General features: G+C 43.4%; 1 long non-coding RNA gene across 1 annotated transcript; it reads right to left on the bottom strand.

Annotated features, from left to right (window-relative positions):
* Nucleotides 1-12,856: 12,856 nt before the first annotated feature.
* LOC311525730 lies at nucleotides 12,857-49,353 on the bottom strand. The gene is made up of 6 exons (XR_014712847.1): nucleotides 49,169-49,353; nucleotides 49,019-49,067; nucleotides 24,820-25,027; nucleotides 24,075-24,253; nucleotides 19,866-19,979; nucleotides 12,857-15,760 (listed from the first exon to the last, which is right to left on the bottom strand). It is a non-coding gene; the product is annotated as an uncharacterized lncRNA (long non-coding RNA).
* Between the last annotated feature and the right edge of the window lie 22,736 nt (nucleotides 49,354-72,089).

The raw sequence follows: 72,089 nt of genomic DNA, 5'->3' as shown, positions 1-72,089 counted from the left end.
GATCCATTGTCTACAGCCAACCTCTATGATACAACTACATTTGCTCCATCCCCTCAGACAGAGACAAACACCTACAAGATCTCTATCAAGCATTCTTACAACTACAATACCCACCTGCTGAATCGTAGAATATCAGGGTTGGAAGGGATCTCAGGAGGTCATCTAGTCTAACCCCCTGCTCAAAGCAGGACCAATCCCTAATTTTTGCCCTATCCCTAAATGGCCCCCTCAAGGATTGAACTCACAACCCTGGGTTTAGCAGGCCAATGCTCAAACCACTGAGCTATCCCTCCCCCCTCCCCAGAAGTGAAGAAACTGATTGACAGAGCCAGAAGAGTACCCAGAAGTCACCTACTCCAGGACAGGCCCAACGAAGAAAATAACAGAACGCCACTAGCCATCACCTTCAGCCCCCAACTAAAAGATCTTCAACACATCATCAAGGATCTACAGCCTATCCTGAAGGACGACCCATCACTCTCTCAGATCTTGGGAGACAGGCCAGTCCTTGCTTACAGACAGGCCCCCAACCCGAAGCAAATACTCACCAGCAACCACACACCACACAACAAAAATACTAACCCAGGAACCTATCCTTGCAAGAAAGCCCGTTGCCAACTGTGCCCACATATCTATTCAGGGGACACCATCATAGGGCCTAATCACATCAGCCACACTATCAGAGGGTCGTTCACCTGTGCATCAACCAATGTGATATATGCCATCATGTGCCAGCAATGCCCCTCTGCCATGTACATTGGCCAAACTGGACAGTCTCTACGTAAAAGAATAAATGGACACAAATCAGACGTCAAGAATGATAACTTTCAAAAACCAGTCGGAGAACACTTCAATCTCTCTGGTCACTCGATTACAGACCTAAAAGTGGCAATTCTTCAACAAAAAAATGTCAAAAATAGACTCCAACGAGAGACTGCTGAATTGGAATTAATTTGCAAACTGGATACAATTAACTTAGGCTTGAATAAAAACTGGTAGTGGATGTGTCATTACACAAAGTAAAACTATTTCCCCTTGTTTATTCCCCCACCTCTCCCCGGCTACTGTTCCTCACGTGTTCTTGTCAACTGCTGGAAATGGCCCACCTTGATTATCACTACAAAAGGTTCCCCTCCCCCACCCCCGCTCTCCTGCTGGTAATAGCTCACCTTTCCTGATCACTCTCATTACAGTGTGTATGGTAACACCCATTGTTTCATGTTCTCTGTGTATATAAAATCTCCCCACTTTATTTTCCACTGCATGCATCCGATGAAGTGAGCTGTAGCTCATGAAAGCTTATGCTCAAATAAATTTGTTAGTCTCTAAGGTGCCACAAGTCCTCCTTTTCTTTTTAAATTCCATGTAGTGCGATCAGATGCCTGTAGGAAGTGTAACCATAAAAGAATAGTGTTCCAGGGGGTTCTAAGCCTCCAAACTGTACACAGTCTCTCTGGGAGTGCCCCCTTTATTATGCTGAGCCCTAGACCTCCACTCTTTGGCTCCACCACTCCAAGACTGGGCCCTCTGGATTCCACCCCCTTGTTTTTCACTATGGCTCTCCAGTGGGGCCAAATGAGGTTAGATCCCTAGTAGAGACGTTAGCCGCGGGAGCAATGTAATGGTGGGGATTTCCAGTGACAGAGACTTTTCAGAATCAGCCAGCATGCACTAGTCAAGTGGAATACAGTATTTAAGGGTCCAGATTAGTATGCAAAACATAACCGAGAGCACATGTCAGTAGAATACTCAGCTCTTCTTTTCCAAAGCCTCCTGGATTTCATCTTCCTTGGTTCTGGGCAGCTGTCATAATATATCAGTTTCCCTAAATCTAGTCCCAAGTCGCTTTGTCTCACCTTGCCCTCATGCTGTGTTCACAGGTTCTGCTTCCCTTGGCTCCCAGTCCTTAGACTGCTCCTGTTGTTCTCCATTGTATCTCCCAGGCAGCCTCATTTATATGTTGTGGATTGTACTTTCATACCAACCCAGATATGCTTACATGCCATAAACACCTCAATTTTTGTTTCCCTGTCCCAGAGGAGAAACTAACTCCTTCCTCCCCGCTGTGAGTAGTAATACAAAGTGAGTGGGTAAACTGAATCACACTTTCTTCATAAACTGTTACAACTATTTCCACATTCTCCACAACTGGTGACATATTATTACAATACCAGACCGAAATCTATTTCACGAGGAACTGGGATCGTTAACTGGAAATGAAAATTGACTAGACATGGTGATACAATTTATTACATTATGCTGAAGTGTAATTTACTAAGCACATCTTCTATGACTTTTGCAATAGTTTAGCATTTAATATTGCAGTAGCACCTAAAGATAGGACCTCTATTGTGCTACGTGATGTACAAACACACAGAGTAAATGGCAGTCCAGGTCCCAAAATGCTTTATAACTATAGCAAACTTTAATGGTATTGTAAAACTTGTCCCTCCCTGATATAAATCACTGGAGTAAAAATTGGGTGGGGTGTTTTTTGTTTTGTTTTAAATAAACATATTAAGTCATGTCTATAAGCTTAACAATCTCTTTATGAAAATGTTTAGCTTCCATCTGGAGAATTATGGACCTAACCCAAAGCCCCTTTAAGGTAATGGGAGTCTCTTCAAAGGGTTTTGGATCAAGTTCTAGGTGCAGAAGTCAGAAGAAAATTGTCACAACACTGAGCTGAGGTTATTGCTGAACTTCAGGGTGGGGTGTTTTGGTTTTTTTAAAGTTACTACTAGCATCCATTTCTATCATACATCTTGTGGTTAATGCATGTCCTTGTCTCCACCAATATCTGACTCTCCATTGCATATGCAGTACCAGGGGTTTAGGAGAGGCTGCTTGACAATTTATTAATTTCCCCAGCTCCAAAATGACATGTCATCAATTCAACTTGACATTCATTCGGACATTGATGCTTCACCCAAGCAACAATACTTTTATCAGCAGAAAAGGAATGAGTTGGAAGAAATACCCCACTTCTCCAGGCAGAGAAGAACTAGCACATGCATTTAGGGAAGTTACAATTCCAGACTTTGAAATGGGCGATTACTGGACACATTAAGGGGAGACCCATGGATCATATAAAGGGAAAAGATTTACAATACTTTTCTGTGGATTTATAACTCCAGTGGCATCTACACCCCCACGTAGTAGAAGAAGATCTGCAACAAAGCACGCCCCCACTTAGGCAAAACTCCCATTACATTCAAGAGGGGTCTGCGTACAAGTAGTGCAGAACAGGATACCAGATAAAACAACCCCCGTATGCTCAAATAAATATGTTAGTCTCTAAGGTGCCACAAGTACTCCTTTTCTTTTTGCGGCTGACTAACATGGCTGCTTCTCTGAAAACAACCACTGTTACTGTAAGACTGGCAGTTTACCATTTCTTGGCCATCTCTCTGAGTTCCTCTTTGATTTCTCCACTGGGGGCTGTACAATGGTCCCTTTCGGGTTTCATTGAGCTTCTCCAACAAAGAGCAAAGTATTAGTGGCATCACGCAGGCAATCCCTGATATTCTGACTCTTATACACATGCTGTAATTAAGAACATATCTGCCAAGACTCTGGGAATGGAGAGAGTGAACAGGCAGGACTCCAGTGAAGAGGGATGCACATGTTGACCTGCGGGCTCCCCATACTCCATGCACTGGAACTTTCTGGCATCCCCCACTACACTGACTTTCTCCCTCCCAGAGTCCTGGGCTTGCTGTGGCCCTGAATCTCATGGTCTGTTCTCCAGTAGTCCTGCTAATGGTGATGTCTGTTTCATATTCCTGGTATAAAATGCAATAAGACAGGTGTGTTGGGGGGAATCAATAGTGTTCCACTTTGCATAAAATTAATGATTTGGAATTTGTGACTGCCTTCTGTGCACAATTTCATTATTGGAAATGCGATCTCCATTGAAATAGAGCCCATAGTGCCCCTGTAAATGAATGAACATTCTATTATGACATAATGCATTGTAAGAACCTCAATAAAATCAGATCTTTCACCCTAATTGCCTGATTCAGGGTGGTTCCTGTAACCTAGCAGCCCTGCAAATCTACTGCCAGTAAACTTCATGTTAAATAAATGCCCTACGGAGACCCACCACCATCACCATTCAAGTATGAGGCAGGTTTGTTTCAGTCTGCAGAAAGTTTCTGTTATTTATGGGAATAAAGAGGGGAGAAAATAAGTAAATTTCATTATGTGATTAGGAAAAATACCATTAAATTTAACATTGTCTTGCTTTTCTCCATTATTCCATTAAAAAAATTAATGTTCCATTTAAAGCAAGATTCCAATTAAAAAAAAAAAACTAACACAAAATACCCACCATGATTTACTCAAAATAATCCAAATGACAAACTTTTTTTTTCTTTTTTAATTTAAAAGGACACAGCCAAGGTTTGTAGGACTCCAGATTTTTCTTACTTTGTGTCTTTTTTTTGGAAGGTCCATGTAATTATATACTTGGTGCATGTTTTTTGTTTCTTTTTTAAAAAATAATATATTTCAGTACTTTCCAATTCCCCCTCACTGCACATAACGTGACTATATCAATATATCTCTGAAATGCTAAGGGTGTGTCTACACTGCCCACATTACAGCCTTTCATAAATTACCCAGAGTTATTAAAGATATACATGAATAACAAGAACATGCAGAGTATATTTGAAAAAAAAGTTTTGGAAGTCATGCTTCAGGGCATGAGGTCACCTCTAACTATTAGGGGTCAGGAGAAAACTTTCCCTGAGGGAAGATCCCAGAAGTGTCTACTGCAGAGTTTCTTGCATCTTCCTATATAGCACCTAGTACTGGTCACAGCTGGAGACAAGATACTAGGTTAGATGGACCCCTGGTCTAGGCTTGGAAGGCACTTCCTACATGCCTGTGCTTTAGTAAATGACAATAAAACAGAAAATACAGACAGGAGATGATATACTGAATCCCAGGAGTTGCATAATTATTTCTGAAAATTACTTTCTAGCATTATTAGGAAAGGTGTGTTTTTATTTATTTTTTCCTGCTCTATTGACAAAAGAGTTTCATTTCTGCACAACTCACCAAAACCTCAAAATGGGCCCAGGTCCTGAATAAAAAGATCAGATATTTCTTTGTGCAGGTTTCCTCGCCTTGATAAAGCCACATACAGATTGTGTAATGCATCTAAATTGCCACATGTCTGATAGATCAGTTCTTGCTCACAACTATGAGAGGAGAGAGGGTTTTAAATGTATAAGATGCGTAAGACAAACGTTGGTAGTTAGAGGCACGTGGACTTGCTCAATTTCCAAGACGAGTGATAGAGGATGCCGATAATAGCATTTCCTGTGTTATTTTAATGTGATTCTTTCATGACGCATTTTTCATTTCCTATATCCCCAATATTCTGTCATTGGAGACTAGGCTAGCTCCATCTCGCTGCTCTTATCCCAGCCTCAGAGGGCATGTACAGTCTGTACAGCGTGTGTTGGTCTGTCTCCTGTCCACAATGCAGCTGCTTTCCCATTAATTATTTTGACTGCTGCGCCAGAGAATTCTCCCTCTAACCACAAGGTTTGCATCCAGACGAGGAAGGATGACAAAAAAAAAAAAAAAAAAAAAGACAGTTATGCAATAAAACCAAAAACCAAGCTACATTAAGGACCTGATGGGGGGCGGAGGGGTGGAAGCCTCTAATTTTGCATCCACCATTCCCATAGCTGTTTAGGTGATATGGTTCCCATGATGTTAATTGCTTAGTTTCGTAGGTACATACTCTACATCTGGAGAGCAAAACGGTTTAGTTGAGGTTTATGGCAAAAATTCAAGTTTTCTTATTGTATCTAAAGCACTTCCTCCTCTTTTAGCTGATGCTATATGCCTGGTTGCTGCCATAAAGAAACGAAGGGTGTCAAGATCTCACACACACACACACACACACAAACACACACAAATTTTAAGTCTCATTTCATTGCAGCTCTCATTATGAAGCGCTGACAGATTTTTCCAGGGCCTGCTTTAAAGTGATACATATTCTACATTGCAACTGATGTACCCTTTTGGAGCTGTCACCCCTTGACAGGGTCTTTAAAAATTGGGTTTTCAAAACAGATGCTTGTAGCCCATCCCTTCACTCCCACCCAGTGACTGCAACTGTGCACGGCACCTTGGCCTTTTCTAACCGTAACCAATCACTCGTGACAGGCAGCCGCGTTTCAGAGAACAACTCGGACGCTCTGGAGGAAAAAATGCAGCTTCTTAAGATGATACTAGCAAAACTTAATCCGAGCGAATGAGCCTCAGAGGAGCTGTCTTAAGGCTGAATTTTTATTTCTTTTGTTCTAGCTAGACTTTGACAGGATTTACTCTTGTTAGCTGTCATAGAACAAGTAAGGGTAACAATACAATAGAGTCCACTTAAACTAAATTCAGGGAAGAAATGTATTCAGAAGAACGTTTTCAGAATGAAACCAAAGCAGGTGGATTATTGGAATGGATACCTCTTCAGCAAATATCTCATTGGATGTGAAGCCAGCTACTTAAACCATTATAGCTTCAAAGATATGTTGATGGACAGTAAAGAATTGGGGCATATACACCACTGGAATATGTGTAACCAAATTTTCAACTGGCCTACACATATGCACACACAACATTTGATGGTCATGTCCATTTGCTTATGATAAAGTTAACACTGGTGTGGGAAATTGCACCTGCAAATGTAGGTTTCTGTGCACAGAGATTGTGATGCCTGCAGATTTTGCAGCTATGTTTTTGGAAGTCAGTTGAAAATGTGATGTGTCATGCCCTGTTAAACTACTACACAAAAACTGAGGGCCAACATTTTCATAACGGTGAGGCAGACAAAATACACCTAAACTGTTTCAACAAAATGTAAGTAAAACTTCTTTGAAACCTCACCATCAGCTGGTAAGGGAGTTATGCTGCCCCTTGCTCACTGCTAGGGGAAATTCACTCTTGTGCAGAGCTCCAGTAATAAGCGTTATGTGTTTCTGAAATCACACACTAATGGCCCATTCTTCACTAAATTAATTTAACTGGTTATTACCCCAAACCTACATCTGTTTTTAGAGTAAGCCCTCTGGAATGAGGACTGTGTTATCTGGTACAGTCCCCTACACAATGGGAACTATGGGCTTTACCATAAACTAAATTAGAATGCAGAAGACAACTGGTAAGGGTGGCAAAATACTGCACATCTAGAAGGAGAAACTTAAATAAATAATTAGTTTTCTTTTTAATTGAGTACAATTTTGTCAGGCTTGGGGATGGAATTCATTTAATTTCCTACCAAACTGGCAACATAGAAGACTCCCTTACCTCAGTTCTAACATGGAAGGAAATCTCCCGCAGCTGAATTCCAATGATCATTCAGCCCTTGGCCTCTCAGTGGTGGCTAACTTCTGAGGTGCTGGTTGTGGTGATAATTTCTGTAATGGGGACACATGGTCTCTGTGGAATTGTCCTAGGAATTGGACAAAGACCCCAAGTTCATTTCAGAGGCCACCAACAAACCCTTAGATAGTGGTAATGACATTTGATGGTACCAGGCTAGGAGAGATTCCAGCCACTGGCACAGAAGTGAAAGGATTTGTATTTCATTGCCCATCTCCTGAGCCATCGAGCTCTGCAATGCACAATTTCTAAAGTTGTTCCTGCAGTAGCAATGACTTCTCTGAAGGAGTGAAAGGAAGCTGGACCTTTGAGAAGGCAGGAACTAAATGCAGAATATAGGCATAAACCCACATTGCTAATTTAATTGTGCTAATTTATTTCCGGAGATCTATTAGGGATACTGGAAGGGCATATGCAAGAGGAGGCAACCCAGAAGGTGGCTAGGACTGCAGCAGTGAAACAGATGGAGAATTTGAGAGATTCAAAAGTGGATGGGAAGGAGAAAAAAAACTTTTAAAAATTCTCCAACTTTGCTTCAAACCCCAATGTTCCGGGGGATGGGGCGGGGAGGGAGGATGTCTGTCTGTAACTCATTGGTTTAGTGGGGTATGTGTACCCCTCTGTGCCCATGGTACAGAAGATATGGGTCCGTGACAGTGCTTAGCTTGAGACCCTGGATCTTCAGCTCAGTCTCTAGAGATTCATGCATTTAGCTCTGGAGGTTCCCAAGTATCAGCCAGTTAACCAGCAGTTATCGCACGTCCACAGAATCCCAAAGACGACAAAGGTTATTTTACAGATTTATTTGCTTGAAGAGAAATGTGTGCATAGCGCACTCCCCTTCTATGGCAAACACTTTAACTCTCCACTTCTTCCAAAGATTTATTTGTTTTCTTTTAATTAAGACTTTTAATAAATGTTGTTTTTGACTGCAAGTATTGAATTACAATATAAAGGCTTGCATTCTCCTCTGTATATGTGAAGGGGTGTGTAAATCAATAGCTGTAGATGTTATCTTTATTTTTTCACACAGAATGCTTTTGAGATGCATCACTGACAATTTTGAGTACTTTGTATTTCTGCGTCGGTGTGGCTTTTGTGTGGTGGTTTGTTTTTACATGCTAGTAGGTGATACCACCGGTTACCAGGAGAAATGTTCCCTTTTACATTGCCTTTGTATTTCAAAATCAGTCCGCTCTAATTTCTTTGAGCTCCATGGAGTAAGACTGGTAAAAGGGGGAAAAAGTCCTTTTCTGTGCAAGAATTTCAGGCCATCAGATCCTGTTCCCAGTGATCAAAGAAGCTCTTTTAATTTTCATCTCGGATTATATTTCCCTGTGGACTGTCAGTCCTGATTCCATAAGTGCCAAATGGCGCTGGAGAGCAGCACCTTTTCTGTTCAGATGTAGCCTTGGTCTTTTTTTTGTTTTGTTTTTAGGGTTATTTATTTGGGGCCACGACACTCCATAGTCAATCTTTATTTGAAATAAGTCCCTCTGTCCTTTTTGTCAGAAGGAGCTGGAATGAACTCCCTTGGCATGATCATCTTTTTTCCTCCTTCATTACTCACACATTGATTTGAAGGTTTCAAGGGAGGTTTGAAACCTCCTGATAAATGGGGATTTCAGATGCAAGCCAGTCCTTGCCTACAGACAGCCCCCCAACCTGAAGCAAATACTCACCAGCAACCACATACCACAGAACAGAACCACTAACCCAGGATCCTATCCTTGCAACAAAACCCGTTGCCAACTGTGCCCACATATCTATTCAGGGGACACCATCATAGGGCCTAATAACATCAGTCACACTATCAGAGACTCGTTCACCTGCACATCCACCGATGTGATATATGCCATCATGTGCCAGCAATGCCCCTCTGCCATGTACATTGGTCAAACTGGACAGTCTCTACGTAAAAGAATAAATGGACACAAATCAGATGTCAAGAATTATAACATTCATAAACCAGTCGGAGAATACTTCAATCTCTCTGGTCACGCGATTACAGACATGAAAGTTGCGATATTACAACAAAAAAACTTCAAATCCAGACTCCAGCAAGAGACTGCTGAATTGGAATTCATTTGCAAATTGGATACAATTAACTTAGGCTTAAATAGAGACTGGGAGTGGCTAAGTCATTATGCAAGGTAACCTATTTCCCCTCACCCCCCACCCCCCCGACGTTCTTGTTAAATCCTGGATTTGTGCTGGAAATGGCCCACCTTGATTATCATACACATTGTAAGGAGAGTGGTCACTTTAGATAAGCTATTACCAGCAGGAGTGTGGGGTGGGGGGAGGTATTTTTTCATGCTTTGTGTGTGTAAAAAATCTTCTACAACTTTCCACAGTATGCATCCGATGAAGTGAGCTGTAGCTCACGAAAGCTTATGCTCAAATAAATTGGTTAGTCTCTAAGGTGCCACAAGTACTCCTTTTCTTTTTGCGAATACAGACTAACATGGCTGTTACTCTGGAACCCAATTTATAGTAATTTAATCTAGACTCCGCATTTGCCTAGTTTGCTTATGAGGATGTCATGTGGGACTGTTGAAAACATTAGTAAAATCAAGATCTATCACATCTACTGCTTCTCCTCTATCCACCAGGCTAGTAATCCTGTCAAAGAAGGAAATTAGATTGGTTTGACATAGCTAGCGTGTATTTATGAAGGACAAACTATCTGTGCCAGAGGATAACCCTATTACCCTCGTAGGTGCTTACAAATGGATTGTTTAATAATTTGTTCCAGTATTTTTTCAGGTGTAAGAATTAGGTTGACTGGTCTTTAAACCCAAGTCCTCTTTGTTCCCCTTTCTAAAGATAAATGCTATGTTTGCCCTTCTCTGTTCCTCTGGACAAAGAACTTTCTATAGTTTTGACGTGACTTTCTCTGCCGTGTGCTGATTGACAGTTTGCTTCAAACCCTCTCCCCTCAGGTTACGTCTACACAGGGATAAAAGCCCTGCAGCATGGCCCAGGGCAGCTGACTCAGGCCTGCAGGGCTCAGACTGTGGGGCTGAAAAATTGCTGCGTAGATGTTGGAGAATCCCAGGGCTTGAGCTGCAGCCCGAGCCTGAACGTCTATACAGAATTTTTTCAACCCCCCAGTCTGAGCGATGTGAGCCTGGGTCAGCTGACCCAAGCCAGCCATGGGATTTTTATACCTGTGTAGACATCCCTCAGACTCCTCAGCTTTACTTTGCACCTGCCCTCCATACCTTCTTCTCCTACGCCCCCCTTAGCCCACTTCCCATCCCTTTTATTCTATTTAGTTTATCCCCTCCTAACTACCCTACCTTCCCCACCTTCCAAAAACATGGAACTAAGATATTTGCTGCCATCATATTGTTCACTCTCCTGGTATATTTTACCTCTTCCCTACCCTATGTCGGTCTTGTCTACTTAAATTGTAAACTGTTTGAGAGAGGACTGTGTTACTCTGTGCAGGGCCTAGCACTAGGGGGCCCCATTCTTGATTGGCCAGTAGGCACCATTGTAATAAACAAATAATACTCACTGGAATTTGGTTAATGGGGTTGTATTGTGTTTAAAAAACTATTCAGACCCAGACCTAGAACTGGCCAAATGCTTGGAGGGGAGGGGAGTTTTAGTGACCATTCATTTGAATTCTGAACAGCTGTTTGACTCAACTTTGCTGAGGCTTGAAAGGATTAGATCTTTATTGGTAAATGTCAGTAAACGTCTATTTCACTGGACATACAAACTGACCAAAAATTTCCATCAAGAATAATTGAAATTCACAGGTAGGCAAAGCAAGATGAATGCTTTTGAGAACTTAAAATTTAAGAAAAGAAAAGGAGTACTTGTGGCACCTTAGAGACTAACCAATTTATTTGAGCATGAGCTTTCGTGAAAGCTCATGCTCAAATAAATTGGTTAGTCTCTAAGGTGCCACAAGTACTCCTTTTCTTTTTGCGAATACAGACTAACACGGCTGTTACTCTGAAACCTTAAAATTTAAGGCTATTTAGTTTGTATATTTTGATATGTAGTGTTGACAAAGTTGTGATTTAACAGTAATAAAATGTTAACTTTTTGACTCTCAGTGTCTACTGTCATTAAATAATTCCCTCCCACAGTTTTCCACAACTGTGGACATTTAAATAGATAAAAACAAAAAAATGCTTAAAGCCCATAATTTGGCACAGCCGTTAAAATTTAAACTGAATTAAAAAAAAATCTTCAAAACAAACATCAATATCTGTCAAAACAATAAAATATATAAAAATAGAATTCTGCGAAACCAACGACATTTTGCTCCTTTTTACTTTCTACTGCTGCTTGCAAGATTCTTGCAAAGAGGTTTTGTTAACCCTGTTTGGATTGGATGCTGTTTCTACAAACACCTGTATTTCTTATTTGCTTTTCATCATTCAGTATTAATTGTTCTCATAGTTAAACAGGCTTCAGTCATACAGTCAGGGAACCAAAAAAAAAATGCCATGTGACCACTGTGAATAGTCAAAAAGTTTCAAACTCTGAGAGCAAAAATTCAGTAAATAGCATGGAGTAGTGGGAGGGCACTAGCCTGGAATCATGAGATCTGAGTTCTAGTCCTGGTTCTGTGACTGACTTGACCTTTGGCAAGTCACTTCTTCCCTGTTTTACTTCCCTCTGTCTTGTCTATTTAGATTCATATGCTTTGGGGGAAGGGAATCTCTTCCTTAAGCTGTTCATGTTTGTACAGTGCCTTGCAGATTGGGGCCCTCAGGTGGTACTGTAACATGAACCATTATTTAACAAATATGAAAAAACAAACAAATTGACGAACTCTGGTTGGGTTTGAGAGTGACTAACGACAAAACATAATAATATTTGCAATGAGTAATCTGACGTCTCACACACCCAGCTTGACTGACAGGAGTTTTTTCAGATGATTTGGAATGAACTCATTTAGGAAAGTGCTTTATTTAAATAAATATAATTCTTCATGGGCAAGTGTCACTTTATAATTGGAAAATAAACAATGCAATTAACATCTGTGACACTTTGTGGGTTCACCCAGGCCAGTAAAGATTGTGTTACCACCTGCCCTGAAACCCTGGGTGCTTCTGTGCTCTGCAACTTTGGCTCAGAGCCCTGGTGCTAGCAGCCTGCTTCCAGCACCATGACCTCACCCTGGCTTCCACCAGCCTGGTTATTCTTTGCAGTGTGACACCAACAGCCCTTCTAGTCTCGAGTGTCTCCATAACCATCTCCCCTGCACTGTCCAGGCCCTCTCACTGGACCCTCACAGAAGCTAAGTTTGCTGCCTCCAAAGAGACACGGTACGCACACCAGCCTGCTAGATTAGCTGAGGCTTTTACCCTTTTAGTTTAACATACAGCACTGAGATGGTTTTGTAAAAGTAAAACAAGTTTATTAAGAATGCAACCTCGATGTAAGTGACACCAAATTGAAGGAACAGGGATAGATGTGGTTACACAAACAAGTAAAAATACACTTTCAAGACTAAAAGAGAATTTACCAAATTAGAGTCTTTTGTTCAAAGTAAGTTTCTCACTACAGTTATTCTTCCTGCATGTCTGGCCAGTCTTTAACCAAGCTCCAACAAAGAGTCCAAAGCGCTTGGTTTCTGTGTCTCCTCAGGTGAAGGATAACCTAAAGTTTCTTTCCAGTTCTGTATAGTCCCCCGAAGTTCATTGGCCTGGTGTCAAGAGCCAGAAAGGTCCCCTGGGTGATTTAGTCTCTTGTCTCCTCTGGGGGGGGGGGGGCATGATCAAAGTGTCCCTCCCTGATGAGTTCCCATGTGATGTTTCCTGCAGCAATTGTACAATGCAAATGAAGTCTTCCCTCTATCTGTGAGCTGGTTGCTTTGTTTACTACTGCTATATCCCCATTGTCCATGGTTCACAAGGCAGACAGCGAATCCACAACCCTTTGTCTAGGAGGAACTTGTTTAACAACTTTTCCTGAGTCACTTGCCTGGTTTAAACACATTTTAGTCACATTTCTAGCACATCTGCTCTTAACAACAGGAGAGTGGGTTTGTGGGGGAGGGGTGGGGAGAAAACCTGGATTTGTGCTGGAAATGGCCCAACTTGATTATCATACACATTGTAAGGAGAGTGATCACTTTAGATAAGCTATTACCAGCAGGAGAGTGGGGTGGGAGGAGGTATTTTTTCATGCTTTGTGTGTATATAAAAAGATCTTCTACACTTTCCGCAGTATGCATCCGATGAAGTGAGCTGTAGCTCACGAAAGCTTATGCTCAAATAAATTGGTTAGTCTCTAAGATGCCACAAGTACTCCTTTTCTTTTTGCGAATACAGACTAACACGACTGTTACTCTGAAACCTAACATCATTATTAACATCTCATCATTCTTGCTCCTGGGTGACAGAAAGGAGCACAACTCTGTCATCTTCTCCCACATACTACAACTGCCTGGCCTCACTTTCTCTTCCCCTATAAGGGAAGTGGCTTTTGCAGAAAACTATCTCTTGACTATTTGAAGCTAAAATCCCACTAATTGGGTAGAAAGTTCGTTACATGATCAGAGCCAAATTCTGCTCTTCACTATGCTTTTGCAGCCCCTGCTGAAGACAACAGGGACAATTTGGCCCCAGCTATGTGGCTACCCAGTTAATTGGACACTTTGTGCCAATGCAGTTTGAATCCACATTCCCTTACAACCACTAGGGTAATTTAATCTAAAGTTTTAGACCCTCTCTGAATATTGCATGTGGTACTGTGCACTCAGTCTAATGAAAGACATTCAGGTTCTGGAGAAGATACAGGCAACATGGCTCACAGGAGAAAAGAAAAAAAAATCTTACGACATTTTCTTACAGTCTTCTAAAAATTAAGATGTTTACTTCTTGAAAAACTGTTACTCAGTTGCCATTTTTTGTGCTGGATATTAAACTCTGTAGGAAAGACTGGGGTGGGTTTGACACATGGACTTGATTAGAAGTTGGGGGAAGGACTGGTTTAGGTAGATATACTGGGAAAGGCATTGGGAAGCATTAATATGTTTGCATGTTTTGGATGATTTTAATAGCAGATAACATTCCCCAAGTGTACCATGCTAAAAGCAGAGTCTCCTTCCAAATAAGCAGACTAATTGAGCTTCTGGACTTACGGCTCTCTTCATTCTAAAAACTGCTCTGGATTCTGTATGCATCTTTGAGAGCTTGGAGACAGGATCATTGATTATACAGCACCTGCTTGATTTATGTAAAAATAACTGCTTAGCAGCTGTGTGTGTTCAGGGGCCGTGCAGAGAGAAGCTGACTTTGTCAGTCACAGATTGGCCTCCTTGTCTCCAGTTTTTTTTTTTTAATAAAAACAATTTAACTTAAAAGTTTTTAACACTGTGTGATGGGAGTGCCAGGGCACGGTCAGTTACGGTGTCCTTCCCACAGCTTCGTGTTAGGACTCTAATAACTGCAAAGAGCTGTAAGTATGCTGGAAAAGGAAATAATTTCCCAACTAGCATTTTAGCATTTGTTAATCTGACTGCTCAACTCCATTAGGGTGATTGGGTTAGAGCAGTGAGAGGGTTCACTTACAGAAAAAAAATAAATCCACATATCCTGTCTTAGAGCTGTAGCAACATACGGGCCGTCACCAGCCAGATCTAGCGAGGACTAGCTGTAGATTTGAAGTTGACAGCCTTTCTTCTAATCAACAGAGTATCTTCCGTTGTACTTAGATTGTAAAATCTGGGGGCAGGAGCCATCTTTTGCTGTGTGCATGTAACCAACATGTGTTACACTGCAGCATTTGACTGTTTGGTCCACAAACAGGGAGAGAAGCAGTGGGAAGGAAACATGGATTTTAGCTGGAATATTCTGCACCTCTGCACATGGGCATAGGGCAGGGCAGTTCAGCTAGAAAGTCCCAGAAACATCCAGAACTAGGGAGTGGTAGTTACTAGGCATGCTCAGTAGCTGTTTCAAAAGCTGCATGGGAAGTTTCTTTGGTGGGGAAACTCACTTGGCAGGTCACACCCAGTCATCCGCGGAGACCTGAGCCAGAGTGCAGGGGTTAAAAGGTTATAAATAGAGGTGTTAAAGACAGCCCTGTGGACACAGTGGCTGATCTATGCAGGACCAAGAGATGAGATGTGTCTGCTGGCAAGGCTAGGTTCCAATCCCCGTACCACTTTGGACACTTTGGAGATTTTTGTTTCTCCAGCAATGGTTGACCGCTCAACGATTAACCCAGGGGTTGGAATGCGGCTACCTGTGGAGATCCCCTGACTCTTTGCTAACACGGCTTGGAAGTGTTTGGAAAGGAATTAGAGGCTGCCATGCTGCTTGAGTGTGGAAGGATCCAGCTGTTAAACAAGTTATGGGCCTCTTAATAAAGGCTGAGAAATCACCTGTAAGAGAAGATGAAAGGAGAATGTGAATGTGTAAGTACAGAAGTGTAAATGTTACATACATTGGCACCTTTGGTTTTAATATAATAGCAACGAAGTGGAGAGGTCTGTCTAAGGAACACCTATAGACTTACTGCAGAATAACTTTTATTTCAAGAATATTCATAGTTTTCCAAATTCTATTTGCAATATTTGGTGTGTATTAAATATTTGTTTGTTAAACTGTATGGTACTCTCTCTTCAGAGCTGGGGGGGAGAGGGGGGGGCTATTAACATTTACTTGTCAGGATTTGACATGCAGTAGCCCTGAGGTTTTAACTGCGTAATTCTTTCTGAAAAGACAGAAGTCGGGCCAGGGCTACAGCCACGGATTACGGGTGAGCTGAGATTCAGGAATATGTGAGCACAATAATTATACAGACTACTGCCTCAGCATCTCTCTAACCCATTTCAGGCACCCCGCATAATGCGATGGGGCCCTGGTCCCTGACTGTGGCCTCTGACTGCTACTGAAGTATAAATAATTACTATTAGTGGGGAAAGGCTTGTTTTTCCCCCCCAATATGAATATTGATCATTTGGTTTCTTATAAGGAATTTTAACATCTGAGGTGGACTGAGTGGCTTACGCATCATGTGTCCATATGCAAATATTCAGGGGATGATTTAGGGGTGCTTTACATAGTCGAGCAGATATGTTGGTAGCCTGTGCTATCACTTGCCAATGAAGGTGATGTCCTTGCCAATCTTGGACGTTCCATATTTTAGCATAGGCAGTAATGCTTGGGCACACATCATAGAGTAGCGCAGTGGTTCTCAAACTGTGGGCCGGGACCCCAAAGTGGGCGGCGACTCTGTTTTAATGGGGTTACCAGGGCTAGCGTTAGACTCGCTGTGGCTCGGGGCTGAAGCCCAAACCCCACTACCTGGGCTGAAGCTGAAGCCTGAGGGCTTCAGCCCTGGTCAGCAGGGCTCAGGCTTTGGCTTCAGCCCTGGATGGCAGGGCTCAGGTTATAGGCCTGCAGCCCAGGGCTGAAGCCCTTGGTCTTTGGCTTCCCCCTTGCCCGCCCCCCGCCCCCTCCCTCGGCCCAGGGCAGTAGGGCTCGGGATTTGGCTTTGTCCCCGGTCCCCAACCCCACCCGGGGTGGCGGGGATCTGGCTTCAGTCCCTGCTCCTGGGTCATGTAGTAATTTTTGTTGTCAGAAGGCGGTCGTGATACAATGAAGTTTGAGAACCGCTGGAATAGTGCAATTATTTCAATGTTAACATTGTGCTACTATATGTTATGCTGTGAAGTATCAGATAAAGTATTTACCAGGGCCTGAACAGTGATTATTTAATTATTTAATTAACTCTCTTGCCCTTCTGCCCTCTGGTATTGTTCGGTCACCGTCAGATGTCACTTATGTCATGAACAAGGCTTCACCATCCCTGTCTATGCTGGACCGCTGTTTGTATGTCTGCTACATCCCATAAGTTCTTTCTCTCTGGGCAGTGTTTGATAGAGGGATTCTTTCGGTCAGTCCCTTGTGTGTGTTCCTCTCACTGCCCAGTGGCATGACTGCAATGGTACATGCTCAACTTCATTTTTAACACATCCCAGATATTTCCCTCTTCTCTGGGTAACATTACAAATAAGGAGTTGGTGAACTCTCTGAAACTGCAGTTGTGATAAATGCATTCCATTTAATATCCTATAATTTTTCTAAGGCATTTGCTTTTAAAATCATTTAGACATTTGTTTATATCTTGGATTTCAAGCTTTTACCTCCATATATGAAGATAGAAATAACACTTGAGTTCAAGAATTGTAGTTTCGATAATTCAAAGATCTACAACTTAAAGACCAAATATTGTTTAAGATGGTAAATGCAACTGTTATCTGCCAATTCAGGACTAATTTTCTTCTGGGTTTCCCCACTGCCTTGCGCATTGCAGTCAAGGTATGCAAATGGACTCACCTCTTGTATTCTTTTGCTTTCTAAAATAATGCTTAAGTTGGGATTTGCTGGGGGTCTCAAAAGATAGGGTTAATAATCAGCTATGAAAAAAAAACAGGCTGGACTGGTTTGTTTACCTGCCGTGTCCACAGGTTCGGCCAATCGCGGCTCTCACGGGCCACGGTTTCCCGCTCTAGGCCAATGGGGGCTGCGGGAAGCGGCGGGGGCCAAGGGATGTGCTGGCCGCCCTTCCCGCAGACCCCATTGGCCTGGAGCAGCGAACCGTGGCCAGTGGGAGCTGCGATCGGCCAAACCTGCGGACGTGGCAGGTAAACAAACTGGTCCGGCTCGCTAGGGGCTTTCCCTGAACAAGCGGTGGACTAGCTTTGAGACGCACAGTTCTAGAGTATTGTTTTGAGCCATGCAATGACTGGAAAAATCATGGAGCAGGTCCTCAAGGAATCAATTCTGAAGCACTTAGAGGAGAGGAAAGTGATCAGGAACAGTCAGCATGGATTCACCAAGGGAAAGTCATGCCTGACTAATCTAATTGCCTTCTATGACGAGATAACTGGCTCTGTGGATGAAGGGAAAGCAGTGGATGTGTTGTTCCTTGACTTTAGCAAAGCTTTTGACACTGTCTCCCACAGTATTCTTGCCAGCAAGTTAAAGAAGTATGGGCTGGATGAATGGACTATAAGGTGGATAGAAAGCTGGCTAGATTGTCGGGCTCAACGGGTAGTGTTCAATGGCTCCATGTCTAGTTGGCAGCTGGTATCAAGTGGAGTGCCCCAAGGATCGGTCCTGGGGCCGGTTTTGTTCAATATCTTCATAAATGATCTGGAGGATGGTGTGGATTGCACCCTCAGCAAGTTTGCAGATGACACTAAACTGCGAGGAGAGGTAAATACGCTGGAGGGTAGGGATAGGATACAGAGGGACCTAGACAAATTGGAGGATTGGGCCAAAAGAAATCTGATGAGGTTCAACAAGGACAAGTGCAGGGTCCTGCACTTAGGACGGAAGACTCCAATGCACCGCTACAGACTAGGGACCGAATGGCTTGGCAGAAGTTCTGCAGAAAAGGACCTAGGGGTTACAGTGGACGAGAAGCTGGATATGAGTCAACAGCGTGCCCTTGTTGCCAAGAAGGCCAATGGCATTTTGGGATGTATAAGTAGGGGCATTGCCAGGAGATCGAGGGACGTAATCGCTCCCCTTTATTCAACATTGGTGAGGCCTCATCTGGAGTACTGTGTCCAGTTTTGGGCCCCACACTGCAAGAAGGATGTGGAAAAATTGGAAAGAGTCCAGCGGAGGGCAACAAAAATGATTAGGGGACTGGAACACATGACTTATGCGGAGAGGCTGAGGGAACTGGGGATGTTTAGTCTATGGAAGAGAAGAATGAGGTGGGATTTGGTAGCTGCTTTCAACTACCTGAAAGGGGGTTCCAAAGAGGATGGATCTAGACTGTTCTCCATGGTAGCAGATAACAGAACGAGGAGTAATGGTCTCAAGTTACAGTGGGGGTGGTTTAGGTTGGATATTAGGAAAAACTTTTTCACTAGGAGGGTGGTAAACACTGGAATGCGTTACCTAGGGAGGTGGTGGAATCTCCTTCCTTAGAAGTTTTTAAGGTCAGGCTTGACAAAGCCCTGGCTGGGATGATTTAATTGGGGATTGGTCCTGCTTTGAGCAGGGGGTTGGACTAGATGACCTCCTGAGGTCCCTTCCAACCCTGATATTCTATGAATGCCTGTGTATCCATCTACACTTTTTTCTCCTAATAAAGTCCACAGTAGTGCAAAGAGCGGAGATGAGAGAATACATCAGTGTTTGACAGTGCCTATCCTGAACCATTCACTCAATCTGCATTTACTCTAACTGTGTATGCTGAGCCTTGATATAAAGACTTGACAATGTTAATTATTTCTGCGGGCATATCATAACACTTCAAGATGTTCCAGAGTGAATCACAATACAGCCTTCTCATAGCCCTTCTGTACTTATTGATAGCTATTTTATTTTAATGGTTGCTGCCATCAGTTCACCCTCAGTTTGAATCCTGAGGATTCTGCTAATTCTACACACTGAATAGCAGGAACAATGATATAATGTGGGTGGAAAGAAGCAACTTGTCATCGTCACATTAAACACAATTACCTGTAGGAATAGGAATTAATGGCCACTCTAAGCATGGGAAGACATTAAAGCCAGAGATGCCCTAGGGTTCAGAACTATGACCAGTACTGTTGAATATGTCCATAGATTAAGTACCTGAAAGAGCAGATAAAAATGTGTTGATAACTCAGAATTATTTAGGTTAGTCAAGCCCATGTGAGAAACTCTAGAAGGCTCTGACAAAACTTGATAAGTTTCATCTGCCAACATGGTGCTCAGTTAAGATAGCTGGAAAGCAATGCATATTGGGAAGAGCCATTAAAAACACAAATTCACACAGACATTCAGAATTAGTGACCTCAAGGAAAAGATCAAGGAGTTAAGATAGAGAGCTCATAAGACATCTAGCCAATAGGCTATAATGTTCAACAAGGGAACCACTGTAAAACGTTAGGCTGCATGATCAAAGGAATAGAGAATATTAGAAAACAATTGTACAAATCAGGGGCACACTTAAATAACCATGGAGCACCATGGCCGCTTCCTGTCTGTTAGGCACCCACTCATGGCAAGAGTTGCCTCTGTGGCCAGTTTGCCTCCATTTGCCCTTCAGCCAGGCCTCTTTGGGTATGTCCACACTGCAGTTAGACACCATGGCTGGCCTATACCAGCTAACTTGGGCTCAAAGGTTCAGGCTGCAGCAGAAGCGTCAACTTGGTGATTTCTCCGGGGGTGCTGGACCCCTGCTCCACCTCAGACCCCATCCCCACTCCACCTCTTCCCCCCCAAGGCTCCACCCCCACCCCTTCCTGCCCCTGCTCTGCCTCTGCCCCGCCTCATCCTTCCCCTGCTCCACCCCCCCGCCCCAAATGCCTCCTGCATGCCGCTGAACAGCTGATTGCAGCATGCAGGAAGCACTGGGAGGAAGGGGAGGAGCTGATTGGTGGGGCCCACCAGCGGGCGGGACTCTGGGAGGCGCTGGGAGAGTGGGGGAGGAGCTGATTCGTGTGGCTACCAGTGGGTGCTGACCACCCACTACTTTTTTCCCCATGGATGCTCCAGCCCCGGAATAGCCACGTAGTCAGCACCTATGGGCTGTGGGACTGTTTAACTGCAATGCAGAAGTTCCAGCTCGGGCTGCAGCTCCGGGACCCTCCCACCTCGCAGGGTCCTAGAGCCCAGGCTCTAGCCCAAGCCTGGACATCTAAACCATAATTAATCAGCCCTACAGCCCGAGCCAGCTGGCATGGGTCAGCCGTGGGTTTTTAATTGTGGCGTGGACATACCCTTTAACAACTCACTCAGTCTCCTGTGACCTGCTAACCTCAAATCCTTTAACTTACTCTTCCCCAGCTCTCCTCAGGCTGACAACTTAGCCAAAACCCAGAAGAGTTCCAAACAAAATACAAAGCTTTCAGCTCATCCTCCTTTCTCTAACTTCCACTCACAGGCTTTATCCGGCTAGGGCTCTGCAGGGGACAGACTTGTCCCAGATAGCTGCCCCTTCCACCAGCCCCAGCTCCACACACCCTCCTTTTTCTTCTCCTTCCCCAGCTTCTTACCTCTGGATGTCGCTGCTGCTCTCTGGACACCACCCCTCCCTGCAATTTCCTGTTGTAGTGGAATCACCTGATTCCTCTTAGGTGGGACTCATCTCATGGAGGTTCGGTCCATCAATATCTATTATCCAAGATGGGCAGGGATGGTGTCCCCTAGCCTGCTTGCCAGAAGCTGGGAATGGGTGACAGGGGATGGATCGCTTGATGATTACCTGTTCTGTTCATTCCCAATGGGGCATTGGCCACTGTTGGAAGATCAGATACTGGGCTAGATGGACCTTTGGTCTGACCCAGAAAGGCCGTTCTTATGTTCTTATCTTGAAATCAGGCTCTCCAACCCATGATGGGCTGGTCACCTTTTACATACCAGCCTCACTCCCCCAGGGCAAAGTGTACCTGCAAAATAAATTATTCCCCACTCTTTTTTTTTTTTTAAACCCATGTCACCAGTCCTGTGAAGACGCAGTCTGGGTCTGTAGGATTTCCAGCTCTGCCACAATTTTGCTTACCATGATAAGCAAGCGATCTCATTCCTCAGTGGCTTCCTGGCATTTGTCAATTAGCTGCTCCCATGTGCCCTGAGGAGAAGCTCGGCTAATCATGCATTCCTTGTTATCCCAGTGGTCACTGTCTGGGTGCCCATCACCTGCCCCGCCCCCCGGGCATTGTCTGGGTTTCAACGGGAACCCCCTGAGTAAGGTCTGGATGGAATCCTAGTTCCTCCCTCTTAGGGGAAATCCAAGCAAGGTCCATCTCCCAAACCAGTACCTTCTCCCTAGAACTCCCTACCACCTGTGGAAAACCCAGTTCGAATACATCCTCAGCTTTCTTTGTTGTGTCTCTTTCATGTGCTAAGCCTGAAGCATCTCCCTCCTTTACAGAGTGGGTCAAAACCTTCTCCTTTACCGATACAGAGAGTTCATCAATTCCTCTTAGCAAACTGTATACTGCATCTGCATTTTCTGGGCTGCCTGGAGGGCTATGCCTCTCTCCTGGCACAAACTATTCCTCTTTACTATCCTCAGTTTGTCACTTCCCCCACTCGTGGTACCAATCCATGAGATGGCAAGACTTCTGTTTGTGCCCTCTTCTCCCACACTGACAACAAAACTCCAGGGGTCCTGTCCCCACCTTATTCCTTGCTACCTCATTGTTGTCCCTGGCTGCATGATTGAACCACCTGGGCCCTCAGCATCTCCAGCTCCCCTTCGAACTGACTCACCATAATTAGGAGGCAATCCTTCTCTTCTGCAATGTCCCAACACTCCTCCTGCAGCTCACTAACAGCTGCTTGCAGAGCCTGTTCTGAAGCCACTAGCTTCTCCTGAAGCCTCTTTGCTTCTGCCATTGCTTTCCACACAACCTCTTCCTCCAAGGTCTGAGTGCCCACCCTGGATTGTTCCGTCCTTGTATTTGTCCCTATTTCAGCCTGCTTCATCTCAGTGCCAACCATTTTTGTCCTTCAGCTCCCTGCAGTACCCTACCAGGTGCCACAAGACACATTCTTCTTTCTTTCTACCTTCTTCAGGGAGCCCGCCCCTTACTCCTGCATATTACTCACTCACTCCTGCATGACATTATTGAAGCAAGTAGCTCAATATGTTTATTTTTAGGATAACATTCACACATGAATAAGAACACAATCTGAAGTTAGACTAGCAAGGAGAACAATTACCAGGACTCTCAATACGTATACTTGAGAGAATAAACTTGTAACTATCACTTTGAAACAAGGATGAGATTTCACCTGAAGGAGATTACTGTACCGTCATCCAGTTAGATTTAGCAGAGATTTTGTCTTCTTCTGAAACACAAGGCATAGACCTATCCAAGTTTCCCATTGACTTTAGTGGGAGTTCTGGGTGTACAAGGAATGCAGGGCCTCATGTAACTTTTCTCCCATTAAGAGTTCCCCAGGATTCCCAAGCACTTTTGTTCTGGTAAATGTATCACATTTTATGCCTGGGAGGCCCTGACTGGCTGCTGAGAAAGTTAATTATATTCCTCCTGATGGAATATTCCACCATGACAGCACTATTGGGGGAGCATCTTCTCCTTCAAATAAATACCGCCATCCATTATTCATGAAAACAAACACAGAAATCACTAAATACCAAAAAGAAAGGGAGGCAAGGTGGGTGAGGTAATATTTTTCATTGGACCAACTTCTCTTGGTGAAAGAGACAAGCTTCCGAGACCTGAAGAAGAGCTCTGTGTGGTTCGAAAGCTTGTCTCTCTCACCAGCAGAAGTTGGCCCCTTAAAAGATGTCTCTAATAGGCTGGGACTGACATGGCTGCATACAAAAAGAAAGGGACTCAGCTTAATTTTGTCCATTTTGTCCCCATGGGGCTCATTAAATAACAAACTTACTCCATAACATATACCCCTAATAATAGCAATAACAGCAACAATGTTTCCTATTTTATGCAATGCCTATATATCTCTGGCATTCTACGAGCCTCACAGACCATGGAATAAGCAGATTTAAGACTACAATTCATGCAAGATTAAAACAGAAACAATTAGAACTAATTCAAAACACAAATAAAATCAATGTGCCACTAACAGAGTATAAAGTATAATTCTAATGAGGTAAGGATTTTTTTTTCACAGGCTGAAGATTCAAAGCCAAACTCATGGATGAGGTGCAACTTAAGTTGGTGCATGTTAGAATCCATTTGTCCTACTTACCTCACTTAATTAACTTGTAAATGAATGGAACGAAGTGTAAGATGCTGTAATGTGCGTGCTAAGGAGCTGAAAGTTAATGTAGGAACGGAGTTTGCTTTGACTTAGATTTTACACCTTCCTCTTCGTTCCTTTTCTTGTCCCCTTGTAGTGTGAGTTACAGCAACGTGGCTTTACTCCGCCTAAGTGGGTCAAATTGAGCTGTTATATGTAAAGGGATGAACACAAGTTACCTGTTAAGTGGATGTGAATTCAAAGGACTAGATTATGAAACCCTTATGCATATTAGTGAACACTGACTCACACAACCCATGCTTTCAAGGGTGAATGAGGATTGTACAATCCACCCCTAAAAAATCAGTCTAAGGGCATGAAAGCTGGGTTAACATACACTTAGAAAGAGCCAGAAGGTGTAAGATAAACAAGTGTGGGTTCCCTCTAAACTTCTTAGACACAGAGGGCCAGGTTAAGACAAAATGTGTAAGTGGTGTAAGTTAGAACCCCTTGCACTCAGACTCCCCATGACCTACACATTCCAGCTCTACCCATGTGTACAGGAGTCAAAATGGATTAACTCACACTCCACCCAAATGGAAAGAGATATAAATGTGAAAGTTCAAATAGCCCCCCATCCTGCTTCAATATGCCCCTCCCTACGCCTTCTCAAGGGTGGTCCTTAACAAATATATAACTACTCCAGCTTGCAGTCGATGGAGCACCACCAATTTATGCTAGCCCAGAAACTTACTTGTTATCTGTACTGCAGACCTGTGAAGCTCACATTAGGGCAGATCATCACCAAGACAAGAGTGAGTATCCTGTAACTAGCAGCATCTTCCAGATGGACTCTGCATACTCAGCAGGTTCCTGTTCCTGAGCCACAGGTCAGAGACCCACCCAGAAACTGGTGCTTGAGATTCTCCTCAGTTTTAATGGACATGTCTGGATAACCTGCGCTAGAAGCAGAGAAGTTTGCTTTATTTTTCAAACAAAATTGATGGTCGGTGACCTCTTAGTGGCATTGGGAGGATCTGCAATTAGTTTTATGGAATGATTTCATAAGAAACACAAAGCCCATAGCTGTAATTTGTAGGCAAACAATTAGCTTCCTTATGCTGGAAGTGCAGGCCTGCTTTAGAGCTGCATTTATAATAAAGAAGAAAGGAAGTTTCTGAAAGGGTTTTACTCTCATAATTCATTGAAATTAACTTTTATGTCAGATAGATAGCATAACTATTTAAGCTGGTTTATTTGCTTGTTTGCAATGAGGGTGAATGTTCCTATTTCCATATTTAATTGCTTTCTACAGAGTGTCACATTACTAATCAATGTTAAATTCTTTCCTGGACTCTTCCTACTCATTCATAATCATCCATTAGAAAAAACAAAAAATCAGCTATTTGTGAGACTCCAGACTATAAAAGGAGGACATAATTTTAAATGAGCAATGCTGCAATATTATCTCAAGAGGTCAAGGCTGTACAAAATATTTATTGATGAATTTCTGTTCTGATTTAGAGCCTGATCCATTCAAATCTATGGGCTTGGATCAGGTCCTTAGGGTGCAAAACCGAGTAGGTGTTTTTCTGGCTTTGTGGGCCAGTTTATATGTCCAAGACCCAGTGATGTGGAATGGAGAGAATTGGCTGTACCTGTCTTCATGTTCACTGATTGTTTTTGGCTGACCTCTGAATTTGGGAAAGTCATGGTATTCTATGAAGCTGTGCAATTGGAATACAACCGAGCAATATTTCAGTCAGTATCAATAAGCCATTTCTTCCAAGAGATTTGAGGTCTAATCCTGCAATTTGTATGCAGGCAAAACACCCACTAATTTCTCCAGGTGTTCTGCTTATGAAAGACCACAAGTTGTGCTGCCTACTGCTTCTCAGCTACAGATTCCGGAAGTGGGCCCAGAAGAAAGGGAAGGTGCCAAAGGTAGACCCAGAAGAGAAGGAACTATCAGCGGGTCAAAAATTCCAACAACCGGTTACACAGCAAGTATGAGATATACTGTCAGCTGCTATCTTCATACCCTGAATTACTAGGGATATTTGCATTTAAACAAAATCTTTATTTCTTTAAGAGTTCATCTTCTCCTACCACTTATTTCTGACCTGAATTCAATAATTGTCTCTTCGTTGACATCACAGTCCTTTTACTTGTGCTGTCATACTGAAATCTGGTCCAAATCCATCCCTCTGGTGCTACTGAAATATACTTCTAGGTGGGGAAAGGCAACTCAAATCTGGGAGGTGCCATCTACTCCCATTAGGTTCATTTGTGCATGTCCTTGTGCCTATTCCAGTTGGAAACTGTCTTGGTTTCCTACTTTTCCACCATCAATATAGTATGTGGCTTGAACTGATATTTCCTGTAGGCCTTCAAATAATACATGGTTCCATGTTCTAAAATACCTGAAGTCTGCCAGTTCATTTATTCTCAATCAGCAATGCTGTATATTCAGTGTCTTAACCAGTTCATTTAGATTTAACAAGATGGGTACTGCGTACTTATCCGATGTCAACTGATTGCAAAAAGAGCACTAAGTGGAGGTTTAATGGGCATGTAAGTGATAAGTTCAATTACCCTGTAATGATTTGGAAATTACATGAGCTACACATTTTGTGATTGTGTCCTTATAGAAAACACACAAAACTTGTGAGGAAATTTTAGCTATTTAATGAACAGTTTTAAAAGCCTATTCTGGACTTAATCAGATATCAATTAGTTGGAAAAAGGAAATCTTAAATTAACATTTATTAACCATATTAATTGACAGCAGCCTTAGTAGTTGGTACACTGCCGCACAGAAGCCCATTTTCACAATGATGTGCAATGCGGCATGGTGGGTGCAAACCAGACAGGGCTCATTGCTCCGCTTCGACATCTGTGAAAAATTCAATTATTCCCCTACGCTTAATGTATTCAATACATTGCTAATTATGCAGGCATCTCTTAAACAAGTGGGCATTAAATATATATCAGATTTACACTATCTCCAGAACATTTTTTCAGCCTTATTATGTACCCTTTGAAACTGGCACCCGCTATTTAATTAGCAGATAACACGGTGGATTATTAAATTTGAAACATAGCCATTTTGGCAGCATTTAACGTGTTACTATTTATTATGGTTGCTATGCAAAGGGATAATATTTAGGACAATGGCCACAATAGGGTACCTTTTCAGAAATAATGTTTTATATTTTACCTAAATTTTATGGAAACCAAAGTAACTGAGGACTGTCCATTTGTAAGGACTTAGTGAAATTTGAAACCGAGAGAACCCATTAGACCTTTTGTTTTAATTCTCACAAAGATGGCTTGGAGACTGGCAGAAAATTATTCCTCATTGTCTTGTTTCACTTGTATATTTAAATTGCTGAACCCTAGGGTAAACTAGCCCTCTTTGTAGATTTCTACCATCATTGTACAACATTTTTATATTCTTGATCCATGTTAAATATTTTAATTAGCTTTAAAAAAAAGAGTATAATTATCCATATCAGAACAAAGGAAAAATGAATATTGAACCCATTCCTTCTTCACCAGCAACAGAGCACTTATTTTTTCTCTGACATGAGTAGACCCTGCTCAGTCTGGCACCAGATAGCATTCACACTGGTCTCAGCCAAGATCTTAAGAAGAGCAATCTAAAGTTAGCCTCCTAAACCCATGTTCTGGGGGTATAGATAATCAGGTATAGGCTGCATGCCCACCTCACAGGGTTCTAGACCTCGGGGGTCTAGCCTGTGCAGGAATGTCTACGCTGCAATTAAACAGCCCCTTAGCACAAGCCCAAATCAACTGACGGGCCATCTGTGGGTGTCTAATTGCAGCGTAGACATGCCCTCTGGTTTCTGGGCTCCTGCCTGAGCTCTCATAATCTTTATTTGGCTTAAGTGCTTCTTAACCAATTAACTTCCACCCTGCTACTCAGCCAATTAGCTATCCACAGGTGGGTCTGGGTTGGCTCATTCTCCTTAGCAGAGCCTGTCACAGGGAGGTTGGTTGCCTGGCCCCTCAGAAGGCCAGCCCCTGTGACTGTTCCTAATCTCACTTGTGGCTCTAGGCATTGATGTAATACAAGCAATAAATAATAATAAGCTATTGATGCATCACATTGATAGCAAAATTAAGTACATTTTAACTTGAAGAAAGCTGCAGCCAACCCCCTGAGGTTCCTTCTTCCCATAATTCCCACTGCAATGCATACAGCTCTCCCTCCTCAAATACAGTTGTTGACTAGTTTGGGGTGATACAATGGCTAAACTCTCAGTGCACATCTGGAATCCTGGGATACAGATTCGGGTGATGTGCCTGTTTTATATGCATTTCTGATGCTACAAGGTCACTTTTGGCTGCACCTGGGATGGCAAATTTCAAAGCCATAGGCCAAAATCATGGAGCAGGTCCTCAAGGAATCAATTCTGAAGCACTTAGAGGAGAGGAAAGTGATCAGGAACAGCCAGCATGGATTCACCAAGGGAAAGTCATGCCTGACTAACCTAATTGCCTACTATGTGAGATAACTGGCTCTGTGGATGAGGGGAAAGCAGTGGACATGTTGTTCCTTGACTTTAGCAAAGCTTTTGACACTGTCTCCCACAGTATTCTTGCCATAAAGTTAAAGAAGTATGGGCTGGATGAATGGACAATAAAGTGGATAGAAAGCTGGCTAGATTGTCGGGCTCAACGGGTAGTGATCAATGGCTCCATGTCTAGTTGGCAGCCGGTATCAAGTGGAGTGCCCCAAGGGTTGGTCCTCGGGCCGGTTTTGTTCAATACCTTCATTAATGATCTGGAGGATGGTGTGGATTGCACCCTCAGCAAGTTTGCAGGTGACACTAAACTGGGAGGAGAGGTAGATACGCTGGAGGGTAGGGATAGGATACAGAGGGACCTAGACAAATTGGAGGATTGGGCCAAGAGAAATCTGATGAGGTTCAACAAGGACAAGTGCAGAGTCCTGCACTTAGGACGGAAGAATCCCATGCACCGCTACAGACTAGGGACCGAATGGCTCGGCAGCAGTTCTGCAGAAAAGGACCTAGGGGTTACAGTGGACGAGAAGCTGGATATGAGTCAACAGTGTGCCCTTGTTGCCGAGAAGGCCAATGGGATTTTGGGATGTATAAGTAGAGGCACTGTCAGCAGATCGAGGGACGTGATCGTTCCCCTCTATTCGACATTGGTGAGGCCTCATCTGGAGTACTGTGTCCAGTTTTGGGCCCCACACTACAAGAAGGATGTGGAAAAATTGGAAAATGTCTAGTGGAGGGGAACTAAAATGATTAGGGGACTAGAACACATTACTTATGAGGAGAGGCTGAGGGAACTGGGGATGTTTAGTCTGCGGAAGAGAAGAATGAGGGGGGATTTGATAGCTGCTTTCAACTACCTGAAAGAGGGTTCCAAAGAGGATGGATCTAGACTGTTCTCCGTGGTAGCAGATAACAGAACGAGGAGTAATGGTCTCAAGTTACAGTGGGGGTGGTTTAGGTTGGATAGTAGGAAAAACTTTTTCACTAGGAAGATGGTGAAGCACTGGAATGCGTTAACCTGTTATTTCTGATATGTAGCCAGCAGAGATAAGACCTTTAAGTCAACTACACATCAGAAATAACAGGTTGGTTTACTAGTTTTGCTTGTCTGACTCATATAAAATGTGAGGAGGAATAATAGGAAAGCAGAAGTAAATAGGGAAAACTCAGACAAGACTTGCTTCACATACCAGGAAATAAGCATGGAATAAATTGCCAGGGAAGCCAATCTATGCAGAGCCCTCTCCACATGTGAACCTCCCATTGATCAGAGCACTGACAGATTATAAAATGGTGACGTGGATTATAAAATCTTTGGGGCAGGGATCATGTTTTCATAGGTGTGTTTGTATCACCCCCAATTCAGAAGGGCTGGGAAGAGCACTGCGTGCCACTGTTCTCTGCCTGTGGCCCATAATAGTTTCCTCTCCTGCGGGCTGTAATATTTTAGTCTAATTTCAGTTGTTGGGTTTAGGGTGCAGGTGCAGGGTGGTGTTGATGGCCTGTGATGTACAGGTCAGACTGGATAATCCGGTGATCCCTTCTGGCCTTGAACTCTGACTCTGACCCTGAGACTTGTTTGTGGAGTATCCAAAGCAAGAGGGTGGTGTTGAAATAAACCAGAATGCATGATGGCCCAAATACCATTTTCCTGCTGGCCCTAACATTCCTTATCTTCTCAACATGCAGTAGAAGTGACAGCAACTACCCAGTCCACCGGCTTTTTGAAAGATTTTAATCCCTCCTCTACAGAACACCCTTCTCCCCTTACTTGAACTCCGTGGGCTGAGCTCCCTGAGAAGTGCAATCAGAGATCCTCCTTCACCTGCCACTTCTGCATTATTAAAATACACTACCTGTACCTCTACCGTGTCTGCCTTAATCTGACAAAGGCATCCGGCCTCAGGGCAATTCAGAAGGGGGCCTCCAAAGCCCGGACAGTCGATCATTTTCCCCTTTTCATTAGTGAAAGCAAGGAGAAGCAGAGACGGATCTGTGAGCGCTGCTTTAATGAGCTGCAACCACCACCACAGTAATTCAGTGTGAGGCAGAAATTAGGCTGCGTGGCAAAACAACACTTTTGTTTAAAAAAAAAAAACCCTAAAGTAAACAAAACATGCACCCCTCCCACAATGCTCTTCGATAATTATGATCTGTAGTCACTGAGTGTGGCTTCCCTTCACCATCAAAGCACCAATTACAGTCTGGTCTTGGAGCAACAAGCAACTGGATAAGATCCACTAAACCAGTATTTGAAATGCACCTGGCTTTCAAGATCACAACTTTCTCGTCAGGGAAAAATTGGAAAGTGAGAGCTTCTCCCCTTGAGGGGGAAAAGTTCTCCTCAGGGGAATGAATCTCAGCGGCTAATGCTCTGTGGATCAAATACACCCTGATGTGGAGGATAAGCAAGAAGGCCCTACAGAGCCACATAAAGAGTCTTTTGCATCATGGAGGAACTCTCTCTATTTCAGCTCCACATAGACCAGAGTGGGAGGAGGGGTAGGTCAACACACAGATCCAGTGAGCCTAACACGCCACGAACGTAGACCCCGTGTGGTCTATGGCTGACATGTCCAACCACAGACTTCAGGTATGCAGTGTGACTTCTTGAGCCAAATTCATTGCTGGCATATGTGAATTCGTAGAACTTGCTTAAACCAGGAGTCAGTTCAGGCCCTTCTGTTTTAATGTAAGATTCTTTAGGAAGAATACATTTTGGGGAATTCCTTTAAAGGTAAATAATGTTTCTTTAGCCCCCCTCCCACAATGAAAACCCCAGCCATGCTACTATAGAAGCTACTGAGTGCTCGGTCACACCTCAGTAGAGACATTTTAAGCAAAAAAAATCTTTTATTAATGATGATGTAACTGGCTTGGGTTAAACAAGCATGTACATTTTTTAGGGGTTCTGAAAATATCCAGTCTGTTTCTTTTGAATCTCATTGCACCACTGGGCTGCCTGTTTCCAGCAAAGACCAGAAGCAGAAGAACCAACATATCAACAGAAAGCTTTCCTTGCTGTATTTACAGGCCATCTGGGAGCAAGAAGTAGTAGAAATCTTGAGTGACATAACGATACTTGACAATCATTACTGCTTTTCATCATCATCACAATTGTGCAAACAATATCTCATTCATCCTCCGCACCTGACCTGTGATATAGATAAGGATTAGCCCCTTTTCACTGGTGAGGAGACTGAGGCACAAAGAATTTGTCCAAAACTCAGATACATCTTTTTGCAGACTAGGCGCATCTGGAGCTAAATGAGTTGCCCAAGGCCAACCAATGAGACTGCCAGGGTCAGAATGCAGGAGTTGGTGGGCTGAAGTCCTGTTATTACTCTCTACAGTAACTATTATTGAGAGATTCCCAGCCCATTTCTACAGACTAAAGATGGTGCAGATACTTTGTGGCAGCATCTGAACTTGTTCAAACATCTGATCTTCCATAATTTTTTCATCGCTACTTTAATTTACTTTCTTTACTTTGCTCATCCATGAAATGGCTCTTCTGTGACTGCAGGTTCCACTCGGCTAAGATATCCCAGCATTCCCTGCACCGATGACAGGCAGCCTCCGTAATTAGCACTGGGGCAGAGAATTTGGGGAAAGGATAAATGTATTGATATTTAACTCTGGAAATGTTAGCAAATCAATGATGTGACTTAAAAGGAGTTGACCTTAAGCCATTTCCTCCCAATTCCCCACAAGTAGATTACCGTCTCCAACATTCATGGATCACAAGCAGCCCTGAGGTCAGTAAAGTGGTGTCTGCAGAAACATCCAAGCCCATTGGAATCCCTTGCCAAGTTGAGGTAACTACATCCCTGACACAGTAAAGAAAGAAGCAGGTCACCAAGGGCCAAATCCCACCTGGCCTCCATGGGTGCAAAGAGCTCAATATACAGCAGAATCCGTGTGATTCCCTAGATAGAGGGGCAGGATATGGGGAAGTCATGCATACAGTGAGCAGAGTGGAGCCCAGCTCTTCTGGGGCTCCCTGCAAGTTATTCAATGCTAGGTGGGCCGTCAGCAGTGTAGATCAACCCTGGGACCTCTGGATCTCAAACTCAACTGCCTGAGTTAAATGACCTATCTCTGTTGGCAGCCACGTCTGTAGTGGGCTCATCAACCTCTGTGCGACCCAGCCACCACACTGAGTGAGTGTGGGTTTCAGGTACAGGTGCCCCTGTGCACTTAGAGAGGCCCTTGAACTGCAGAAGCATACAGCTTCCCTCCACATGGACCCAGAGAGGCAGTAGGCTACTGGCACAAGACAGGGCATTTACTGACGAAGAGCCTCGTCCTGCTCCAGTGAGGTCAATGGGAGCTCGGTCATCACAGTGAGTGGGAGCAGAACTGCGCCTCAGGGTCCATTAGGCAGCCTGCATTCCTGCAAATCGCTACACTGAAGAGGTTTAATTTTCTCCCTTTTGTAGTGCTCTGCATTGGAGTGGACAGTCTTCCTAGCTAGCAGCCTCACAGATGTGGGATAGGGACTCTAAGGGTGGGAATCAAATGCCTCTGCTGATGGGGAGATGAGTAATAGTTTCTGTGACTTCCACGTCTGGCCTTTGGAGAGTTGTGTGATTATTTTAAAATCAATATATCTGTACGACAACCCATAATTTCTGGCAATGATCTGACAGCGTTCCACGGGAATACTGCCTCCTTGTACAGCGCTGATTATAGAATCCAAAGCAGAAACATCAAAGCTCCTTTTTCTTTCCCATCACTCACTCAATGAAAGGAGGCTGAAACCTAACAGAGGATTATTATAACCACTGATTTATTTATTTATTTATTACACTTTGAACCACACTACATTTTGGTGTAGTGGCTTGTGTCTGTCCTTGTGCGTAGATATTACTGCTCTGAATGGGGATCTGCAGAAATGGTTAGTATGTAAGTTATTTCTATCAGCTGAGCTGGTGGAGTGCCTAATTCAGTGTTACAAGGCTAGGATTTAAATACAGGGGAAAGCCAGCATGGCCACAGTATGTGCTATTGGTTTTTGGTTTTGATTTTTTTTCCCTTTTAAAGCAGAAAGTGGCAGGTTTCTAGGCAGAGGAATAGCATGAGAGGAGGGGGAAAGAGAGAAGGGACAAGGAACCCAGGAAGAGGAGAAGTTAAAGAAGGGCACCTGGGAGCTGTAGAAGAGGGAGATGGGCTAGGGGAAGAGAGAGGAGGGAATACTGAAGAGGGACTCTAAAGGAAATATCATAGAACATCAGGGTTGGAAGGGACCTCAGGAGGTTATCTAGTCCAATCCCCTGCTCAAAGCAGGACCAATCCCCAAATGGCTCCCTCAAGGATTGAGCTCACCACCCTGGGTTTAGCAGGCCAATGCTCAAACCACTGAGCTATCCCGAGGGTGGAACAAATGTGGGGGCAGCAGAGATGGGAGAAGCAGCTACGTGAAGAATGAAGGGGACAGAAGCAGCTGCGCAAGAGGCAGCTACGTAGAGGCCAAAGCGGAGCGAGGCTGAGAAGAGACGCAGAACAGCTTCTTACCCAATGTGAAATCTCAGCGCTAAACCCTGCCTTCTCTCTTTGAAATGCTGCCTGCTCCACTGAACTGACATTCCAGCCCCTCCCAGCCCCATGCAGCCCTGTGTTGCCTTTGTGCTGGAACTGCCAGTCATCAACCTTAATGTGTCAATCTGATTATTGCTACTTATCATTTTGTTGCTGCCCTTCCCTGGTAAAACTACTCCAGCACTTGTATTCTTTAGCCACTTTATCTTCCAAGCTAGGATTCCAGGGACGGTGCAGTGCATGTTACTGCAGAGAATCTTAGTGCATAGGAAAAATAGGCTACTTAACTAATGTAATGAATGAAAGAGATCTTGGAGTCATTGTGGATAGTTCTCTGAAAACATCCACTCAATCTGCAGCGGCATTCAAAAAAGCAAACAGAATGTTGGGACTCATTAGGCAGGGGATAGATGATAAGACAAAAAATATCATATTGCCTCTATATAAATCCATGGTACGCCCACATCTTGAATACTGCATGCAGATGTGGTTGCCCCATCTCAAAGAAAGATATTGGACTTGGAAAATGTTCAGAAAGAGGCAACAAAAACGATTAGGGATACGGAACAGCTTCCGTATGGGGAGAGGTTAATAAGACTGGGACTTTTCAGCTTTGAAAAGAGACAACTAAGGGGGGATATGATAGAGGTCTACAAAATCATGACTGGGGTAGAGAAAGTAAATAAGTGTTATTTACTCTTTCTCATAACACAAGAACTAGGGGTCACCAAATGAAATTAATAGGCAACCGGTTTGAAACAAACAAAAGGAAGTATTTTTTCACACAATGCACAGTCAACCTGTGGAACTCCTTGCCAGAGGATGTTGTGAAGACTAAGACTATAACAGGGTTCAAAAAAGAACTAAATAAGCTCATGGAGGATAGGTCTACCAATGGCTATTAGCCAAGATGGGCAGGGATGGTGTCCCTATCATCTGTTTGCCAGAAGCTGGGAATGGGCGACAGGGGATGGATCACTTGATGATTATCTATTCTGTTTATTCCCTCTGAAGCACCTGGCATTGGCCACTGTCGGAAGACCAGATACTGGGCTAGATGGACCTTTGGTCTGACCAAGTATGGCCATTCTTATGTTCCTATCCTGCAAGATAAAAGCAGCATCATATTATCTAAACTTACATCTGCTCTCCCCTTTGGGGATATTTCTGCTGAAGGGCCCGGGTAAGTCAGGAAGAGAAGGAACCTTATTCGAGAGAAGTTAGAAATAGGAGAGCGAGGAGATGGGAAGGATGATTCATCACTCTCAATTCTCGGAATAGAGTTACTAAATTTGCAGATTCCATGTAATTATTCCTCCCCACACACGCACGCTTGGCTGAAACAGCTGTTCACTCTGCCACACTTGGCATCTGATTTTACCATGAAAAACTGACTGTCCTTGGAAGGATGCTTACATTTTCTTGAGCTGGTTCAGAAAAGAGGTTTGCAGAAAAGAAAGTGTCACTATTAACAGGAGATCTAATCCTGAAAGCTGGTGGCTTCTACCACTCGTAGCATGGGCAAGGGCAAGAACAGATACATTTGCCACCTTAATCACAAAATTTTAATTTCCTGGTGTCCACTCTGCAAATATTCTAGCAATCTAGTTTATTGACAGGAATATTCATGGAAACGGGACATTTTAAGCATATGTTGGTGTATATTTTGAAGAATGTACATTTGTAAGCATAAATATTCCCATTGGAAACTGACTCAGTTACTCTAATTGAGTGAGGGAAACAGAAACACCTCGATGACCTAGGTATGACCTAGATGACCACTCAAAGCAACTTGTATTTGGAGTATCGAATATTTGCCACCAACCTGTGTCTGAATGAGCTAATGACCAAGAATTACGTGCAGAAAGTTACAGCCAGTTCCATTAATGAACAGAAATATGTGAAAGCAATCAGTAAGGTATTCTTTGAAAATTCTTTGCCCAACACTGGTAATGAAATCAGTGACAATTGTTTGACTGTTCCCTCATACTGACTTTATTGATGAATCCTGCCTTGTTTCCGAGTGTCTGATCTATTGTGATGTCTCATGCACAGGAAAAGGTGGAGGGTTAGCAATGGTAGACTCATGTGTCCCTAAGACTTCTGGGGTCATCCCATGATTTTGCGCTGCTGCAATCTGAGCTGCTCTATGATTGTTCCCCAGGGAATTGCAGGAGAACTTGTCTGACATTTGGGGCAAAGTGTAGGAAATGTAGGAAAGCCCGGGAGGACGATCATCAATTGAGATCTCACCACAAAGGTTAACAGCCCAAATGGAAGTGGCACCTGAGCTCTAGCCCACATCCCCAGCTGTGCCAGCTGGTCTGGGTATAAAGTACCACTTAACTCAGGTGAGACGGTTTTGGGTGTGGATGGGAGGGGCTTAGGGGCAACACCCAAATGAGAATTTAGGATATTGTCTTCACTGCAACAGTCAACTCAAGAGACACAATCTGTCCATTTGTGGGTAAATGGAGCCCTGTCTCCATCAACCTGGCGCTTTTCACTAGTATGCAAAAACACTGGAAATGAGTCTCCTATCTTACACTGGTGTAAGCTGGGAATAATTCCATCGAAGGCTTAAAAAAAAGATATTGACAAATTGGAAGGGGTTCAGAAAAGAGCTAAAGAAATTATTTGAGGTCTGGAAGATGAGCCTCACGGAGATGAAAGAAACCCAGTCCAAGAGAAGTTGAGGTGAGTTGATTATAGAGTATAAGCACCTACATCAGATAAGATTTCTGATAGCAAAGAGTTCTATAATCAAGCAGACAAAGGCATCACCAGATCCAGTGGCTGGAAGCTGAAGCAAGCCAAATTCAGACTAGAACTAAGGCATGTTTTAACAGTGAGGCTAGTTCATCAGTGCATAACTTTGAGAGATACAATCTAGCTCAATCAGAAGTTATGTATTTGATGCAGGAATTCTATAGCCTGTGTTATGCAGGAGGTCAAACTAGATTATCAGAATGGCCTTAAAATCTACGAATGAAAGTCAGTTCAGTTTTGTCTGAGTTTAAAACCAGAATAGGAGATCCAGGCCCACTTTTGCATTGATTTCTTACGTTTTATGGGCAGAACTTTCAGCTTCACATCAAGGAAATCAGTTCTTCATCACCAAGCCACTTTCACTCATTGTCAAGGTCCTCTGTGTTGAGGTATACTCAATATATTCAGAGAGCAACAGCAAGTTGGGAGCTCTTTCTCCCTGGGAGCTAAGATCAGTGATTCATCCATGATTCTGTTTTAGAATGTACAATATAGGAATACTCACCTCTCTCCAAGCTTCCTTTCCTATGAATTATAGGTTACCTCATTAATAGCTTTACAAGATCTCTCAAATTCAAAATACAAGTTACCTCTGTGCGTCATGCACATTTATGATGAACCACGGTTATGTCATACTTAAAATGCAATTCCTCTGTTCTCTCTCATGCTCCCTATCTGGCAATGCTAAAATTGACTAATCTCTTTGTCAAGAAGCAGGTCCATTGCTTGGAAGCTTCTTTATTACCCCTGGGGCGTCACATATATATTTATCTCAGTAATAGTTCTGGTTTGGGTTACAAGATTGTGAAACGATGCTGAGTGGTACCAATATTGTCCAATATAAGTTATGAATGAGATCCCATGTAATGCAAACGGAGCTAACTCCTGAGAGCACTGTATTTGTTTATAATAAAGCACTAGAATGCGAAAGAACAAAGTGAAGTTGATTTGATTAAAATTAAGACTCCTTCCCTCCCCATCAGAGTGTACTGGTTATGTTAAAATGGAACAATGACACAACTGCCATGGAACTGTATCTGAGAAATGACTGTAGGCACTTTCTGTAGGCAAAATTATAAGGTTATGGTTACTTCTCCAGTTCAGTGGTGCAACTGGCTGCATAGGCAAAAATGCTTCATATCATGAATTGGAAACGAACACATTTAAATTTCCTCCATTTGGATAAGTAAAATAATGGTGAAAATACAGTAATGATAATAGAGTTCAGTTCTTGTATAGAACTTTTCATCTGTAGCTTTCCAAAGCATTGGAGAAAGGGCTTACAAACATGTGTAACTTTAAGCATGTGAACAGTCCCATTACAGTTGTTGTGGCCCTGATTCAGGAAGGTACGTAAGCATATTCCTGATTTTAATCACATGAATTGTCCCACTGTGGGATTACTCATATGCTTAAAATTAATCACATACTTAAGTGCTTTGCTGGATTGGAGCCCAAATGCTTTAAAGGGGAAGGCAAGTCCTGTTATTCCCACTTTTACAAATGTCGAAACTGAGATGCAAAGAGTGAGTTACCCCCACATCCAACGATAGGTTAGTGACAGAGCCAAGAATGAAGTCCTGATCAGTAGTTATAGTCTCCTGACCTGGGGAAATTATAAAGGCTCCAGTCTAGCAAAGCATTTAAGTACATGATTAAGATCCACTGACTTCAAAATGCTTTAAGTTAAATATGTGCTTAAGCGCTTTGCTGAATAGGATGGACTTAAGCACATGCTTATGTGAAGTATACACCTAAGTGCATTGCCGAACCAGGGCCAGAGACAAGAAAAAGTACTGGTAAAACTAATAGGGAAAAAAGGCCCTCTGCCTCACTAGTTCATCAAAGGCCATTTTAAACCACTACAATCTGGCCTGCACTTTGCAATGACAGCTGATGTAGAGAATAAAATGGTTTAATCTGCTTGTAGGCTTTATTTAGGTCACTGCACAAATACCAGTTGGGACTGATCCTGCAAAGTGCTGGACAATTCTTGTGAAGTCAATTGTCCTGGATGGGGTGCTCACCGGATCAGGCCCATTGTGCAGGACAGCATAAAGGGAGACTACTACTGAAGAATATGCAGGTGTACAGAGCTGGCTGGAAAACTTTCAAGGGAACAGTTTTCTATTGGAAAATGGAGTTTCATCAAAACGGAAATGTTTAATGGGAATGTGTCAATTCCCACACATTTCAATGGGAAAAAGTCAACATTATTCATTTGGATAATGTCGACATATGTTGTTAAGGTAAATTGGGGTAGTCAGTTTTCTTTGTCAAGCTTCACATTTTGTGGTCAAGGTCCAGACTCCAGAGAAAATAATAAGTTAAAAAAAAAAAAGATTTTGGGGTCTGTTCAAAAGCATCTGGCAGTCTGGATTTGGCCCATGGATCACCTGCTGACTCTCCCTGAGGTAAATCATTTTGTTTCAACTGTACCATTTTAATTAATTTCTTTCAGACTGATGTCATCAAAATTGTTTAATGTTTTCTATATAATCTTCTGACAGTGTTGAAACACAATATTTTGATGGTTCCAAAACAAGTTTTCTAAATTTATGTTCCGCTCAAAATTTTGGCTTTTTGTTCCATTTTGGAATGAAAATAAATTTCAAAATGTCAGAATTTGGTGCAGAAAGGGAATTACAGTTTTTAGTTGGCTCTACTCCTGTGATTTCTGTGCATATATTAATAAGGAATGATCTTTAAAACCAGCCTGTGTAACTCAGTAGCAAGGACTGCATTCTCTATTACATTCAATATTCATATAAAACTTCTATAGACGAGATTTCAATATCTATTAAGTTCTGTAGGTCCTCCTGCATAATTTCTATAGCAATGTATAAAATCTATCCCGATTAAGCTCTGTATGCATTTTTCCATAAGGGGGGGAAATAACATTTCAAATGACAAATCTATTGTAACCTTCATTTTAGTATTTTTTTCACTGTAGGGTTTTTGTTTTTTTCTTCAAAAAACCTTCATCCTATTTTTGAGTGATGGAGTTGAAAAAAGCACAGCACTTTAGCAATGTACGTTCGCATAGAAATATGCCAGCTAGGAATCTATTTATTACATCAGCTATAACACATGAAGATTAAAAATGGCTGAAGAAGAACAGCAGAGTTGGTGACCATATAGCAATACATATATAATTTTCTTAATTGGCTTAAGCTTGATGTTAAAAAAAAATCATAATTAATAGTTATTTAAGGATGTTCTTCAGTTGGATATTAACTTGCTTTGCTTTGCTGTTTATTGCTGGTTCACCTGTACTCAAATGGGAACAGTTGGTGCTTTGATTAATGGCCAGTTTCTCTAATTTCATGGCAGCATCTTTCCCTATCTTTGGCTGAAACACAATGGTATTTTTTTTTCCCCTACAGCAATACTTTTTGGTGACTCACAACTGATTTCCTGTGCCAAGAATAATCTGACACTATGGTTAACTTACTGTAATTTTCCTTCCTGTCACCCGTGGACACATGCTGAAAAGGGGATTAAATCAGGTCTTTAATTCTTTGTACACAGATACTGATAAGATGGGTGTGATGGTGGACAATCACCCCTGGTGAGTTCCTCCTGTCCATCGGATGCGATCCTGCATTCTTTCCTTGTTCTGTTCCCCCTGTTGGGGCCCTCGTCAGGTCTTCAATGGATCAGCCCTCCGGATAAATCACACACAGTCTCTATGCTCAGAAAAACCCATTTCAGGGTAAAAGGTCCACCAGGGCCTATCACTATGCCCTGGTTGGTGTTTGCAGTCCTGTCTCTGGGCTTGGTTCTCAGCACCTTCTGAGCTAGCTTTAAGTCCATCCCTGCCCTGGTATGGAGCAGCGTTCCCAGGTCTTTCTCCCTGGATACTCTGCCTATCAGTTCTTCTCACCCCAGGTCTCCCGCCAGGTCACTCCTTCAAGTTCAGTCCCCTTCCCAGAGTAACAAAGTTCAACAAACAGTTGGCCCTCTGCAGTGTCTTCAGCTCCATTCTAGAGCCCTTTAAATTCCAGCCCTGTGCCTGGGCTTCCAAATGAAACTTGTCTCCATCTCAGGGCTTTGGCTACTCTGCCAGTGGCGGCACCTGGGCCCACACACTACTCTCGGTCCCAGCCCAGGGACCCTACAAATAGCAGCCCCATGCTACTTCCTTTAACTCTGTTGCTGCTGCTATTTCCTGGGCCACTTCTCATGTAATCCCTTCCTCGTCACCCTTACTTCAAGGTTCTCTGTCTGTTCTTTAAGTGAGCAGGCTCTCTCCCAGACCTCTTTACCTGGGGAGTCTCACAGCCTTCCAGTCCTTCCTCACCCTTCTGGTGCCAGCCAACAACTGAGATGCTCTGCCCTGCAGGTCCTTTTAACTGAACCTGCTGTGCTTTGATTCGCTGCTTCCCTGCAGCCTTTCTAGGCAGGCCTGGAGGACCCACCTTCACTGCTCCTTTTCTAGGGTGTGATGTGGTAGGTACATGAGGCCTCCAGCAGAGGGCCTCAAAGGTCCTGGTATTCTCCATCTGTGACCGGAGTCCCAGGGGAACCAGCTGAGGTCACTCAATTAAGGTCAGAATGGGGCAAACAATCCCCAAAGCTAGTGGATATTCCAATACTTAGATTTACCAAGCCAGCACAGAATAGCTTCTATAATACCTCACTGGTTACCCAGAAGCCAACAACACAGTTCCCTTAAAGCAACCCAGCCTTAGGCCTCCACCCAGACACCCAAGTCAAATATGAAGAGGATTACTGAAAATCTTATTCAGCATATAAAAAATTCTACCAATCCCAAAGGATCGGACACATTACCTCCCAGGTTAATGAATATTCCAGATCTTACCCAAATACACACTTACAGCCCATTCTTATTAACTAAATTAAATGTTATGAAAAAAGAAAAGAGAGAGTATTGGCTAAAAGATCAGTATACATACAGACATGAGTCAAGTTCTTGAGATTAGATTTGTAGTAGAGATGGTAAGCTTTGTAGTTGCAAAGAGTTCTTTCAGAATTAGTTCATACGCTATAGTCCAATGTCATATTCAGGGTGATTCCAGATTAGGACTGGAGATCTCAGCCTTTTGACTTAAGCTTCCCATGCACGAAGCATCAAGCAGGTCTGAGATAAAAAGGATTGGGACCCAAGGCATTTTCATACAGTTTGGAGTCCTTAGGCGAACAATAGGCAATCACGGATACTTTGATGTAGACCTACTTCCTAAGCATCACGGGTAATTAGCTACCCAAATTAACAGAAGGCAATGTATCCATTAGGCAGTCTATCACAAACTTTAAAGAGACACATAGACAATGACATTATTTCACTCAAGATTCATCTAAATGTTAATATTCCCTTTTGATCTCTGAATCAATAGCTATAGTGACAGACAGGAACTGTCTGTTTACATGGCTAGCATTTAACAAGATATGAGTACACACATACAATTAGTATCACCTCTAATTTCTAACAATATCAATTTGCATTTCAAAGTTTTAGCCTATCTACCATGGAATAGCCCTAATTACCATTTACATACCTCTCGAACAACTCTCTAATGGTTGACTCTGGGTTAATTATCCTGTGGGATGCTTAACTCTTTCCAGCCGTGCATCACACTTGTATAAGATTTGTTGCAATTATTATATCAGTGGTAGCAACAATGATTTGCATGGTCATATTTTAATTAGACAATGTCACACCATCACAAAGGGTATTTAGCTGTCCAAAAAATAGCTGAGCCTGATCAACAGCATGGTCCCTGGGAGTCAGGAGACCTCAGTTCTATTCCTGGTTCTGCCACTGACCTGCTGAGTGATGAGGGCAAGTCACTTAACTGCTCCATACCTCAGTTTCCCCTCAAACCATCTATGTGTTTAGTGTGTAAGCTTTTCAGAGGAGGGACAATCTCTCTCTCTCTCGCTATGTTTATGCACAGTGTCCAGCACAATGTCAGTCTTGATACAGGACCTCTGGGTGTTACCATAATGTATATAAGACTAATAGCAAACCAATTCCAATATATACCTTGCAAACAAGTACTTTGCTTATAAAGAAGTGTAAAAATGATGCAATTTTTGATTAGATATTCAAAAAATGGTTCTTTTCCCACAGAAATATGAAACTTGTTCATGACATATTCCAAGGTTTTTGAGTAGCTTTCAAGTTGAGAGACAAAACTTTAGCTTTTTTTGGAGTGAGGACACAAGGAATGGACCATTTCTGCTTATTTAAATGAATGGTGCATATTTTGAATTTTGTAGTGTTCATAATTCACTGGAAACATTTTGCTCAGTCCTACTTGACAACAGCTGGTGTGAAAGTTCGCCAGTAGTCTTCAAAAGAGAAGTCCAACTGTTCCCATCTCCACTGTGTGATGTCAAATGCTCTCATTGGTCTAAGTTTTTACACCACACTTATCTCCATGGTATCCCAGTACTCGCCTGCTGTCAGGATGTGATGACATTTCTGAGCTTTCTTCCTGGGGAAAATTCTCCCAAAAGTAATTATTTTCTTGATGCAGGGAGTGAGATTATACTATATTAGGCAAAACAGACATTTACAGGGGTAAGGATGGAGGTGTCTCTCCAAAAAAACAAAAATATGCCTCTTTTTTTCATGCCATGATCAAAATTTGATGCATAGCTTTAAAGGCAAGAGCCTATTTAATGTTGACTTTGTGTATCCTGCAACTCCAAGTGGAGAAATTTGAAATTGTATGTCTTGGCAAATCCTTATTATTATCTTCACTTCTTGAGCTGAAATCACAGCATAGAAAATACAGCTTTTAAGCTGAAAGTGGGTCATCTGACATCACAAGGGTTAAGCAAAAGCTACCTATTTTTATCTCTTACCCACTCAATTAATGACAAAGGCTAAAGGAAACAAGCAGAACTTCTTGAAGCCAAGGCTGCATAAGCCTAACCGGTCATTCTACAAGCAGTAATGATCAACAAGTGAATCATTATAATGACCTTAGAATTAAAGAATTTCTGTTAACATAATTTAACAGTTTTGAGTGTTGTGGATTTCTAGCTCTTCATTTTAAATGTCTCTGCTCCCCAATGTATACTCTGCTCCCTAGGGCATTATTCATAAATGAAAAGTACTTTTTCCTCCCCTGGTTTTTAGTTTTCTAACTCCTTGTGTATTGATTTGTTTCCAGGCTGTGTATCAGTTTCATTTGTTGCACTACATGTGATACTATTGGAATGTTATTTTACATTTATTACTCAAGGAAAAACTGGATTTCTTATAAAACAACAAACAAACAAAAAAACTAATTCAGATCAGAGTGAATTTAATTAAACAAATTTAATTTTCCCTTTTTAAAGTGAGAAGTCATGGCAGCAGATCTTTACTCAGCAGATCTTCTCCCCATGTTTATTGAGTCACCTGTGCAAAACTACTGACAGAAATGTTTTGATCCCGTTAAGCCCGCTGAGACATGTAGCTCTGGGAGAGGAAGCTGATTTTTCCGGCTTGAGCATCATCAACAGAGCTACTCACTAAAGAGCCTCAGTTGTGCCACCTTGACTCACATTCATTAGTACCTTGCTGCACAAACAACACACTGATTTCAGTGGGAGCACTCATGTAATAAGGTAGAGCTGACAGGAGATGATAGTTCCATTTCACAGCAACTTTTGAGGTTTCAAAATGGGTTTTCTTTCCACATTGGAACAAAACCAAAACCTTTTGAATGTTTTCAAGAAAATGGAGTTGTCAGAATGTCCATTTTCTAAGCAAAAGCCCTGAGGCTTTTCCATTGGGAAGTGGTGTCAAAATGTCCAATGTCAGGGCAAGGGCGTTTGGCTGGGAGGTGGATGAAGCAGGTTCAAGCCCTCACTTTGTTTGAGTCGGGGCAGAGTTTTTCATACCGCATTACCGTGAATCAGGCAGAATGGGGACTTGACCCTTTGTCTTCTACCTCCCTAGCTAGTGTGCTAACCACCAGGCTCCATGGTGTATTAAAATGGCTGCTTCTCTCCCCCTCTCTGCCCAGACCACCAAAAAGTCCAATTAAGTCTTCACTGAAACGTCTCCACAAAACACTTTGACAAAACAACATTTTTCAGGGAAATTTCATTTATTGAAAGTTGTTCCAGCCAGCTCTATAATAAGCTGCTAGTCCCTGGGCCAGAGTCTCAGTGAGGGTAATTTTGTGTAGCTCCACGTGAGAATCTGGCCTACAGGGAGTAATGGTTGCACATTTGGGCCCTAAACCTCACATCCTGACCCCAGCAGCTGAGTGTAGGAGCTGGGGAACACAGTGGGGCCAAAAAAAGGGGAAAAGATCTTCCCTTCAGGTGGCAGAGTGGGAGCGGGGTAGCCTCTGTAGTCCATGGAGGAGACAAGAGGGTCTGGGTAGTAGTGGATTCTCCAGCCCCAGCCAGCCTGCTCAAGGAGATGCTGCACATGGAGACCCCAGAAGCACATGTGAGCGGTGCTGTACCGAACTCTAGTGCAGAATTCTGTAGCATGACCACTGCAGCCCTGCTTCTTGTTATGTTGGAGTCCTTTCACTGTTGGGGCAAGGCGAGCCTTCGGGTCTTTGCTACATCTGAGTGATACACGGGCAAGCAAGATCCCATCTCGGCTTTCATACTCAGTTTGTGTTGATAGCACCAGAGGGTTAGAAAAGTGAGCTAACTGAGGCTATTGTAAATGGGGAATAGTTTATATGGGCATCGCTTTCACATCCAGAAAATCCTGAACCACCCCCATCCTGGTGCTATTTTTATAATAAGAATTATAAAAACCAACCAACTAAAGGTTTGGGAAAGGGATACCCAAATGCTTCTGCTTTGGGGCATAAGCCAACCCCTAACTAATGGGAGTTAGGAGGAGACTTTGCCTGGGCACAGGTTATCCCATAACTGCTGCTGCACACTTCTGTACACCTTCCTCTGAAGCAACTGGTACTAGCCACTGTTGTGGACCAGATACTGCACTAAACAGGTCACCGGTCTCATCCAGTCTGGCAATTCCTACCGGTAAAGTTATTTTTCAGGGTATAACCCTTGTGAGTGAAGCTAGTGCTTTGTTTATGACTTAGGTGCAGGCCAGAGCTAGGGAGGGGGCAGACTTAACCATGCAAGTTTGTTAAAGCCCTCAGCAGTCCTGACCAGCTCCTCCGGGCTTGGGTGCCTATATGCATTTGGCAATGAGCATTGATCCTGACCGCCACCTCCTGACTTTGGACAGCCAGTATTGATGTTAAATAAAATAGCTACTGAGCAGGCCACTGGTTGGACCAACACAGCCTAGACAGCAAAGTGACGGAGGCGTTTTTGCAAATCTCCCTGATCAAGACTCCTTTGCAGGCCAGGCACAAGGAGGCGAATAGCAGCTTAGGGGGAGGTAGTCAAAGCACATGGCAGTTAGGTGCCTAACTCCCAAAGTCAATGGTAATATTTCCATTGACGCCAGTGGGAGCAGGATTGGATGACAACAGCTAGGGAAGAGGGTCAAGATCTGGTTTAAAATACTCTGAAATGCCCTAATCCTGCTTCTCTGCTCCATTGCCCTGAGCGATTGGTACATCTACACTGCAACTGATAGATTTGCACTAGTGGGGCTCAAGCTAGCATGCTAAAAATAACAATGTAGATGTTCCGGCTCAGACTGGAGTTTGCGCTCTCAAGCCTAGGGGGTCGGGTGGGTTTGAGAACCTGAGCTCCTGCCTATGCTGTTACCGCTGCACTGCTATCTTTAGTACACCAGCTCGAGTCCTGCTAGGGCAAGTCTGTCTACCCAGGCTGGGAGACTTGCTCCTGGTGGCAGTGTAGACAAACTAAAAACCCAAATGGGCTTCTCGCATTGCTTTCGGAGTTACATGTGTGCAGTCAGAGATCACCAGTGACCAATCAGAACTACCGAACACAAAGCGAATTTGATTACTGGTCAGCCCATGCTGACAATGCACTGTGCAGTCAAAAACAAAATCCACCAACACTATTAATGGAGTATATTTGAACAACACAGTCATTTGAGGAAATTGCAATCCACATGCAGAAAGGGAGGTTTTAAACCACTGAGTAAATTATTTGCTCAGTTCTAATACATAGGGACATTGCAAAAAATTGTATTATTCCTCCGATGCTAAGCGATGATGGTTTTGGACACTACTTAGAGATTTTTTTTTAAAGTGCATTAATTCTGGTTAAATAAGTAACTGGGGGATTTTTCAGGCCAATCTTACTGACAGGACAATCCATAACGAGTGTCCCCTGAAACCCTTACCATCTCAAGCCGTAAATCCATAATAATTCCATGTATATGTGAAGACAGTATATTGTTTAAACAGCTATAGTGATAGTTCTAATGTGCCAATGAAAACATCTTATGAAGAAAAATAACTGCATTCTTAACATACTGAATCAGTTTTACAGTCAATAATTTATGGGCAAGTTTTTAACCCCCTAAAAATTGCAGTTTATAGCAAATTAGAACTAACACATCTGAAAGAACATTGATCTTCTGATTATTGTCCCTGTTAACTACACCTCACAGCACCCTTAGGAGGTCAGTAATTTCTATCACTGCCATTTTATAGATGAGGAAATTGGGATACAGACTGGTTATGCCACTTTCTCATAGTCATGCTAAACCTTGGACCAGCTACACCGAAAAATAGCCCCAGTGTACTTCTGTGACCCTCATCTTCTCACACCTTATGTCCTTTGCATTGCGTCACCCTCATTCCTAGTCTGATTGTCAAATAATTCGGGCAGATACTGTCTTATTCTGTGTCTTCTGTGAAGTGCCCAGCATGCTTTTGGGTGCTAGAAAACAAGCTCTACTTTGAAACTGGGTTCCTCAGCCATTTTCTAGACACTAGCTCTGGTGCTAGTCATTCGCTCAATTAAATTGTTTCAATACACGATGATCCTGGACATATTGTCTTTCTGTCCCTTTGAGCAGTACGGGTTAGTCAGAGGGCAGTATATCAAAATACAGAAGAATAACCTTGCAAAATAGCTTATGATTGCCCAATCAGATATGATTCTTTGTAGGCAGTAATCAAGACCATCACAGCTGGCATTCCCAGAATCTGTCTTTTAAATTTGCAAGCCAGAAGGGCTTTGAATAATTCTCCATCCAGAATGCAGACAATCTCATGTGAAACACTGGATCACAACTGACGTCAGGCTCAATCCAGACCTGCAGAACTCAATGGAAAGACTCCCAAAGTTGATTTCAACCTAGCTGGATCAGCCCCATACAAAGCTCAGATTGTGAAACTAGGTACTCACAGAGAACTCTTCGCTATCCGCTCATAGTTACAGAAATCTCACCAAAGAGGTTGTCTGATGTTTTAAAATAAATGCATTCAGGGAAACCGCAGTCTGCTCACAGACATGCAGTGAGCAGAAAGAGTCTAAATTAGTCAGAAAATTATTCATTGTGAGTTATTTGTACAGCTCCAATACACAGTAACAAAAGGGTTTATTCTTCTTTCCATACATGCACATCTCTTCCATTAACAGTAACAAGGGGTATCCATGACCAGTGAACAAATGCTTCTGCTTAGATCTCTTTATAAGCCTCTTTCTTATATACATTTAACCTAATCTGTGTTATACCCAGTTCCACTCACTGTTGTTAAGAGCATACCTCATTGGCTTTCCCAAGATGAGATATATATATATGTATATATATATATAAATCTCTACTGTGCATAAATTAGTGGAATAAATTTTAATAGTAGTATATTTCCAGCTTGGTAAATATTGGGGGGTCGGGGGATAGAAAAGTCAATTCTTGCAGTTCTGAGGTTAAGCATAGGAGGACTCTAATTGGAGTTAACTGTGTAACTTACATCTTTTGTAGTAGCTCTTTCTCCTCTCACCACCTCTTGATTTGCTTTGACTTAAAAGAGAGAGTCTGAGAAAGTTTGTGTGAATATATCACTTTCAGCTTTCCATATTAACTCTCTGGATTGATCCCTTTGAGTTTGTGCCTACATGCTTGCATAGTTTCTCAGGAGAGAATTGGGTAGACCTGTGCTCAGCCTTCTTCCTGTCTCAGAGTATTTATAGGAAAATCTGTGATCTGCTACAAGTGATCTTGCAAATTCTGAGGCCCACCAATTTACCACTTACTGGTTTATCTCCGTTGCTCTCATTTATCTCAGCACCCGTTTCCATGCATCTGTGAGGAAAAGTAATTTGAAATATTGTAGATTAATAATTAAAGGTCTGCTTGAAATCCTTACATTACATATTCCTTCATTGTCTGTCTCTCTTTCTCACCATCTCAATGTTATTTCGCTTCTGGCAGCCCCATCCCAAAGGTAGAGTGGAATTGCTTCATAAGAGATATTGATGATAAATACTAGATTTGGGTTATGTAAACAATACCCGTCTTTGGTCTGTTATTTTCTCTGTACAGGTTTATAACTAAGCAAATAGAGAAGAAAGGCTTCACACTCAATCACCTCAGGCTATCCCTTCCTTACTGAAAGCTGTGTTCCAAAGGTTCCGTAGGGAGGGAATGGAAGCAAAACTACATGCATAAATAAATAGCAGACACAATAAGGACAAAGTCAGCTCTGCATTAGAAGAAGGCTCGTGAAGAGCAAGTAGCAGGCTGGGTAATAAAAGAAAGACACAGAACCTCCCAGATTCCAAATACATTCCAGTGGCACCTGCAATAATTTGACTATTGTAGTGGATCAAAATGAGCAAATGCAGGGGATTCAGATGAAAAAGTTCAGAAGCTCGTGTGTGTGTGTGTGTGTTTTGGACTTGTGCACATTTTGGCAGTTTGAGTTTTCATGTTTTATGCAAACCTTGCTTCTGGTATTCTGTGTTTTCAGACTCCTCAGGTGACTCCTGACCTCATTTAAGTCCATGGCAAAACTCCCATTGGCTTCAGTGGAGCCAGAAACTCACCCTTTGAGGTTTGTATTGGGTTTCTGGGTTTGAGCAAACTAGAAAACTCAAAGTTAAACTCGAACACCATATCACCAGAATTAGCTTGCACTGAGGCTGGAAATCCTGGGCTAGGTTCTCAGTTGGTGTAAACTGGCATAGTTCCGTTGGTTGCGCGATGGCCTCCTGAATCTCACATTATTTCCAAGTTAAAATGTAATCCGATTCCAATTGACTTGTCTGAAGGAAGTTAAAATGTAAGCCAAGGCTTTTCAAAAGTTTTGTGAACTGAAGGAAATCTGGATGGAGTCTTAAGGTTGTAATGAATTTGTATCTCCCTACTAAGTCAATGCAACTTCCTGTCCTATTAGGTCGCTTACTGTAATATCAGGTTTGCCTGGGTCAAACTATTTTTTTCCAATCAACTGATACCGATATATGACTCATGAGCCATTCTATAGGCATGATGATGGCCATGCCTGTGTCATATCTGACTTTCCTTTCCCTGCTCACTGCCTTCACAGTGTCAATCCCTGCCCAGATGGTCCCTCCGCATCAGAATACATCTGACATTTTCTTTTGCCTGAATCATAAGCAGAAGCTGGGGATCTTGGCACAAAGTCCTGTTTCATAAACAAACAAACAAACAAAAACAAAAAATAACAAAATACATTAAGGCAAACTCCACACACAGAAATAATCTTTTCTTTCTCATCTTTTCTTTCTTGCTTTCTTTTTCTCTCTCTCCCTTTCTACCTCTTGTCTCTCTTCTCTATTGTTTTGCGTGACTGTAGGAGTCGGTCTCAAGGGGGGGCGGTGTGGGTGGCTTTTATTAAGAATTGTAATCCATGGAAAAACCCCAGTCAGTATTCACAGCATTTTAGTGATGGCCAGTGTTTGTTTAGCTTGTCACGGTGAGAACTTGCGCCTTATGATATGATTATTGATCTCTTCCTTTTACAAACAAACAAAAAAAGAGTGCACATTCCACACTTATCCCCCTTTCTCCTACAAATATGGTCACCCCCTCGCTTTTCTTTTACGAGGACATTCTTCAGTAATGTGTTTGGGATCCCTATTAGCATACGATACCATTGCTTGCAATTACCTGGCAGGTTCTTCCCATGCTTATCTTTGCCTTCTAGGGTTGCCAGTCAGCCTGGATTTCACTGGAAAGGACCAGCTTTTGCATGTCTCTCCCAGCACACAGATTCTGTTAAAGATAATGGGCCAAATTCTGCTCTCACTTATACTGGTATAAATGTAGACAAATTCCATTGATTTCAGCGACAGATCTACACCGGGGGCTGCTAGAAGGGAAGTAACATTGAGATGGTGAGAAAGAGAGACAGACAATGAAGGAATATATAATGTAAGGATTTCAAGCAAACCGTTAATTATTAATCTACAATATTTCAAAATACTTTTCCTCACAGATACATGGAAACGGGTGCTGAGACAAATGAGAGCAACGGAGATAAACCAGTAAGTGGTAAATTGGTGGGCCTCAGAATTTGCAAGATCACTTGTAGCAGGTCACAGATTTTCCTATAAATATTCCGAGACAGAAAGAAAGCTGAGCACAGGTCTACCCAATTCTCTCCTGAGAAACTATGCAAGCATGCAGGAGCAAGCTCAAAGGGGGAAGGGAAGGAGCACTTGCAAATTTAATAATTGGGGGGAACGGGCCGAGGTGGGAAGAGACACTCCTTTGTATGACACATCATCAGATGACAACACAACAATACAGCTCCTAGTACAATGGGCTCCTGGTCCATGAATTGTATGTATTATGGTAATACAAATAGTATCCAATACCACCCCCTTCCCCCAAGGAAAAATGGCAAAGACAGCAACTAGAGTGGACTCCCTATTTTGATTTACTTCCTATGCTGCTTTTATAGATGAAATAAAGCAATTCCATGGCCCATATTTGCTTAATTTTAAGGCAGGCTCCTTCTCGGTCCTTCTCCCTCCCAATTATTGTAAGATTTAAAAGCCTCTCCTGATCCTCTGGTGTCTTGTGTGTGGTTTTAGGGCTGTTTGGTTTTTTTTTATTCTCTCCAAAAACAAACGTAACCTTCCCCCAGATTAACTGGTCATCTGACTGGGGAGTCTGCCTCAAACAAAGCAGAAGGAAACAGTGCATCCAGCTCACTAAGACTCCAGCTTGGGGGAGTTGGAGGAGGCAAGCTTCAGAGGAAAGCAAAGTTTAAAAAAAAAAAGAACAGTGGGAGTTGCTTGTTCACCAAGGGGGAAAGGGAGTAAAATAAGAATTGGGCGGTGAGACCATTAATGCTGCAAACTGTGCAAGTAGCAAGAGGTAAATACATGTCTGCAGGCCCATTCACCAAGCAGTGAGGAAGAAAAACCAGCATTTCTGATTCATTGGGGGTGGGGGGGGAAGGTGGTTGTGTGTGCTGAATCAGAAAGATGGATTAGCAGGAATGCAGTATCTCTGCTGCGTGTAACAAACACACAAGGGAGGAAGGGCCCCATCTGTGGCATGCTTGGTGTGAAGAGCCCTGTGGAAAAAAATTGGGCGGGGAAAAATACTGGTGGATGAATTGTAGACTGTCAGTCACGTCACAGCAGACAGTTGGGAGAGCAGGAGAGGAAGCTTGTAAATTTGCCTCAATTCCAAAGCAATATCTTATCTATCCATATTCATAAACCTCAGACCTGAGTAAATGTACAGGGGTGTGATCTTGCATGGTGCTAGCAAGATGTAATGCCAGAGCATCAAATGCAATGCAGGCGGGCGAGTCATCCTGCAGCCCCTGTGGGAGGATGCGCCGCTCGCACGTCGGGCTCTTTTCCCATGCCATTGCTAAGCACCACTGACGGACCAACTTCGTTGCATCTCCTTTCATCTGTCAAGATGGTGGATGACCAAGTTAACTTTGAGAGGGTGCCTGCTTTGAATGCTGCGGGACAGTTCTGTTGAATATCCTCTTGGATTATACGGGAGCATGGAGGTATGAATCCATACAATATGCATTTTTCTGGCTTTGAAATGAAAAGGTGAAACATCTGATTTTGACACCAAAAGGAGGACTACAGAAGGTCTAGAGTGGTTTATTAGTTTCCGGCGGGGATTCTTGATATTGGTGGGTGAATTCCTGGGTTTAGTTTCCAGAGAAAAACCTTCACACAGAGGGAAAGCCTCTGTGACACTCAAACACCATGGTAATAGGTAATTCCTGGAGGGGCAGTACAGGTCTAGCACATCATTCATTCCCTGAGGTGTGAGTTTTCATTCAGCACTCCTAAGAAGGGATGCATACCCAATGTTTATCCAGACTTATTCCAAGCCTCATAGAATCATAGACTATCAAGGTTGGAAGGGACCTCAGGAGGTCATCTAGTCCAACCCCCTGCTCAAAGGAGGACCAATCCCCAACTAAATCATAAAAAGAAAAGGAGTACTTGTGGCACCTTAGAGACTAACCAATTTATTTGAGCATAAGCTTTCGTGAGCTACAGCTCACTTCATCAGATGCGTACTGTGGAAAGTACAGAAGATCTTTTTATACACACAAACCATGAAAAAATGGGTGTTTACCACTACAAAAGGTTTTCTCTACCCCCACCCCACTCTCCTGCTGGTAATAGCTTATCTAAAGTGATCACTCTCCTTACAATGTGTATGATGATCAAGTTGGGCCATTTCCAGCACAAATCCAGGTTTGTGTTTAAATCATGAGTTTAGAGCCTCGTGAGTCTAAAGCCTTGTGAGTCTAGAAACTGGGCCAGAAAATATATGATCACAGGTTTTGTGGGATTCCATCAGATTGGTGCTTCCAGGCCAAGTCAAAGTCAGGCAGTGCAGAAGCACGAGGAAAAAACCCCACAAAAAACCCTAAAAAACTTCTTCAGACCTCAGAAAAAAGTTGGATTTAGAATTTGCATGGAGGTTCTTGTTGGTTTCACATGTTATTCCAAGTCTTTTGCCAGTATTTAAATGACTAGAAGTGTAAGTTTTAAAAAGTGACAGTAACATCCACAGGAGGAGAGGGAAAATTCACCCAACACTTATTAATTATAATCCTGGAAAGTTTGCTGTTCTGTTTGAAGAGACCCTTGAGATGGAAGCGAGAAGTTCTCCCCTTCCGGCTTACGTCTGGCATTCTTACTACCAGCTAATTATGTGAAGGAATTGTTCAAGAGATATTTATGGACAGATCTGTAATATGCAGTTGTTTGCAACACAGCCATCTCCCTCCTATCATTCAAAAAAAAAAAAAAAAAAAAGAAAGTTCCCAGTATGGCTCCACGCCCTGCTGGCAGCAAGTGACAAAGCTGTCTACTGAAAATGAATGCTCAAAGAGACAAAGAAGTAAAACATTCAAAACTCCCAGCCTGACATCCTACTGCTGGGTTACTTAAGGCAGTTCAGAGCCTTCTTGTGTTTTGGTTCCCCCCGTCCAGTAGCATGTTTTGTCTCCCGCAGAAGTCACGCCAGTTTCTGAGAACATAAATGGCACATTATGTTAGACTAATTGGCTAAGAAAACAACTGCATGGGGTGGAGGGTGAGGAGAGGAAGTCTTGCTTGTCAGAAATGTCATTTTATCAAAACGGAAAATCATAGAAGTGGGGAAAGGGAGGGATCCAGGTTATAAATGAAGACAAAGTGCTTGCCTGAAACTGCCAGCAGCAACCGATGAGGGGGGGGGGGGGGAAGGCCTTTAACACCCAGCTAATGTGCAATGACTATCTGCAAAGCTCTAGGAAAGGCATTTGATTCTGTCTGCCAAAGATTAGCAGAGTGACTGGTGCCCATCCGCTAAAGGGTACAATAAGCTCACTGCAGAAATAGGGTCCTTCACACAGGAAGGTGGGGAGCAGATTGCTGCGGGGCGGAGGGCTGGGGGGAACTTATTTGTATGGAGCAGCAATGAAATTCTGCTTGGGAGTCAAAGATAGATGGTTGGAGCCGGCTGTCTGGTCCTCTGCTTGAGCTCTGGCAATCCCTATTTGGTGGAGAGCGGGAGGGAAGGAGGAAGCCATGGTATCAAAGCATAGTTTAGATCAGGTCCTCTCTGTACGGCACTGAGGGGCTGAACTGGCCCTTGACTTCCCCTCGGTATGGACAGCCACACACAGTTCAGTTGCAGCTGCCACCAACAGATGCAGGACACAGCTCAGGACTCAGTCCTTTTGTCTCATCGGCTGCCATATCATGGCAGTCTTCTCTGCCAAGTCTCAGGAATGGTTGTTGTCGATCCAGTCTAAAAGCCGCACAGTGTTTTTGCAGCCATCTCGTGCACATGCCAGAGTAGCTCTTTGCTCTCTGACGCTGGCTTGGCGACTTTTAATTCCTGCCTCATAACATCTTCTTGATTACTATAATTCTTCATTTGCTGGGCTGCCTGCTAAACCGATCCATTGTCTCCAGCTTATTCAGAATTCAGCTGTCTGCCATCTTCCTAGAGTTTATGAAGCCCCGTTTATTATGACTGTTCTGGAATCTTTACATTGGAGCTTGCTTTTCAATCCTGCCCAGGGCTTTGTAAAGGCACTCCATGAACTGGATGGATCGCCAGTGGGGAAGGCATTCCAGTCTACGTTTCTCATTATCTGTTGTAATGGCAGAGGCCAGTTCCAAGGACCTCCCTCCAAACAGGAGCCTTTTCCGAAGGAAAATCCTCTTTTGGGCATTGGACCTGATTATTTGTTTGTAAGGGAGTCGTCAACGAGCAAAGCCTCTTCCTGCAGAGCTCTGGCCTGCATATGCGCATCCACAAGGACGTGTCATCTTTCAGGGCATGCAGGCCTATTCTCTGCCCAGCTAGGGAAGGATGCTCCAGCCAAGCACTAGCCAGGGACTGAGACCTGGCTTCAATTCCCTGCTCCACCACAGAGTTCCTGTCTGAACTCGGGCAAGTTACTTTGTTTCTTTGTGCCTCCATCCCCATCTGCAAAACTGGGGACAAATCGGTTTTCCTTAGTTTGCAGAGATGTTGCGAGGCTAAAGAGATGAAATATTATGGGGTTGCACAGACACTAAAGGGATGGGGAGCCATATAAGTAGCATAGGTTGATAATGGCAGCCATTTCCTCCAGATTGACGTGTATATGTGCTTTCAGAAATTGAGTGTAGCTTCCTGCCATCTTCTCTGAGCTTCTAAGGGAACTCCCAGGAGTCCTAGTTCCCCACACTCTACACAGGTGTTGTCCCCTTTTGTTAGGGAAACTAGGATGTTGGGGATCCATGACCATGAGGACGCCTCCTGGGTCCCATACGATCCATACCATCCATCATTCAGTAATTTATAGACCACCAATGTGGTCCTGAGAGGTGCTGAGCACTGGCAAAAATCATTGGGTGGCAGGTGCTGCTTCTCTTAGGCTTAAGCCCCACACCCTGATGTGATGTAACACAACTTGCCGAACTCAGCAATACCAAGAACTGATGTTCCTTTTCAAGTGACGGCTCCCGTCTTGTTTTATCATGTCACTGTAACCCATCCCTAGGTGAGATTTTTTTTTTAAAAAAAGATCAGACAAACACAGTGCTTGCAAACTGACATGGCAGGTTAACACATCTGCAGAACCGATTTTCTCTCTGTGCTGTTTGTCGACGATTTGTTTCTGTCAACTGGAGCGTGAAGGACCAAACACATCCACCGTGACTACCCTATGCTACACACCGACTGCCAGGCAAATAAAGATCATCAATCAAGAAGAAACATGCCAACTGGAGAAATGGATTGAGTCAGGTGTGATTAGCCACACACACGTACACCTACCTGTGAACACCCACTCCTGGTTCACACAGCAACTCACACATATTACCACTCCCTCCAGGGGCGCTGAAACAATTTTTACAGTGCGGGGGCTGAGAGCCATTCAACTAAATTTTAAACCTTAGTTCCAGCACCTATGCACACACACACCCCACCCCCCACCCCCCCGCTACAAACACACACACAGCTTACAATGTGTCTGGGAGAGAAAGCAAAGAAGAAAAATAGTGTCTTCAATTTTTTGCTCATGAAAATCTAACCAAAAACCAAGTGACTGGTGCCCCAGACAGAACTGGACTTAGCTGAACTCCCTTTCGGTGAGAGTAAAAATACTTGAGTGAATGGGAAATGTCTAGAAACAGATCTGGATGGCAGAGGTAGGCCCAGAGAAAGAGAAAGGTAGAGCAGAGGTGGAAAAAACAAACAGAGTAAAATTCGAGCTGCCGGTGGGCAGAGCTTTGAATGACTGAAGAGTGCAATTCACCCTGCTGAGCAATGGCAGGTCTGCTGCCCCCACACTGACGCACCGAAGATTTGGATTCGTTTCAGTCCAAGTGGGTCCTAAAGCTGCACTTTGAGTCTGGTGTCTTGGACTGAAGAAAAGCAAACAATGTATCCACATCAGCATGTCTGGCTCGTGCTATAACTCCCTCTCTGAGTGGAGAGTGGTTTACTTACCATGCAGTGAGAGTATCCCTGTCGGTCAGAGCCCAGAATTTGTTACACCTGCGAAAGAAAAGCACAGGAGCGTCACTAGCAGAGAGAGCCAGTGTTCTGAAGGGCCTGTAGCCAAACACAGGGGGCAGGGGAAGCGGCAGAAATGTCCTAGCTTCGTCGCCATTATCCTCTCCCCAGGCAACTGCTACACTGAAGAAGAACGTGGCGAACCAATGAGGATGTATCGCGTGTGCTAAGGGAGAATTTGCTACCAAATCTTTCACAGGCACCAGAGTTACTAGGAAACCAGTGGCCAGACGCTGATGCGTTAGTGAACAGAAATGCTGATGATGATTTTGGTGGTGTCACTATGGCCTGTTATTCAGACGTGCGGTGCACCTACAACTCCAGTTGAAGTCACCACCCACCTCCCAACAGTGAATGCTGGAGGAAAGAGCGGGGATCAGCACCTCCTCCCCCCAGCCCTTGAATCTGTCAGGATGAGATGAAGATGGCAGGCTAACAAACCTCCGTCCCCGAGACATCCAAAGGTGAAGAGCATCCTGGTGGCTGGGGCTCATGTCAGAATGTTCATGCCATGTGGAACGCAGAGTTTTTGGAAACGACGTTAGCAAACCTTGAAGGGTGCAAACGCCAAATTTGAGAAAAACAAATGGCCAAGCCCCAGTGTGAAGTGAAATCAGCATGTTTCGTATGCGATAGTAAACAGCAAACGAAGCCAGCACTCACAGTGCAGAGGGGGAAGCGGCTGACCTGCCCACGTTACAGCAGAGATGGGTTTGTACACCTGATTACTGAGGCTTGATGTCATACAATCAGGAAAAGGGGAGAAGAAGCCACAGTAAATTCTCAGACCATGCTGCAAAGACAGCAGAAATAGGGGGATGCGGATAGAGGGGATGAATAGGACAAACATAAAATCTGGAAGTTCACAGTGTTTTTGGTGGTTTCTAAAGTTTGTATATCCAATCTTAGGAAAATCCAATATCCATTAGGGCATCTTCCTTTAGGAAAATGGGAAACGTTCACATAGAAATGCTTTATGTTTAATGTAGAGAGCATTGTGCCAGTACCTAACAAATAACAACCATGTTAATTATGATGGTAATATTTTTATCATTATTGCTTTATCTGTTGTAAAACTGCAGCTTTATTATTATTCCAGTAGCGTCTAAAGGCCCAGCCAAGATCAGGGTTGTGCTAGGTGTTGTACAAACAGAGTAAGAGATAGTCCCTGCCCCAAAGAGTTCGCAGTCTAACTAGGCAAGTTGGACAAAGAGTAGGAGTGGAAAAAGAGGTACAACGAGATGAAGTAACTTGCCTAAGGTTGCTCAGCAGGGCGTTGGAAGGAGAGCCCAAGCCTCCTAAGACCAAATCCACTGTCCTGTGTACTAACACTACCCTTCAAGTTTCTAAAGGAACAACCTCACCATCGGTGATCCATCGGTGATCTTCCTGAAAACACCATCCTGGCCACTATGGATGTAGAAGCTCTCTACACCAACATTCCACACAAAGATGGACTACAAGCCATCCGAAACACTATCCCCAATAATGTCACGGCAAACCTGGTGGCTGAACTTTGTGACTTTGTCCTCACCCATAACTATTTCACATTTCGGGACAATGTATACCTTCAAATCAGCGGCACTGCTATGGGTACCCACATGGCCCCACATTATGCCAACATTTTTATGGCTGACTTAGAACAACACTTCCTCAGCTCTCGTCCCCTAATGCCCCTACTCTACTTGCACTATACTGATGACATCTTCATCATCTGGACCCATGGAAAAGAAGCCCTTGAGGAATTCCACCATGATTTCAACAATTTCCATCCCACCATCAATCTCAGCCTGGCCCAGTCCACACAAGAGATCCACTTCCTGGACACTATGGTGCTAATAAGCGATGGCCACATAAACACCACCCTATAACGGAAACCTCCTGACCGCTATACTTACCTACATGCCTCCAGCTTTCACCCAGACCACACCACACAATCCATTCTCTACAGCCAAGCTCTACGATACAACCGCATTTGCTCCAACCCCTCAGACAGAGACAAACACCTACAAGATCTCTATCAAGCATTCTTACAACTACAATACCCACCTGCTGAAGTGAAGAAACAGATTGACAGAGCCAGAAGAGTACCCAGAAGTCACTTACTACAGGACAGGCCCAACAAAGAAAATAACAGAACGCCACTAGCCGTCACCTTCAGCCCCCAACTAAAACCTCTCCAACACATCATCAAGGATCTACAACCTATCCTGAAGGATGACCCATCGCTCTCACAAATCTTGGGAGACAGGCCAGTCCTTGCCTACAGACAGCCCTCCCAACCTGAAGCAAATACTCACCAGCAATCACACGCCACACAACAGAACCACTAACCCAGGAACGTATCCTTGCAACAAAGCCCGTTGCTAACTGTGTCCACATATCTATTCAGGGGACACCATCATAGGGCCTAATCACAACAGCCACACTATCAGAGGCTCGTTCACCTGCACATCTACCAATGTGATATATGCCATCATGTGCCAGCAATGCCCCTCTGCCATGTACATTGGTCAAACTGGACAGTCTCTACGTAAAAGAATAAATGGACACAAATCAGATGTCAAGAATTAGAACATTCATAAACCAGTCGGAGAACACTTCAATCTCTCTGGTCACTCGATTACAGACCTAAAAGTCGCAATATTACAACAAAAAGACTTCAAAAACAGACTCCAACGAGAGACTGCTGAATTGGAATTAATTTGCAAATTGGGTACAATTAACTTAGGCTTGAATAAAGACTGGGAGTGGTTGAGTCATTACACAAAGTAAAACTATTTCCCCATGTTTATTCCCCCCTGCCCCCAACTGTTCCTCAGACATTCTTGTTAACTTCTGGAAATGGCCCACCCTGATTATCACTACAAAAGATTTTCTTTCCCCATCCCCCCCGCTCTCCTCCTGCTCATCTTAAGTGATCACTCTCCGTACAGTGTGTATGATAACACCCATTTTTTCATGTTCTGTGTGTATATAAATCTCCTCAGTGTATTTTTCACTGACTGCATCCAATGAAGTGAGCTGTAGCTCACGAAAGCTTATGCTCAAATAAATTGGTTAGTTTCTAAGGTGCCACAAGTCCTCCTTTTCTTTTTGCGAATACAGACTAACATGGCTGCTACTCTGAAACCATACAAGTGTTGTATTTTAGAGACCGTTTCCCCTGCCCACTGTGCTCCAAGTCAATGTCCAAAGCGTGTCTCTCTCACCAGCAGAAGTTGGTCCAATAGAAGATATTACCTCACCCAACTTGCCTCTCTAACACTCCAAATCAGACCGTCACAACAAATCTTAATCATAAGGTCAACCCTGCCAAGACAATTTGGTACTCTGTAAAGAAAAAGAGAGACTTCCCAACATTCAGCTGTAACAAAACCCATTTTTACCTAGTCAGATGTTCTTCGCAGAACACAATTGTTTGTTCCAAATCCCAATAACCCTTCAAATCTCTAGCAAGCACACAATAGGAAAATGGGGAGGAAGATCTGCCATTGTGAATTGTGACTCCAGCTTTCTCTCCTCTTTGCTTTGCTTATTTATATCCCTGCCTGGATCAGCACAGAAGGCAGCCATAAAAGGCCTTTTTATTAAAGGTTTCCTGAGCATTTAATCAAAGCTGCATTGATCAGATCCAGTGTTTGTGGAAATGTGTACACTGAAGAGACTTGACTGCATGTACAGAGTGACAGACTGTACAATTAATTGCAGCCATGGCCTGCTCTGTATCCGTGGCAGTCAGGCAATGCAGTATCTGACAACAAAAGAGGTGTCAACTGTAGGACTCTTTTTATAAAGAAAATTTGTGCTCCCTGCTCAAAATCTCCAATCATAAAGAGCCTTTTCTCCACCTTTGATTTTTATCGCCTATGGAAATCAGTAAATTCAATATGGGGCTCTCGCTAGTTAGTTAGTTAACCTCCATGTGCTGGGACATGGACTCTGCTGATTTTACCAGCTTGGGGCATGAATGGGATCAAAGTCCAGGCGTGGGGAAAGGAGGAAGGGTTTAGCATGTAGTGGGCAAAAGGCAGGGGCAGGGCAATCCTTCGGATTTATGGTGCCCTGCACACTATTATTAAACTGGTGCCCCCATGTCTGACTGGCTCTTAGCAACCCAAAAATAATCCATCATAAAAAATAAAAAAAATAAAAATAAAAATAGCTCTGATCTGATAATAATGTTCTACTGCTAACAACATATTCATGCTCAAAGCTGATCAATGGCGACACAGCCCTGCTTTCATGCTTGGCTCACCCCCGGGCTGCTGGTCCAACAGCTGCAGTAGAGGAGGAGATAGGTGGAAAGCTGCGGGACCCCATCCACCTCTTGGGGTGCAGAGTGGCAACATGAGCAGCAAATCCTGAGGTCAGGTCACACCACTGGGCACCACCGCCGGCACCATAGTGAAATGCGGCATCTTGGGGACGGGGAGCAGCGCGGCCTTGGCAGCTCCTCCTGCCCCGCGCAGCTCCTCCCCCCAGGTCGGATGAATCGCTGCCAGGCTGCTGCACCCATCGGGCAAGAGACGCACATTCCAGCCCGTGCGGTCACTTGGAGCGGAGGCGCTCGGGCTGGCTGCCGGTACGTCCCTCAGCTCGCGCCACTTCCCGCAGCCCCCATTGGCCTGCAGCGGCGAACCACGGCCAGTGGGAAATGCGATCGGCCGAAGCTGCAGACGCAGCAGGTAAACAAACCAGCCTGGCCTGCCAGGGGCTTTTCCTGAACAAGTGGCACCCCAAGTTTGGGAAACACTGGCCTAAAGGATAAGGTTAAAGTCCAGTTAACAGAAAATTTTCCTCACTCTGTAATATTGTGGTGGCTGTGAGACAATGGTTCTGTTACCATGACTATTTCTGTGAAATTTCACAAGCTTCTAGCTTCTGGTAAACAACATCTCCACCAGCCAAGTTATTCATTTTTTAAAATCTATTTCTTTGCTAGCTTTGCAGGGGGTTTAAATTTTTGAGTCAGTTTTCTGTTCTGTGAGAAACTTTTTGCAATGCTCTTCTTTAAGATCTGGGGTAGAATTCACCCCTGTCAGAGGACCAGGTCTGAAGTGGTACATAAGTCTCATGCTGGCTCTCTGCAAGTTCACAAATGAAATAGTCAAAGATCATTGCCCCACCTGGATTCCTCAGGTCTTTAACAAAGTGGGTGCCTAAGACCCGTACATGCTTTGGTTTGCTGGGTTTTTCTCACTCCAGCGACTGGATTTGGTGACTGGACAGTGGAAGCTGAAAAGTTTGTGGATCATTTAGTAAGAGAATCAGGTTGTCCAGGAGAAACAGGGAATTATGTTGGGCAGATGTGGGCAGCAGGAATTTCACAACCTTGGGCTCCAGCCACATACAATAGGAGAAAAGTGCTGACAAGGCTTCAGAGACTTTTTGCTGGAGGATTTAAACATTATGATAATTGCATGCTCCTCTGAGATTCTGGTTAGCTGATAAGAAATGTTTAGGTCAGCTTTCGTGCCATCCCGTCTTTTGTATGTAGGGAAAGGTAAACTGAATGTGTTTAGAAATAGCCTGGGAGAGAACTCTGGAATGTGTTCAAAAGCACCAGAGGGAAAAGCCAGCTTGTTTGCCAAAGAGCGCAGAGTGGTGCAGTTGTCTATAAAAGTGCTGTGAGGGAAACTCACTTTGATTCAGTTCCAGGTTCCTTTGTTGTGAGAGAGAACACTGCATGTGGCCCCAGCCTTTCATTCCCCACCATATGTTACATGCTTGTGATGCTCACTCATAGAATATCAGGAATCAGAGACTATTAGGGTTGGAAGGGACCTCAGGAGGTCATCTAGTCCAACCCCCTGCTCAAAGCAGGACCCATCCCCAACTAAATCATCCCAGCCAGGGCTTTGTCAAGCCTGACCTTAAAAACCAAAAAGGAAGGAGATTCTACCACCTCCCTAGGTAACGCATTCCAGTGCTTCACCACCCTCCTAGTGAAAAAGTTTTTCCTAATATCCAACCTAAACCTCCCCCACTGCAACTTGAGACCATTACTCCTCGTTCTGTCATCTGCTACCACTGAGAACAGTCTAGATCCATCCTCTTTGGAACCCCCTTTCAGGTAGTTGAAAGCAGCTATCAAATCCCCCCTCATTCTTCTCTTCCACAGACTAAACAATCCCACTTCCCTCAGCCTCTCCTCATAAGTCATGTGTTCCAGCCCCCTAATAATTTTTGTTGCCCTCCGCTGGATGCTTTCCAATTTTTCCACATCCTTCTTGTAGTGTGGGGCCCAAAACTGGACACAGTACTCCAGATGAGGCCTCACCAATGTCGAATAGAAGGGAACGATCACGTCCCTTGATCTGCTGGCAATGCCCCTACTATCATCTTCGGGATTTCCACCAGCTCTGCTGAGGTCCTGTCCTTTTCTCCTCTAATATAAGTTGTGTCATTTGTTCTTTTGCTGTAAGAATTTGCCAAACAATCTGAGCACATCTAAAAAGAAATTGACATCAGAATGCAAGATCAATTGCCTGATCCCATTTGCTTTTAATGTGGCCCCGCTACACTGAGAGGAAACTGGAAAGGAACATATACTTGGAAATAGAACACAATGAAATGAGAATCAGATGTTGAATAACACACTGCAGCTAAGCAAATGCTCTCTCGTTGCTGATCACAAAATCAGCCCAGAGGATGCCAGATTCACTCCAAGAGAAAACAGGATATTGGATAGACTAGACAAAAATGTTACACTTGCCTTTCTGTCAGGAGAGTAATTCAACCTTGAAAACTGGCATGAAAATCTACCTGTCCAGGCACAAAATCTACTCACCAGCTGTTAAAATATGATGATGAGACCATTGTGTTAATGATAATAAAATAATGAATATTTTACCTTCTCATCAAGAGAGATTGAGTAGAATTTTGTAAAGTTAATCTAAACAATCGATTTGTGTCAGTGAAGAAATTCTATTTGGGATTAACCGGGGCAAATTTTTGTACTTCATTTTTTACTTGTGTGTCACAGTGCTGGCTTTGTTGTCGCGTATTGGGGCAAAAGCAAAGATGGTGACATGGTGAAGGTGAAAGGAGTCACGGCCATGGACACGTATCAGACACATGCTCCCGAATTGTCAAATGGCAGCCATGTAAACACATTGGCCCAGTTTCCTTCGTTATAACCAAGGAACTCGAGGGGTGGGGGTGGGGGTGCAAAGATTACCTCTGCATTCCTCTGAACCTATGTCTGTTCTGTGCAGGCCCTCCCTGCCTGCCCCATAGACATACCCAGCAGAACCCTGTGAGTCTGAATGCTTCATTAATGTGATAGCAAGCAGGGTTTTATTTATTCAAAATCCAGAGAGAAAAATGTTATATTTTGAGAGACAAATGAGAGGAAACTGAAATTATCATGGCAGCCAGAGTGCAGCAACACTGACCAACGCCGTGGTGAAGAATGAGTTAAAATTGCACTTGATTTTGACCAACCGGCGCATAATATCCTGATGGACAAAGAAAGAGGCAGATTCAATTATTGATTAATTTTCTTTTAACAAAGTATTTCTTCTGTGTCTCTGACAAGGTTCAGATTCATCAGCCTGGAACCTTCAGACCTGAGTAGTCCATTAATCTTTCATCCTAGGGTTCACAGGGGATCCTGGTTCAATTCCAGCCCCATCCAAAGGAGACCAGAAAAAAGAAATCTCTGTCATGGTGTGTTAATGCTCTCATGAATTACAGGGCTGAGGCTCGCTATTGCCCAAGGTGCGATGAACCATGGTGCACACGGGGTGAGTTTATGTACAAGCTTCTTGGGAGACACAGCACAGGAAGGGGAGGCAAAGGGGATGATAAGACCTGATCTAGCTCATGGCAGCCTGACCCTGCTGCCTATGGGCTACCCTGCGAGCCAAAATCACCAAAGAACAGTGTATTTCCCATGTTTCCCCCTCTCATTCCTTAGCTACATGTTCCTTAGGCATGACCCTACACCAGTCTCTGGGGGAAGGGGAGTGTAGGATCACAGACACCAGACACCAGCCCCTATGTTGCTCCCTGCATTGTGGGAATTCCCTCAGAAACTGTTCTGCCCCCTGTATGGCTTCGGTACACCGCTGGAGCAGGGTAAAGGGACAAAAAAGGGCCAGAATTGGTCCCACAATGGTCTAACAGTACCGGCCTTGTGTTCACAAGAAACCAGGTGGGTCCAGTTCGACACTGAGGACTAAGGGGATGGGAAGGCTAGAGAGGCCACAGAGACCATATCTGTCAAAACATCCCATGCCTCCCATTCTCACTCTCCCCTCCTCACGTGGATGTTTGGTGTCTTGTGCACCAGTGCAACATGGGTCTCCCAGGAAACTTCCTTGGCATATGAGTTAAATTTATGTTACAAAGAAGTTACCCATTTTCCCACATCAGACTGTGCAATATCACTACAAAGCAAGGCAGAGCAGAGAGAAAAATGAGAACACATGAGCTGGCAGAAATGGTCTGTGTGAACCAGACATGAGCGTTTTATTTTCCACGCTGCTGACCAGTCAACTATGCCAGGTCTATAATAATTTCCATAAATGAAGCGCATTGCAGATGCCAAAAAGAGAGAGAAGATGCAACAATCCTACTAAATCTGCTTCTGCAACACAGCAAACTCTGTGCAGGGGGTGTAACTTGAATCTATTTATCATAAGGAGAAGTTCCGGTATGGGATTTCCTGCTAACTGTCAGTGCTGACAAAAATGTTCTCTCAGGAAGGCCGCAGTAGAAGATACTTGGAATAATCCTTTCGCTGACACACTTTACCTGCGAGAGTCCCAGGAAAATCCTCAGCTTGGAGTTTCTTCACTGTGCTAAATGGATTGTTGGCAGGCATCAGGGTATTTACCATCTGTTCAAATGCACATTGGCCATGGTAAACAGTCCAGGCTATTCCCCATCCAGTGGACATGAAGAGGCAACTAATATACAAAACACAGAAAAGGGTATCTCTTCATAAAGCACAGAATTCTGAGCACCAAACACAAACACGTTCAAGTGGGTAGCTGGCGCAGGAGTGACCCTATGGAAGGAACACCCTCCCAGGGTACCTATAGCAAAGGCCCAGCCAGGAAGGTATTAATGGTCAGGAGAAATGATAGTTTGCTTTGGCCAAAACTGCATTTGCCCCCCCATGCAATGGGCCAAACTAATTTCCTTTCCCACAAGGAGGTGCAAACCATAATCTGTCCCATGGGACAGTCAGGTGCGGTTACCTCTGCAGTCTTCCTTGACCTTACAACGTGCTTAGGCATGAAGGGGCAACTTTAAGTTCTTCTGGGAACTCTGTAAGGATCCCTCTGGTAAAAGTGGCAAGGAAATGGGCTGAACTAGGTTGACTTAGCTAAATCCTCTCTCTTTGGAGAGCACTGTGTTCTTTCAGGGATATATTGGCACTGCAGAGGAAGATCGTGGCTGTCTTCTGCCACTGTAACCCCCTTCTGCATGGACTTTCCACTGCTGGGAGCCCTGTATCAGGGTCTGCCCCATCTTTGCCAGCAAAGATATTCACACAGTTAGGAGCTGTCCCTTGCAAATAAGGGCAAGGGGAGAATACAGCTTCAACAGAAGGTTGCCGCTAATAGGAGCTGGTTAGCTACTGTATACTTTGTATACAATTAATGACTACATTCTATGCCTCTGTGCAGAAAAGTCTCAGATTAGATCTCTCTAGTGACATCACATGTTTGCTTCACATTTGCGGAACAGCTCTACAATTTGGCTACACAATATATGGTCAGCATGGTGGGTCCATCATCCATGGTATAGATGATGATGACTCACTGCTTCTCGCCCCTAGCCCCAGTGGGCCAGTGCATTCATTTTTAATTTTGTTGCCCACTCTATTGGAAATCCCATTTCCTAGAGTTTTTAATTGTTTTGCACAATATTTTATTCATGGCCCCCCTACAGAAATCAGCTGTTAACCTTTTTATAAAATAATGAATTATTTAGTGTTTATTCATTATTTAGTTTGTAATTGTACAGGGCCATATCATTTATTCATGTTTTCTCTATAACAACTCCCCCATCAGGTTCCAATGTATCTTCTTTCTCTCTCTTTTCCCTTGTGGTTGTGATCAGGGACTAGAACTGGGCAAATCCTATCAAAAAACCTTCCAAGTATAGTCTTTCAAAATATTGAGGCCTCAGTTCAGGATAGCACTTAAGCATATGTTTAAATCCCTTTGAAGACAAAGTTGAGCATGTGGTTAAGTGCTTTTCTGTTTTGAGGCCTTAATCAATTCACTTAGTGTCTGTATCCGAGTTCACTTTCTGCAGTATTCTGGCAAAGGAGCTCACCAGCAGGAATGTTCAAGGAAGCACCATGTTTCAAGCCAATATTGTACAGTATTCATGGAAACAAAAGTCTAACTTCATATCATCAGAATTTCTGTCAGAGCAATTCATCCAATCAGGGAACAGAAACATACCAGGTGCTATATGGTATTTGTCCAGTTAAGTTTCACATATAATGAAGTGCTCTTGATCAAGCTCCAGATCAATCATCATTGGGGATCGGAGAGCTGCAAACAGAAGTTCAAATATAGGAAGCACAGCTCCCACAGAGACAGCGCCCCATCCTGTGCCTGTCCTGAGGGAAGAGCATCCCCCCCCCCTCCAAATTTCCCCTGCTCTTTGGCTGGTGTGGTGAAATCTCCCTCTTTTGTTTCAGTCTGCTAAAACTCTTCAGAGCTGATTCAAACAGCAGCCGGAGGAAGCCATTTGACGTGTGCACAAGTTTTATTGGTTCTACCAAGCGAAGGAGCTATGCTACATATCATTAAGTGCCATATACTGGTACCTTAAACCCAATCACTTACATATATTCAGCTATAGAGCACTCTTGTAACAATAACCAATGACTTCAACCAGCTCCTGACCTCTGCTGTACCCAGAGGCAATGCTGTTCACAAAAGAGAGGGTGGAACAGCTCAGTCAGTGGTACACAGAAGGAGCCCTTCGATCTGTGCCAACGTCTGTTGTTACACTTACATGTTCTCATTGTAAAATTTCCCTTCAGATTCTTTTTGGATTCAACTCCTTTATGCACACCAGACTCACACGCCAAATAGAAGAGGTTTTAGGTAGGTGAAAAAGCGGCATTTCCTTTGGGTGATGTGACGGTGATAGGGTGCAGAATAAATCATTAAATCACTTTAGAAAGCTGGAAGCAAAACGGACCTTGTTGATTGTCAGTGATGTCATATCAATGTTAATGGCCGGTATGGCCCCAGTCCAGCAAAACAGGTGCTTAGCTTTTAACCACATGAGCAGTCCCAGTGAGGTCAATGCTTCAGTGATTTCCTGGACTGGGACCTGATCCCAAACCTATTGAAGTCCATGGGAATCAAACCACAAATGCCCATCTCACTCTTGTCTTGATGTTTCAGTGTAAATTGCAGATCCAAGTAAAAGTCCTAGACTGTGTTTTTCATAGCAATTATTGCACTTCTCCAGTGATTAATCACTTACCCTTCAGACTCCTGGTTTATAACCCCATGCGAGGCTGAGCTGTGCGACTGCTGCCCACAGATGCATGGTATGTCATGTCTTACTGCTTAAATAAATGTTCTAATGACTTGTGTCAGTGCATTGGCAGATGGAGAGATGCTGTGTGTTATGTTTCTGGATAAAATTGAGTTTACAAAAGGAAGTCAGGTGAGTCTTTTAATAATAAAGAGAACAGGAGGACTTGTGGCACCTTAGAGACTAACAAATTTATTTGAGCATAAGCTTTCATGAGCTACAGCTCACTTCATCGGACGCATTCAGTGGAAACCACTGAATGCGTCCGATGAAGTGAGCTGTAGCTCATGAAAGCTTATGCTCAAATAAATTTGTTAGTCTCTAAGGTGCCACAAGTCCTCCTTTTCTTTTTGCGGATACAGACTAACACGGCTGCTACTCTGAAACCTGTCTTTTAATAATGAAACTTGAAAACAATAGAAAAATGTATACCAAATGAAATTTGGAAACAAAAAACCAGGACAAATTTCTACAAAAATTCTCCCCTGCAGTTTATCATATTGAACCTGGACTGGCCTCCCTTGTCACTTTTTGTGCTTCCTCCACCCAGTCCAAGCATAGTATTCCATGCTCCTTTTTAAAACAATAGATTTGCCCTTTTCCAAGTGAGCTTTGAATGAGGCCCCTGGGGGTGAAAATCTCACAGGAACTGCTGAGGTTATGAGATTTCCACAATTCAAGGTCATCTGTGAGATCAGCTGATTTTGCAAGACATCCCCCTTTTGGGGCTGATATCAGGACAGCCCGTCTGAGGCAAACACTGCACAGTCCAAAACCTTGCACTAGATTTCCAAACTCCAGTATAAACTGAATCACATCCAAGCATCTGATCTGCTCCTCTGCATGTCTCTAAGAATGATCTTTCCCCAAATTCCTCAGTACCATATACAGTTTTGTTTTCTGCCCTCTGGATCTACATTTTTCTATCATACCCTTTTGATTACCCTCAAACACACCGAAAGGCTTGTCAAAGCTTTTCCCAGTCCGTGCTCAGAAAGAGAGGGCCTTGTGGTGAATACTTGCTCTAAGGACTGGTCTACACTAGGAATTTACATCAATATGTTTACATCTCTCAGGGATATGAAAAATCCACACCCACGAGAGACATAGCTATGCCAACCTAACCCCTAATGTAGACAGAGCTAGGTCAACAGAAATATTCTTCCATCAATCTACCTACTGCCTCTTTGGGAGGTGGATTACCTGTGTGTAATCTACAGGTGTTCTGAAGAGTCACTTCGTGTTTGTGTGAATGCCCATTGCCAACATTTGTTTCAGGAAGACGTAGGAGTAGTTGACATCTTGCTTTTCCCAGTCAGTTTGTCCATCCCACCCCCGAATATTTCCGTGTGGCAGCTTCCAGGAGTCTCTCTTAGCAGAAATTAGAGCTAGGTGAAATTTGTTGGAAAAAATGCAGTTTCAGTTGACCCAAAATGAATTTGGCATGAATAGTTTAGGCCATTCACAAAATGGCCAGAGGAAGAAAAGGCTACTTTCTCTCCCTTGACAACCTTCAGCCCGGTAGCTAGGGCACTCACCTCAGATGCAGGAGACCCAGATTCAAAACCCCACTTTGGAACAGAGCCAAAATGGACTTTTTTTATATTAACCAAAACTTTGGAAAAATTTCACATTCCGTTAGACTGCAGCCAAATTTTGGGTTTGATTTCTTGGAACTGCCACCAGACTGAAAAGTCAGTAATTCACCCAGCTGCATATGCTGATCACCAAGAAAGACAGTAAGAACAATGCTAAATTAATCCAGGGGCAAGCCTGTTAACATGTTCCTAAGATGCTGGCCAGAGGTCTGACATGGAGGGTGTTAATGAGACCTGATCTCTCCAAAGGGAGCCTTCTTAACTAAGACTGTGCACTTTCAACCATGCCATGTTAGTGACCGTAATTATGGTGGATGGTGATGGGAGCATAGCACATGCAACTGGAGACGAACACATTAAATAAATACACTGGGCAGATGTACGAAAAATGTGTCATGCCACATCAGCACAGGGATGGGCTTTCTACTCAAAATTCAAAGCCAACCCCTCCCGCACACTAACACAGTTCAACCAGCTGAAAAAGGGTACATGGCTACCTGCTTTGCATCTAGACATACAAACCCTAGTCACAGCCCAGGCAAGAGCAGTTGAAATAAACTGACCACATCCTTTGCATCTGGGACTGTGCGTGTATACTTACTGGTGTGTGTACACCAGAAAGGAAAAGGTTTCAATGACCTGAAAATTCACTTATGTTGAGGCCTGGATTCATTCTAGATGCTCCCACTGCCTTGAACTGAGAGAATCAAAGGCCCAGTGCTTTGATTATGATTAATATTATTTATATCACTATAGTACAAGGGAGCCCAGGCCTGGACCAAGACCCTGTTGTGTTAGGCATTGTACAGACACATAACAAAAAAGATAGCATCTACCCCAGCGATGTTATATTTTTAGTAAGACAAAAGACAACAGATGGATACATACAGATTGGGAGTACAAAGAAACAATATTGGTCACCATGATAAGCTGTGGACTCAGCACATCAGCAGGCTAAACCAATGTCAGGTTTTGTGTTGGCTTAATGGCAAAGGAGCGTTTTAAGGAGGATTTTGAAGGAGGATAATGAGGTAGTTTTGAAGCTGTTTACATGTCCCAAGCGTGATGGGTAGCACTGGGAAAAGCATGAAGGTGCTTGTTGGAAAATTTAGCAAGTGGGTGATGGAAGCTGGAGTCATGGACTGATCAGAGGTGGGAGTCAGCCTCTCAATAATGAATGAGAGATGTTAGGTAAGGAGGGGATAGGCCATGAAAGGCATTCAAAATGAAGACAGGTAGCTTATGTTTGATGCGATAGTAAAGGAGGAGCCAGTAGAAGGATGCAAAGAGAGGGGTGATGTGGTTCAGGACACAGGCTAGGAGAATGATCTTTGCAGCAACATTCTGAATGGATAGAATCAGCGTGAGGTTGCATTTGTCAAGGCCAGCGAGAAGGATGTTGTAGCAATCAAGAGGCAGGATGAGGAGTACCTGGACAAGAGCTTTAGCTGTATGGATGGACTGGACAGGCTGTATCTTAAAGATGTGGTGCAGAAAAAATCTCCAAGAGTCAGGCATAGTCTGAGTCTGAGGAAGATGTCTTGGTTGAAGATGATGGCCAAGTTGCAGGCCTGAGTGACAGTGGTCTTAGTGCACCAGCTTTTTGTAGGCATCATGGAAAAAGAGGGTCTTGAAGGGGGACAATGAGTTAGTTTTGAGTGTCAGGTCGGATGATGGTGTT

The sequence above is a fragment of the Lepidochelys olivacea genome, assembly GCF_965140295.1.
Source record: "Lepidochelys olivacea isolate rLepOli2 genome assembly, chromosome: 8".
Taxonomy (NCBI): domain Eukaryota; kingdom Metazoa; phylum Chordata; order Testudines; family Cheloniidae; genus Lepidochelys; species Lepidochelys olivacea.
The sequence above is the reverse complement of the archived record's forward strand: the minus strand, read 5'-3'. Positions and strand labels throughout refer to the sequence as shown.